Genomic DNA, 72,089 nt, shown 5'->3' on the forward strand with positions numbered 1-72,089 from the left:
TTTCTCCCATTCTGAGGGTTGTCTTTTCGTCTTGTTTATGGTTTCCTTTGCTGTGCAAAAGCTTTGAAGTTTCATTATGTCCCATCTGTTTATTTTGGTTTTATTTCCATTTCTCTAGGAGGTGGGTCAAAAAGGATCTTGCTGTGATTTATGTCATAGAGTGTCCTGCCTATGTTTTCCTCTAAGTGTTTGATAGTGTCTGGCCTTACATTTAGGTCTTTAATCCATTTTGAGTTTATTTTTGTGTATGGTGTTGGGAGTGTTTTAATTTCATTCTTTTGTGTGTAGCTGTCCAGTTTTCCCAGCACCACTTATTGAAGAGGTTGTCTTTTCTCCATTGTATATTCCTGCCTCCTTTATCAAAGATAAGGTGGCCATATGTGCATGGGTTTATCTCTGGGCTTTCTATCCTGTTCCATTGATCTATATTTCTGTTTATGTGCCAGTACCATACTGTCTTGATTACTATAGCTTTGTAGTATAGTCTGAAGTCTGGGAGCCTGATTCCTCCAGCTCCGTTTTTCTTTCTCAAGATTGCTTTGGCTATTCGGGGTCTTTTGTGTTTCCATACAAATTGTGAAATTTTTTGTTCTAGTTCTGTGAAAAATGCCAGTGGTAGTTTGATAGGGATTGCATTGAATCTGTAGATTGCTTTGGGTAGTATAGTCATTTTCACAATGTTGATTCTTCCAGTCTGAGAACATGGTATATCTCTCCATCTATTTGTATCATCTTTCATTTCTTTCATCAGTGTCTTATAATTTTCTGCATACAGGTCTTTTGTCTCAGTGCTGGAGAGGGTGTGGAGAAAAGGGAACCCTCATACACTGTTGGTGGGAAAGTAAATTGATACAGCCACTATGGAGAACAGTATGGAGGTTCCTTAAAAAACTAAAAATAGAACTACCATACGACCCAGCAATCCCACTACTGGGCATATACCCTGAGAAAACCATAATTCGAAAAGAGTCATGTACCACAATGTTCATTACAGATCTATTTACAATAGGCAGGACATGGAAGCAACCTAAGTGTCCATCGACAGATAAATGGATAAAGAAGATGTGACACATATATACAATGGAATATTTATTACTCAGCCATAAAATAAACAAAATTGAGTTATTTGTAGTGAGGTGGATGGACCTAGAGTCTGTCATACAGAGTGAAGTAAGTCGGAAAGAGAAAAACAAATAACATATGCTAACGCGTATATATGGAATCTAAAAAAAAAAGGTCATGAAGAACCTAGGGGCAAGACGGGAATAAAGACGCAGACCTACTACAGAATGGACTTGAGGACATGGGGAGGGGGAAGGGTAAGCTGGGACAAAGTGAGAGAGTGGTAGTGTATATATGGACATATATACACTACCAAATGTAAAATAGATAGCTAGTGGGAAGCAGTCGCATAGCACAGAGAGATCAGCTCGGTGCTTTGTGACCAGCTAGAAGGGTGGGATAGGGAGGGTGGGAGGGAGGGAGACGCAAGAGGGAAGAGATATGGGGATATATGTACATGTATAACTGATACACTTTATTATAAAGCAGAAACTAACACACCATTGTAAAGCAATCATACTCCAATAAAAATGTTAAAAAAAGAAAAGCCAGTGTTTAGAAGGGTTGTCGTTACATTTCTAGGAACTATTCAATTCAACTGAAGTTCAATTACATTAACTTTTATTAGCTAATAGGAGTAAGGCACTAAGATACTCATTGTAATACATATCACCCTCGTACTGATTAAAGGGGAGCAGTTAAGTTTTGATAAAATAAAGTATATGAAGAAAAAAAAGAAAAGTGCATGAAAGGCCTAATCCATCCTTCACACTGCTATTGGGATTTTCCTCCTAAAATACAGAGCTGATTGTCATAGCCCCAACTCAAATGCTTTTGATGACTCTATCTACTGTGGAATAAATATCAAATTCCTTATTATAAAAGATGTTTATCTGCCTTATCCAAACAGGAAGGTCCCCTGCCCTGTCCTCACCTCACCCCAACTCTCCCACTTAAGAAGCAAATATCGAAAGCATTTTAACCAGGACAAGAGCACTGAGACCATACTGGTTGATTAGATATCCCTTCTTTAAAAACCTGAAAGAGTTCATAAAATCAGAGTGACTACCAAAAGGGATTTTTGAGAAATTTCTAAGCAAATACTGTGGCTGACCTCTAAATGAAATTACTGAACCGTAGATTGGCAAGCATCCATTGAAACAAAGCATATTACTAACATGACCTCGGGTGTTCTAAAATGCGACTGTGGCATTAACTACCACCTCTCCTCAGCCAGCATCCTCTATGTACATGGTCATTGCTCCCTGCCGCTCATCCTTGTCTGCAGTTCACTTCTGGAAACCTACCTGTGTCGCCACGAGATTTGTCACCCCCTTGCTGAAATGCACCAGTTTGGTGACAGTGTTCAAACTCTTCTGTCTGCAGTTTCTCAGACCTCTGTCCTTAAAATTCAGGCTTTCTGCCTCCACTACAGAGGATTCATCAACTACCATTAATACGTCTCTATAATCTGCTCCTATTTTTTTTGTTGTTTTTTGTTCTTGACTCTGGACAAACCCCAGGAGGCCCTGAAACAGCAGGCTCTGCCTCACAGGATCCTGGGATAATGGATTTGGCTGAGACTTTGCTGTTTGATCATTTTATACCTACTGCACATGGGCTACATTAACAGATGTTCAAAGCTCGACTCCTCCTGCTATTCCATCCCAATTCCCATTACCCCCCTCTTCATCCAACTGCCCTTGGGCGCATCACGTGATCATTTTTGCTGTCACATTTGTATCTATAATGATAGCCACTTAGTGAGGGCTTATTATGTGCCATGAGCTTTCAGGAAGGCAACATGGGGCAGATTTAGACGGGGGTTTAAATGTGGGCTCTATCACCTAAGACTCTGATGACCTTGGGCAAGTCTTTCCAACCTTTGTATCTTTTAGACCTTGAATTTCTTATCTGCAAAACAGAAATAACAACTACCTCATGATATTGGGATGTGTGTGTAGATATATATGATATAGGTATAGATATACAATTGCTCATCTCTTCCCTTCATGCTTAGTGTTTGCTTTTACTGTTTCTTCCTTTTTCTGGAATGCCATTTGCCTCCATCCTCCACCTGTCAAAACCCTACTCATATTTCAAAGCTCAACTAAAAGGCCACCTTTTCTAAGAAGGCTTCTCAGCTGTTGCAAGTCAATTGCCCATGGGTCCCCACAGTCCCTTTTTATAGGTTTTGTACCCTGTTTTTCCAGGGTACCCAGACTTGGCAGAATAACAGAGCCATAACACCAGTCACAACCAGCTTTTTTCCAGTCCTGTCCCTGCCTGCAATTGTAGGAACTTCTCCATCCAACTCCCTTTGCCCAACTACTCCTTGCCTCAAGGAACCGTTTATAACCCCTCAGATGACCTTGCCCCTAACTTCTTTATACTTTCCCAATTTGATGCTTTTCCTTCAGAGCACTTACCCAATGAAATAATCATTTATGCAAGTATGAGTTAATACTTGTTTGCCCCCAGCAGACCATCAGCCCTTTGGGGCAGGGGCTAGTGTCTGACTGGTTGGTCCTTGTGGCCCTAGGGTCTAATCCAATGCTAGGCACATGGGTGATGCCCAATAAACATTCAGGTTGTAAAGAACACAGGCTCCATGGGGCACCTGAGTTTTGTTCATCTGCAGTTAGCCTTGCCCTCCAGGGTCTCTTATTTTCTCCCTTCCTGTTCTGCTATCTGTGATGCTATGAAGGCACAATCGCTGACGCCTGCCAAAGAGAAGCCTTTCAAAGGAACTATCTTCTGAGGCCACCAGATTGCTACTGACAATCACAATGGCAGATTCATATTGTCCTCTTACACATCTTCTTTGGTTCAGCTCCTGGCTGGAGTGTCCAGCTGCTTAGAACAGTGGGTCAGTGCCATGTCTGTATAGGCTCAAACAATAACTCCAGAGGGAGATGAAGTTGGTCTATCAGCGAGGACACAATGTAACCGTGGGCCATAGATACCCCCATGGGCATGTAATTGATAGAAGGATTCTGTCCACTTGGGCCTCACCCTGTAAGACTCAGGGATGCAGCTGACAGCCCTGTTACACTGAGTGTGTCTCATTACTCTGACCTGGAAGCACTGAATTTGCAGCCATCTTATGCACCTCTAATCTCTCTCCCCCTTACTTTTTCCCAAAAGGCCTCTCAATTCATTGGGCATTTAGACTTCCACCTGCATCCCATGGGACTTCCAGGCACTCTGAGACAAGCCCTATCCTAGGGCATTTTCAGGTTTCCTGCCACACAATCACAGCACGTGATATACTTGGTATTTTATTACAATCTTCATATTTATCTCCCCTGGATTTTAAATTCCTTTAAGAAAGTTAGTATATCTTAATTGTCTTTGCATCTCTCTCTCCCGCCCCAAAGCCCCCTCTCTAAGCATCTAATCCAGGCTTTGCACATATTAGTTGCTTAATAAATATTTGTTGTAGGGGTCGGTGAATCAGCAGATGGGTAGTCATCAAGGCAGAGACTCATGCAGTCGGCATGAAACTCTGGAGGGGACACGGAAAAAGGGAGAGCAGAGAGCAAAGGAGACACCAGGGGAGATGCCTCTTCAACCTGACAGCTGTGTCTGCGTCTGGATGTTTCCCTCCTCGTTCCTCTCGTTCCCCACGATGAAAATGAAGGAAACGGTAGATCTCTGCCTTACAGGGCTTCCGCCAAAATCGATATTTTCTGTTCACAAATTATTTCCTTTCTATTGATGTACAAGTCTTACAGAGAAAAGGAAGGAAAGAGGAGAGAAATAATTCTGAGACTTACAGTTCAGGAGGGGTCAACGTGGATTAGCCAGATTTATGGGCCAGATTTGTGGACTAGGGAAGGTGACTCCATTTTCCCAATATCAGGTGATGAGGCTTTCACTCTGCTAATGCAGCCATACATTTTTCTGGAGGCTGAATATTTCAAAAATACATTTGTCTAGAGTGGTAGCTATTTTTTAGTTTTCTGTTTGCATGCAGAGTCGTTCTGTTCTAGCAGACAGAGTTTGCCACCATTATGCAATAAGTCTTTCACTTCTTCAGAAACATGTCGTCTATTTTTATAGTTCCCACTCTCTGGGTGAATGTTAAAGTCCCAGAAGGCGCGTGCAGAGACAGTCAGGATTTGTGTACCAGCCTCGCTACCGCTCAGGGCTTCCTGTTGTGCTTCCTTCTTCACGGTTTTGCAGGTGGGAAGTTATTTAACTTCTACTTGATCAAAGTTTCCTGATTAGAACATGACTTTTGTCTCACTAAGGTGCACATCCTTTATGGCTGAAGGCTTGAAAGTTTGGATTTCTATGCAGTAGGAAAAAAATTTCCCTTCCCCATCTTTCCTTTCTTGTATATGTTGAAATTAAACTTTTTTCTGCTGGCTGCAGCATTTGCCCTCCATGAGATGCTTTTGATGACAGATTCAGAAGCTACTTCTAAAAAACAGAACAAAAAATAGGTCTTGGACATCAAGTGTATTGGAATGACTGTGCTGTGTTTCTTAAATCTTCTTGAGAAAGGGAAGACCTGAGATTAAAATAATGAAATCTGAGTCCTATATGGCCTCAGCCCTCCTGATTTACTGAGGGTGCTTACACCTTAGTCTACGCCTTATGGTTCCCCATCTAAAAGAGAGGTTCTGGATTTCACGGTAGGTGATGATCTGACGTAAATTCTCAAACAAACACGACAATGTTTTCTCTCAGGCTGGGGCTGGAAATAGGACACATCTACTGGAAGCAGGACTGAAAATTTGAGCCTAGTTTCTCACAGAATTCTGTAGAAACTTCTCAAACCATGTCCTAATCCCATCCACCGAAGGAAGGAGGGTTAAGGGGAATACAGGTTATGCTTGACACTCAGACGTACTGCTCATGGTTTTAAATATTTGGGTGTGTCTCCCTCTCCTCCTAGGCCACATACAGGCAACTCGTGATGCATTTTCCCAACATTCTAACACTCCGTGTGGAAGGGGAAGTTGCATTACAAAATCTGTCTGCTGAGGTGTGCACAATTTAGCTTTGATTTTCCTTGCCCCTCCTTTTTGATTCTCTATACCCTTCTGTCTTCCATAGCACCTGACTCAGAACTTCATGATCTAGCTCAGTGGTATCCAATAAAAATATAATGTGTGCATTAATTTAAATATTACATTTAAACTTAAAATTTTCTAGTAGCCACGTTAAAACAGTAAAAAGAAACAGGTGAAATTAATTTTAATAATAGTATGTAATATTTAATAATCTATCCAAAAGATTGTCATTTCCACGTGTAATCAATATAAACATTTTAATGTGGTATTTTACATTCTTTTTTTCATTCTAAGTCTTGGAAATCCAGTGTGTATTTTACCCTTACAGCGTGCCTCAATTCAGACTAGCCACCTTTCAAGGGTTAAATAAGCTGCATGTAGTGGCTACCTTGCTGGACAGCATGGATACAGGACATTTCCATCACTGCAGAAAGTTCTATGGGATGGCACACATCTAGCCCATTCATGAGGATTTTTTTTTTTTTTTTTTTTTTTTTTTTTTTTTTTTGCAGTACGCGGGCCTCTCACTGCTGTGGCCTCTCCCGTTGCGGAGCACAGGCTCCGGACGCGCAGGCTCAGCGGCCATGGCTCACGGGCCCAGCCGCTCCACGGCATGTGGGATCTTCCCGGACCGGGGCACGAGCCCGCGTCCCCTACATCAGCAGGCGGACTCTCAACCACTGCGCCACCAGGGAAGCCCCATGAAGATTTTTATGTAGAAATATTTTTCTGAAGAAGACATTACCTGTCATGTTTACTTTCCAAAGAGCCTTAGGCAGGGTCTTTCTGGTCAGCAGAATAATGAGAAAAGCCATTTCTGATTATTTGGACCTGTGTTTTTGTCCTCAGGGCTCAAATTATACCATAGTCCCCCGAAAGCAAAGCAAACAGGGTCAGAGGCTCTCTGCATCCTCCATTCACCTGCTGCCTAGAGCAGGGGTGGTGCTGCCCCTGTTACTCCCTAACAGGTGCAAAAGTTAATTTGCGTATCATTTCTTAAAGCACCCAAGCCTCATTTTTGTTTTTCACTTATATACGTTTATTTGGAAACGTTTATATCAATACATTGAAACTAAATTTTAGAGACACTGGATGTCATTAGTTTGGATATCATTAGTTTATTTTACACAGAGAAATGTGAACATTATTTACATGATGAAAGATTTCAGAACTTCAGTGGAATGGGCAGCTTCACGTGATGCCATTTCAATAGTGACATATTTCAGTCGACATATTTCCAAGAATGTCACCATCTCCAAATAAGAAATCATCCTTGTTGTCTAGAACTACTTTGGTGCCTCCATATTCTGGGAGAACTTTATCTCCCACTTTCACACTAACTGGTTGAATCTCTCTACCCTTTCCTTTGGAGCCTGATCCAACAGCTACTACCGTTGCTTGCAATACTTTTCCTTGTGATTTTTCTGGAAGCGTAATACCTCCTTTGGTTACAGTTTCGGCTGCACTTCTTTCAACTAGTACTCAGTCAAAGAGGGGAAGAAACTTTCTAAATGCCTGTCCTGCCAGGATTCTGGCCGCCACAGTTTGCAGTTCGTACTCTGCTCTCACACCACCGCTGAAAGGAGGGACCCCCAAGCCTCATTTTAAAAGGGCTTGCCTTCCACTCACCCTCAAAAAAGTGGTTTCCTTGTAAATGTTTGACAGTCAACTCTCTCAACGAAGAAACACTGATTTGTAGCATTTGCCAACTACTGTGGTGTAAATACTCCCACTGTGGTCAATGATTTCAAGCTACCGATGTGACATCTCTGAACGCTGGAGGAGGGTGGGGAGTGATGCTCATGGTCTGGTAGAAAATGGCTCCCGCACATCACTTGGCGCACAGTGACATTTATGTGGACTCCTCCCACTTCCACCCCCTCATTTTCAGGAAACTGTAGAATCTGTATCTTAGAATATCCTTCACATACAAAGCAAAAATGTTCAAAGGCCTTGGTGTGTTGGATAAAAGTGAAATTTTAAGCATAGCTGAATTTAGTAAGAAGGCTCACAAGTTAGTTTAACAAAATGTATAGAGGATTATAAACATACCACTCTTATAGTCCACATCTATACTCATAACTAACAACACAGACCTAATCAATATTACTCTGTTTAAATGTAGCTCACCGTGAGACGTGAGATAAGTCAGAGAAAGACAAGTACTAAATGATATCATTTATATGTGGAATCTAAAAAAGTTAAACCTGTAGAAAAACCAGAGAGTATAATGGCCACCAGGGGTTGGTGGGTAAGGCGGGGATAAGAGTGACGATGTTTAAGGGTACAAAACTTGTAAGGAGTGGTAAATAAGCCCTAGAGAGCTAATGCACAGTATGATGAATATAGACAATAATATTGTACTATAATTACATAACGTGATAAATATGGCGACAATGGCAATTATATTGCAAGATATAAATATATCAAAGTAACAGGCTGTACACCTTAAACTGACAGAGTGTTGCGTGTCAAATTTATTCAATTAAAAAAATGTAGCTGAAAGTGAGATCAGCTTTCATTAGCACTTTTTATTCTGGTCCAATGACAACTGGACTCGTTGTCATCGGACAACCGTTGTTCCATAAAAAGGAACAACATCAAATACATAAATAGCTTGAGAATTTATCTGAATTTCTCATTGACCCATTCTTCCAGGAAAAAGATGTGTGTGCGCCATGAGGCTGAAATAGATGTTGTAAAGGCAAGATAGTCAATCTTAGATGCAATACATAGAGTGTGGGCTATAAACTGTAGAATCCAAACTGCCTCTGACAAGCCATAGGATCTTGGGGAAACCTTTAAAACTATTCAGGACCTCACGTTCCTCACCTACACAATTAGGGCTTGGAGTAGGTCAGTATTTTCTAAATTTTAGTCATTCTTACATATGGCCATCACTATTTTTGTCATTTCCATATGCCACCTGCACTATTATTTTGTTAATATTTTTCTTTAATCAACTCACTTTTTGCTTAATTACTGATCCTTTTCCTAAGTAATACCATCTATGAAATCATAGCTTCAATATGCTAGTTACGTTTTTTTCTAATACACATTCTAAGATACACATTCTAAGATACACAAACGTAACTGTAACTTCAACCAATGTGTGTGTAATTCCTAAAATTATCTTGTATACCACATGTGGCTGGCATCCTATGGATGGGGTGATCTCTGTGGGTCCCACAGCGTTGCTGGTTTGAGAGCTGTCATAATTTCAGCCACTTTAGTGCTTACTATGGAAATCTCAGGATTGAGTCACATTGCCGTGACGCTTGTCAATCAAGAAGACGAGTGAAACTGATGGATCATCTAGCCACATTGTTGTCCAGGTCTTTCATTACAGATAAACGTGGTATGAGACTTCTATTCTGAAATGTATTTACTCCTATACCAATATAACTTTCTCATTCCATCAAGCAGCAGAAAGATCTGATCAAAAATTTAAATGAACGCATTTTGCATATAATATTTTGTCTCTCACTATTAAGCTCGGTAAATAGGTTGAAATCTGCATATAAATCACTTATATTTGCCTAGATGTCTCCATGGGGGTTGCAGCAATGGTGCTTTAAATATCATGTGAAATTTTTAAGAGATTGCTGGGTATTGAAAAGCCTATGGAATTATTTTTATAAAAAAAATAGGAATTAGAAAGTAGGACTTTCTTTAGAGTTGATGTGGCTTAAATAATTTCAACCAGATGAACAGTTGTCAACAATTTGCATTTAAAATATAATTAATTATGTTCGTCTGTCTGCTATTATACTAGGAAATTAAGATACCATACATGTTTATAATAGGAAATTTCTCAATTGTCTTTTTAATCCACTATGAAGCTGCACATTTATTTCCACAGGAGGAAAGAAAAACATATTATGCTGCTAAGTAATACCAGTCTTTTCCAGGATTAGAAATCAGTGGATGGTTTGTGGGATTAGTGATTTCTATTCTCAAATGAAAACCAGATGGGCAAAACCGACAGCATAAACAGTTAAGGGAAAAAATTGGCAGAAAAAGTCACATTTGTTAATTACATTTGTCGTCACACCTCCTCTTATTTATTGAGATAGTCAGAAACTTGGTTTGAAAGATAATGTAGCTCCTGAGCTCTGGTTTAACTCAATAAAAGTTCAGACTGTTTTGTTCGGGAATAATTAGGTAACAATATGATAATAGAGTAGTTCTTTTTATTAGAAACAAAATTCTTGCCCACAAAAAAGTTTCAGCAAATGTTTGGCCTGTTGTTCATTTAAATGTGTAATAATCAGTTTATGTATCTATTTATACATAAAAAATAAGATAAATAAATTTAGTGTATGCCTCCTACTGTAAATGTATATATAATTACTAACCATACATCTTAGTAATATTTGGTGTTTTGGCACAAATGCCAGGAACTAATTTACATCTACTTAACGAACTAGAGAGTAGGAACAGTTATGTTAATCACTCAGTATTTTAGAGAACATGATACTGAAGAAATAGTGCACAGTTTAATCTAGGCAATTTGTCTAGCATCCCAGATTCACTGGCTCGTACAGTCATCCACATTCCATGATGGTTTACCGTGAGTTGGCTTCTGTGCTCAGCTCTTTGCCAACATTATCCCATTTATTAGCCCCACTTTTCAAAGGAGGAGATCGAGGCTCTGAAGGGCTAAGGTAACGGCCTAGGTTTACCCAGCCAGAATGTGGCAGAGTTGGGTTTGAACAGACAGCCCACAGCTGGGCTGTGCTCTCAAGTCCCTGCTGCATGCCAGACCCTCGGCTGAGTGCCGGAAACACAACCACGGGTAAGACGTGGGTGCCGAGTTTAAGGAGATTATGCAGCCCTTCACTTAAAACCTCTGAAATTTTGAGTTGGAAGACACCATGGAAATCATCTGGCCAAATTCCCTTTTATCACAGATAAAAAACCAGTGGCCTAAAGAGGGTAAGTGTCTTATCCTCAGTGCATATTGTAGAAAAGAGTATACATAAAGATAATGAATTGGTTGTTTAAAATGCTGACAATAACATTGCAGTATCTTTGTGGCTTGAATATGTATAAATTAATACTTTGACCTATTTTCTCAAACATGTGATAAGAATATGGATGTCAGTGAGTATTATATATGTCGACAAAAAATTCATCAGTCAATCTAAGAAAGAAATGGAAAGTTTTATTCGAGCCAAATTTGAGGATTATAACTCGGGAAGAGCATCTCAGAAAGCTCTGAGGAGTCTTCCACCGGTTAGAAATCAAGGCACAGTTATATAAGTTTTTTGAGACAGAGGGCTGTATGTCAAATGACGTATTATTGACAGTTCACAGAATCCAGATCTAAGCGTAATCCTGGTGGGTCACGTGACCTCTTACAAGATTAAGGAGGAATGTTATTTTTTAAGGAGTTTTATTGTTGGTGCTGGGAGAACGTTGCTCTTTATGGCTGAGCAGGTGTTTCTGCCAACGGGGGAGGTCTGGTCCACGGGTAATGAAGATACACAATGCACAGTGGGGCGAGAGGGAGGCCAAAGAGCAGAGAAGAATTTATGTTTAAATTTGTCTCGTCTTGCCATAAAGTATGAATTTTATTTCACATAACTACGGCTAAAATAGAGGTTAAGAACATAAAATGGGGTGGGGGGAGGGATAAATTAGGAGTTTGGGATTAACAGATGCACACTACTATATAAAAAGTAGATAGGGGCTTCCCTGGTGGCACAGTGGTTAAGAATCCACCTGCCAATGCAGGGGACACAGGTTCGAGCCCTGGTCCGGGAAGATCTCACATGCCGCAGAGCAGCTAAGCCCGTGTGCCACAACTACTGAGCCTGCTCTCTAGAGCCCACGAGCCACAACTACTGAGCCCCACGTGCCACAACTACTGAAGCCCGCGCACCTAGAGCCCATGCTCCGCAACAAGAGAAGCCACCTCAATGAGAAGCCCGCGCACCACAATGAAGAGTAGCCCCCGCTTGCCACAGCTAGAGACAAGCCCACGGGCAGCAATGAAGACCCAAAGCAGCCAAAAATAAAAAAATAAATAAAATGAATTTATATTAAAAAAAAGATTAACAGCAAGGACCTACTGTATAGCACAGGGAACTATATTCAATATCTTGTAATAACCTATAATGGAAAAGAATCTGAAGAAGAATATACGTACTGAATTACTTTGCTATACACCTGATGCTAACACAACATTGTATTGGGTTGGCCAAAAAGTTTGTTCGGAATTTTCTGTAACATGTTACAATAAATCAACTGTACTTCTGAAGCTGTGCACCTCAGATTGGGATTTGAACCTCCGTGGCAGGACTCGAACCCAACCTAAACCCACAGACTTCCAACTGAGATCACACACCTGGTTTCAGGATTTAATGAAGCTCAGGTTTTTGATGTCTCATCGCAGAAAGAATTCAGTGAGAGACAAAGTGATAGGTAAGAAGTGGATTTATTTAGAGAAACACACACTCCACAGACAGAGCAGAGCGTGGGCCAAGTCAGAAGGCAAGAAAGCCACCAGGGTGTGGGGTTGTCAGTTTTTATAGGGGTGGGTAATTTCATAGGCTAATGAGTGGGAGGAGTATTCCAGCTACTTTGGGGAAGGGGCGGGGATTTCCAGGAATTGGGCCACCGCCCAGTTTTTGACCCTTATGGTCGATCTTGGAACTGTCATGGTGCCTGTGGGTGTGTCATTGAGCTTGCTGATGTGTTACAGTGAGTGTATACTGAGGCTCAAGGTCTAGTGGAAGTCGACTTGTCCACCATCTTGAACCCATTTGGTTCTAATCAGTTTATGTCATGTTCTTGGGCTATGCCATTCTTTCAGATGTTGTGCCCTGCCCCCTTCTCTCCTGTTTCACTTCGATAAAAATTTTTTTTAAAAAAGAACATAAAATAATTCTGGTTAACTCAATTCAACAACAGAAATTGAGTGCCTATGTGCAGGGCCCAGAGACAACTTGCTGGGTAAATAATTATGAACAAGCTGTACAGGGTAGGAGAGACAGATAATTAATATAATTACTATTCAGTGTGATAAGGGGAGGTTCAGGGTGTTATTGACACGTGGCAAGGACACATAGCCCAGTGAAGGGACATCAGAGTTGGAGAGAGTGTTAGGGAGAGGGCAGGAAGGAGGAAGGTGACCCAGATAGAAGGATGTTCATATGATACGTCCCCTCGAGAGATCGCTGGACCTGTTTAAGGACCTTGTGCCCTATTCCTTCCATTTGCTCCTTGAGGTCTACCTTCCACCCTTTGCCTCCTACTCTCTGAAGGGAGACTGACTTGCAGGGACTACCTTGGTGAGCACCAGTGTGCTCTATGGCTGCCAGTTGTGGTTAAGCCAATGGGGAGCTCCAGGAGGAGATATGGATGGAGGAGATTTGGATGAAGGGCCTGAAGTGAGTTCAGGTCCTTGTGGAGGGGTTTCTGGCTGGCTGGTGGTGTCCTGGGACACCTCTCCATTTTCTCTTCCAAGGTCTTGTAACTGCTCCCTCCTTCAGGTGATAACAGCCCTGAGGTGCGGCACTGTCTCTGTGGTTTTCCTACACCCCACCCAACGCTTTGTACACAGTCCCACAATTAAGCCTTCCTTGAATTACCTTAATTTCATGTGCAGGGATTCCTGAAAGGGAAGAAGCAGGAATGGGGAGTGGTGTTGGTGGGATTAGCCAGCTGGGTGGGGACAGACTCAGGAGAAGGTTTATAATCTAGGTTAATAGAGTTCGGAATGTAGCCCAAGGAGAACCTTGTGGGCACTGTAGGAATTTGGATTGTATTCTTCAAGTGTTGGAAGGGCATTGGGGGATCTACAACAGGGAAGTGACAAGATCTGATTTATGCTTTTCAAAGATCAGTGGACTTTGAGTAAATCACATTACCCTCCATCATGGAGCGGTGCCGGTGGGGGGGGGGAGCGGGGAGGGGAGCTCATCTAATTAGTTGAAGGTCTTTTTTCTTTTTTTAATGAACTTGTTTATTAATTTTTATTTATTTTTGGCTGCATTGGGTCTTCGTTGCTGCGCATGGGCTTTCTCTAGTTGTGGTGAGTGGGGGCTACTCTCTGTTGCGGTGCGTGGGCTTCTCATTGCGGTGGCTTCTCTTGTTGCAGAGCATGGGCTTCAGTAGTTGTGGTGCATGGGCTTAGTTGCTCCGTGGCACGTGGGATCTTCCTGGACCAGGGCTTGAACCCATGTCCCCTGTATTGGCAGGCAGGTTCTTAACCACTGCACCACCAGGGAAGTCCCAGTTGAAGGTCTTAATAGGACAAAGACTGATGGCCCATGAGCAAGAAGGAATTCTGCCAGCAGGTGGCCTTTAGACTTGAGGTGCAACATCAGCTCTTCCCTGGGTCTCCAGACTGGCCTACCCTGCAGATTTTGGACTTACCAAGCATCTATAATCACATGAACTTGTTTCTTAAAATCAATCTCTCTCTCTCTCTCTCTCAATAAATATATGTATATATCTATATCTATCTATCATCTATCTATATATATATATATATAGAGAGAGAGACACTGGCTATACTATATGATCTATGTGTTTATTATACCCATTTCTAAGACATGTGTGTATGCACAGGTGCACATGCATGCATGCGTATCTCCTGTTGGTTCTGTGTCTCTGGAGAACCCTGAGTAATACAGCAAGTGCCCTTGATTTGGAGGTAGTGGTTTGGATATGAGCTTTGATACCCTGATCACTGTCGGATGAGGTGGCCACACTGTGCACAGAGCACAGGCCCACAAACTGATAGAGCTGCTCCTCCGTTCATGGATCTCAGATCATGCACCTCTAGCAGGTTTTTGAGGCCCCTTTGGGGCTCAATTTCCTTCTCTTTAAAATGGGAAAAGTAATATCTTCCCTGCCCAACTCACATGATTTTTGTGTATATCAAATACGACAATGTATTCAAGCACATTAAAAAATGACCACATACAGACACAACATATTAGGTATTATTTTATTTGGCCTGTAATTCTGCCACACATTCTTGAAATTGTGTGTTGGCAGCAGACAGTTTTGAAAGTCAGACAAGCATGTGGCACCCATTCACCCATTCAGCGCTTGCACACGCTGTCTTTTCTGTCTGGAGTGGCTCTTCTGCTACCTTAAGTCTTAATTTGGAGCAAGGGGAGGGTGTTGGGTGGAGGTAGAAAGAGGAGTTAAGAATCAGGCAAAGGTTTTGGGCTCAAACACGTGTATGGATACTGATCGCATTAAATGAAATAACAAAATAACTTAGCAAAATGAAATATTGCAAATGAGCTCTCCATCTCAAGGATGCTATCTGACATTAGGGTATGTTACTGAAGGAAGAATATATCTAGGGGTGTGTATGGGGTGACAGCAGGGACAGTGAGATGGAGAGGGTGGGATGATGAGTTTTAAATGGAACCTGTTGCATCTGCAGTGTTTATGGGACATCTAGATGATAATATGCAAGATAACTCAGGTTGGAGATATAGGCTGGAAATAGACACTAAGAAGAGCAGCTGACATTTCATGTGTTTTTATACCATGTGCCAGACACTGTACTAAACATGTTGTATGTGTGATCTCATTTAATCATTAAACAGTCCTGTGAGATCAGTCGTTTTATTATACCCATTTCTGAGATTCTACAGCTAAAACATGGTTCATTTGAGATTTAAACCCAAACAATCTGGCTGGAAGATCTCAGTTTACAGGCAACAAATAAAGCTACAGGGATAAGTGAGTGTGCTTAGGCAGAGTATGCAGTTTAAGCAGAGGGCAGACAGTGGAATTCTAGGGAACAAGAACTTTTACTAGTAAATCATAAGAGATTTCCTTGGAAAAGATGGAAAGGGAGAGTTCAGAAGGAGAAGAGGAAAGCTGTGTAGAAGGTGAGTTAGTGAATTCAAGGGAGGAGCATGTTTCCAGAGATCCTTCACCTTTGCAGGGAGGCCAAGTGAAGCAAGAATGTTACATGAATATTGAAATTAGGAACCAGGGGTGGTGTTGGGGGCATGCAGATGTCTTCAAGAGGAGCTTCAGCAGATGGGTTGCTGCGGGAAGGGATTTGGGTTCAGTCATGGGCTTTCAACCAAGCCTGGGTCACCTGGCCTCCCCCCTGCGGAGGGCCACTGACATGGCACACATCACTGATTTCTCTGATAAAGGAATGTTGCCACTCGCTCACTCTATTTTTTTCTTTTCCTTGGCAATTTGTCATTTCGTTTATTTGGTTTTACCACGTTCCCAGCTTCACTGCAATAAAGAGACTGTCTTTCCCACAAGTTGCAACTTTGAATGACGCATCTGTTCTTCTTTTTCCTACCTTCAGTAAGTTTCCTCTGACACTAGAGGGAAGATGTGATAAAGATAAATTTAAGAGTGGAATTGGGAAGTTAAGGCAGCTCTCAATCTGTTTATCTTTGGAAACCATTATACAGAGGAAAAGGTTTTCATTTAGCTCATGGTTGCTGCACACACACAAATATAATGCAAGGTCTTTTTTCCCCACAGATGATCTCTCAGAAAAGAAGCTGTTGCCTTAAGTTAGAATCTTTACAAAGTCACTCATATTACAGAGTGCTGTCTGAGTTGCTTTATTTTCAATAATAACACCATTGGGAGAAGACGTTGTTTTAATATTCTCATAGTGGTAAGTTAGGGCATCAGTTAAAAAGAAAACTTTAACACAGATTTAGTAATTATTAATAGTAAAATGATCTCTCGATCACGTGTGTTGGAAATTGTTGAGAATAAACCTTTTAAAAACACTTTAAGAAGTGAGATAAGTCAGACAGAGGAAGGTAAATACTGTACGATATCACTTATATGTGGAATCCAAAAAGCCAAATTCATAAAAACAGATTGCAGTGGTGGTTACCAGGGACTGGGGCTGGAGAGATAGGAGAGATGTCATTTAAGGGAACAAACTTGTAACTAGTAGATAAATAAGTTCTGGGGATCTATACACAGCATAGTGATTATAGTCAACAATACTGTGTTATAAACTTCAAAGTTGCTAAGAGACTGGATCTTAATTTTTTCACCGTAAAAATGAAACGATAATCATGTGACATAATAGAGGTGTTAACTAACGCTACTGTTGTAATCATATTGCAATATACAAATGTACCAAATCAAAATATTGTACACCTTAGACTTATACAAAGTTATATGTCAATTGTTTCAAGAAAATAAAAGACAAACAATTTAAGAAGTAATAAAGTAAGTGATTATGGAGTTCACAAATACTAAATGGCTACTTTTAACTTAGGGTACAATTTCCAAGGTCATTCATTATTATATAGAGATTCCAAAAGTACTGTATCTTAAACAATTTAGAAGGAAACAAAGGTGATATGTTCTAAAAAGCTCTAGAAAACTCAGAAATTGACTCCAGTGATGACAGATATGGTAAAGCCTATAAAGACTTTGAATAAAATTGTCGCACGAGAGTTTATAACATGAGACTTTAAATATACACAATTAAAGTAAATATTATGCATAGCTATTTGGCTGTTTCATCTGCATTCCTGAAAGTTTATATTATATTCAAATCGCCAAAAGGCTTTTGTTCCATATTTTCTTATAGAGTATTGCCTATATACACAATTGCCTTACATTTGGGCATGTGAAGTACTCCATAAGCCACAATGTCAACAGGGTAGGTATTTTGGGCTCAGTATTCATACATGACTGCCTATAAGCACAGCAAAGAAAGAGCTGGACAACTCAAGTAAAAGATGCAGCTCCTAAAGGCCATCCCAAACACCGCTGTATCTACAGAGCGTTTGAACGTTCAATAATGTGCCTCGTGAATTTGATCAGCGTTGACAGTGGCCACAGGCTGCATTGCCCTGATGGAATAGCCGAGGTTGGAGAGAGCTATCCCACTTCAAGTCATAGTCGTTTTCCAGGTCAGCCCACAGCCAATGGCTGGTCACCACGGTACAGAGGCCCCACCCCAGTGCCCCAACTCAGAACAACTCTGAATGGCTATCCCAGCTCCAGAGCTCCCGGCGGGGTCGGCTGAGACCTAGCAGTGGCTACACTGCAGCTCAGCTTCTCCTCTTCCCAGTCTACCATCCTTCCCTTCCCCCCACAGGTGTTCCTCTCAAGAGTACTCCACAAATAAATCTCCTACATGCTAATTTCTGCCCCAAAAGAAGAGGGAAACCCAACTGCCTAAGTGCTGAAGAAAATAGTGAAAAATATAAATGTGATTTATTTGACCCCACTGAGTACAAGCTTCTTTTTGTCAGGCAACACAAAAAATAGACAGTGAATAGAGATTCTGCTTTTCACGTGAAAGCATGTTGGCCATTGCGGGCCGGAAAGGGGGCTGGTACCCATAACATTTTTAAATGAAGGATGAGACAAAGTTATTTCTTTATGACAGTAATAGTGCCAGGGAAGTCATTTTACATTACCAAGTGGTTTTTCTCACTAATCATTTCACTGCCCATCACCACAATTCTTAAGGCAGAGGAGCAGACATTAGATTTTTCTAGAAATACAAACTCAAGTCCAAATGATTTCAGCACAGTGTTTGAAGATTTCTCAATTTTACACTTGATTTTTAAAAAAAATTTGTTGAAGACATAAGAAAAAGATACAATATTGGGTATGTTTGTTTTAAACACATCCAACATCTAAATGTTGCAACAAAACATAAACAATAACTATGATTTACAAATTGTAAATAAATATATAAAAGTGAGCTCAACCACATAAGCCATTAGGGAAACTAAAATTAAAACCATAATAAGATACCATTACATACACTCCAAAATGCCTAAAATAGGAAAAACCAAAAACCCTGACAATACTGAGTGTCAATTAGAGCAATGGATCCTCTGAGAAAATGCTGGTGGAGTATGTGAATTGGTAGAACTACTTTTGGCATCCTCTTGATCCAGTTTTTCTAGGGCTTTATCAAATTTTTTGGACTTTTCAAGGACCCAACTCTGTAAACTCTGCTGATTTTGTTATATGTTTGTTTTCTATTTCATTAATTTCTCCTCTTATTTATGTTATTTCCCTCCTTCTCCTTTCTTTGGGTCTATTATGCTATGTCCCCCTAACTTCTTGAGAGGTTGCTTAGCTTATTCATTTTTAGCCTTTTTATTTTTTCAAACCTATGCATTTAATGATAAAAATTTTCTCTAAACACTGCTTTAGCTGTATCTTACAAGTTTTGGTATGTTGTATTTTCATTATTATTCACTTCAGAATATTTTCTCTTTTGCATTATGCTTTATTTTTAACCTATGCTAATTAAGAACTATACTCTTTAATTTCCAAATATTTTGGGGATTTCTAGGTTTTTTTATTATTATTATTAACTTCTATTAAATTCAGTTGCAGCCTGAGAAGCTGTGTATGATTTTAATTATTTTAAATCTATGGCTCAACATATGGACAATTTTCTCCATATGGATAATAAATTCTCCATATATGTTTGATAAGAATGTATATTCTACAGTTGTTGGGTAAAGTGTTCTCTCTATGTTAAATTGCTTAGCTCATGCTATTCAATTAATTTATAGTCTTACTGATCTTTTTTGTCTGTTGCTCTATCAGGTTACTGAGTGGAGTATATTAAAATTTTTCATTATGTGTATGGATGTATCTATTTCTGCTTTTAACTTTGTCTTGTAGAGATATATAATTAAATATCCCTCATTATTGCCAGTAATGCTTCTGCTTTAAAGTCTACTTTGACTGATAATAGTACAACAGTTTTCTTCTCATTTTGTTCACATAGTATATGTTTTTCTATCTTTCGGCTTTCAACTTATCTGTATCCTTATGCTTAAGATGTGAGTAGTGTAAACAGTATGTCATTGTTTCAATCGAGTCTCAAATTTTTTGTCTCTTAACTGAAAAATGTAGTCAATTTACATTTAATGTAATTACCAATGTATCTGGATTTAAATCTACCATCTTACCATTTGTTTTCTATTTGTTCTACATGTTCTATGTTCCCTTTTCTCTCTTCCTTGTGTTATTATTCATTAATTCCATTTTTGTTATTACATTTTCTAGTTCTCTTCACTTGTTATCTATGTATTTTAAACTATTCTTTTTAGTAGTTGCCCAATAGATTACAACATGCATTCCTGGTTTACTTAAAGTATGATATAACAAAACTGCAATGAGGTATCACCTCACACTGGTCAGAATGGCCATCATCAAAAAATCTACAAACAATAAATCCTGGAGAAGGTGTGGAGAAAAGGGAACCCTGTTGCACTGTTGGTGGGAATGTAAATTGATACAGCCACTATGGAGAACAGTATGGAGGTTCCTTAAAAAACTAAAAATAGAACTACCATATGACCCAGCAATCCCACTACTGGGCATATACCCTGAGAAAACCATAATTCAAAAAGAGACATGTACCACAATGTTCATTGTGGCTCTATTTATAATAGTCAGGACATGGAAGCAACCTAAGTGTCCATCGACAGATGAATGGTTAAAGAAGATGTGACACATATATACAATGGAATATTACTCAGCCATAAAAAGAAATGAAATTGAGTTCTTTGTAGTGAGGTGGATGGAGCTACAGTCTGTCATAGAGAGTGAAGTAAGTCAAAAAGAGAAAAACAAATACCATATGCTAACACATATATATGGAATCTAAAAAAAAAAAAAAAGGTTCTGAAGAACCTAGGGGCAGGACAGGAATAAAGATGCAGACGTAGAGAATGGACTTGAGGACACAGGGAGGGGGAAGGGTAAGCTGGGATGAAGTGAGAGAGTGGCATGGACATATATACACTACCAAATGTAAAATAGCTAGTGGGAAGTAGCCACATAGCAAAGGGAGATCAGCTCCGTGCTTTGTGACCACCTAGAGGGGCAGGATAGGGAGGGTGGGAGGTATTCGCAAGAGGGAGGGGGTATGGAGATATATGTATACATATAGCTGATTCACTTTGTTATACAGCAGAAACTAACACAACATTGTAAAGCAATTTTACTCCAATAAAGATGTTAAAAAAAGTAAGATATAAATTGTTGCTTTATTTCTTCTTTGATAATACTTGAAACTAAAAATGCATTAAGTCCATTTACCCCTCACATTTTGGGCTGTTATTGTAATGTATCTTAATTGTATCTGTATATTTCAAGCCCCACAGGACATTATAACTATTGCTTCATAGAGTAAATATTTAAATTTATGTACATATTTATCATTCATTCTTTTTCTGCAAATACCATCTAGGATCATAGTTCTTCCTAAAATCTTCTCTTTCACATTTGCAAAAGAGAATGTTTGATGCTAAAAAAATCTCAGTTTTCACTTGCCTAAATATGTTTTTATTTTATCCTCATTTTTGAGGAATATTTTTGCTGGACATAGAATTCTAGGTTGGCAGCTATCTTCTTTCAGTACTTGGAGGATATGATTCCACTGCCTTCTGGATTCATTGCTTCTGTTGAGAAGTCAGCTGTAAGTCCTATAGTATTGCTTCTTTGAAGCTCATATATAATTTTTCTTCTGGAGGCATCTAAGGTTATCTCTTTGTCTTTGTATTTTAGCAGCTTTGCTATCGAGCATATGTATATACATACTGCTTGGGTATTCATAGCACTTCTTGAATCTATGAGACCACTAATATCTCTGCTTACTTTCTCATTTTCTCAGCCACACTCCACTCCAAATACCAGGCTTACCTCTTTGGATTTTCCCTTATTCAAATCTTGATCCTACAAATTATCTCTGCTTTGATATTTCTATGATATCTTTAGAGTTTTTTTGTGTGTGTTTGTGTGTGTGTGTGTGTGTGTGTGTGTGTGTCTGTGTCTGTGTTTAATATTTGCTTCAGCTTTTCTAATTTTTCTCAGAAGGATCATTGGTATAAAACATCTCATTAGTCACTCTAAAAGTTTTAATTAATCTTTTAAAAAACAATTTGCCTACATTTGAATATCCACATATGTTCTAAATGGCCATAAAGTTGTTTGCAGATATCAAAATTCAGAGAAACACTTAGGTAGATGGTTTCATAGGGAACAAAGTAAGGACAGCAAGGGATTGATTTGGAGCACACTTCAAGAATTTTAAATTGTTTAAAGTGTTTGAGTTAGTTAAGTGCTCTAGATGATGGTAAAGCTTAGTACAATCATGAGTGTGGGGGTATAAATCTTTGGAGCTGAGGTGTAAAAAAAGAGTGAGGTAAGCATTTTAGACAGGTTACCCTCTTGGAAACCAAGAACCCCTAAAATGACTGTGGTACCTGTGATGGAGGGACTGAATTGTCTTTGATTAATCTGGGGAATATTGATTATTTCATAAATTCCTTCCCTATTTGTGAAGTGCCTCTACCATGCAAACCTCTGGCCCACTAGGTGCCAGGCATGGGGGTGGTAAAATGCTACATAATTGGATGGCACGAGGTTCAGAGAGGAAGCAAAGCCCAGGTGAAGGTAGAGAAGTGATGACTTGGCTGCCACAATGAGAAGCTAAGGGAATATCAAGCCCTCTTGCACTCACACCACCCCCAGCTCCTGGCCGATTTCCATGTCAATCCTGTGAGAATGAACAGCTGCTTAAGAGTCCTATAAAGCACACCCATGTCCTCGAGGGAGAGCAGATTTCAGTTATAATTAGGAAGTGGAGGGAATATTTTGTGAAGTGATGGAATATGTTAGGAAATTTGCTTAGCATTTAATAGGGATTCCAGGGGATAAAATGGAGAGTTTGGGAGAGAGAAGAGTGCCCATAAAAAACACTTCCATGCCATTTGAAGAGCATGATGATGAAGCTAGGGCTGAGATATTCTAACAATCAGTACTGAGACCAGTGATGTTTACTCATGACAGTGGGAGAGTAAACTGAAAAATGGTTGCTGACAACACAGCATCCTTCAGATGTCTTAGAGCCAAGAGATCTACAGATGGTCCTAACTCAATTAGGAAATGATTAACACAATAACAGGCATGGTTTTTATAAATTATGTACATAGATAAGAATAACTGAGAGTATAATGATTTACTTATTCAACTTAAATTGCTATAAGATAACCCATTAAAGAAAAAGCATCATAGCTTTTGACATGGTGCAACACTATTGTGTTATATGATATATATATTGAAGGCAAGTAATAGACTGAGCTAAAAAGAGCAACAGAATTAAAATCATTCTGAATCCCATTAGACAAATAGATGACATTCCCATCTCTGGAAAGTAACACATAGGAAAAACAAGAAAGAACAAGACAACAAAGAGACTGCGGTAACGTTAAGAGAGGGAAAGTTTCCAAAAACTATTGTGAAAAGAAAATGTAGCCTCGAGCAAGAGGCATGTTTGGAAAAAGTGATCATTTTTTAGGAAGTTGCTAGTGCATGGGATCCTCTTCAAGTAGACGTTCCCCAGCTTGGGACCATCAATTTGCCTTTGAGATGCCAAAGGCGAAAATGGCATTTCTAGAACAAATGTGATACATGAATACAGAAAAATAAAAAGTGTAAGGCATTGTTACATTTTCCCCCCATCTTTGTATACGGTCAAATTGGTAATTTTCATGGTAGTCTGTTCATGGTGGAGAGTGGGCACGGACAAGGCATATAAAGGCTTTCGAGATAACATTTTGCAACCAGCATGTTCTTTGACTTTCTTTTTTCAGACCATGCTTTAGTTTTTCTTCCTTGGATTTTTTTCTCTGTGTAAGTTATCTTTAAATAATAACATCCGTTTTCTTACTAGTATGCACTGCTTGTAATGACTTCAATGAAATATGCAGGTCATTTGGAGCACAGAACTGTTTTGTGATTTACATCATTACAAAATATGTCCCATTAAGATGATGCACAAGCTGAACTGGAGTTAATGAACCTGCATTCTTGCAGGATAATTCAAACTTTGAGGGTGATATTAAATAAAATAAGAAAGGTGGGAAAAATCAGGTTCACTGTACACCAGAGATCATGATCTTTATCCTCTCGGTTCATTAAAGCATATCTATTGCTCATGTTACTCTCAGACCATTATTAGAGTGGTTGTAGAGCACATATACGTATGTAATTAAGTACTCCTCTGCGTCCATAAAAGAACTGCACGTGTTTCCACAGGGAATGCATGGGAAATTTGATTCAGAAGCCTGTAAGAGAGTGTAAGTACCTTTAACCTTTATGGAATGCTGCATGGAATTGTGTGGAATATTCCCACTTAGTATTCAAAACAAGGGTGGAAACACTATAGCCCATGGCCAAATCCAGCCCACTGCTTGTTTTGTAAATAAAGTTTTATTGGAACACAGCCACTCCTATCTGTTACAAATTGTCTGTTTTAGCCCTGTAACAGTAGAACTGGGTAGGTGCCACAGAGACTGCATGGCCCAGAAAGCCTAGAATATTTACTACCTGGCTCTTTAAAGAAAAAGTTTGCCAAGTCTTGACCTACCTGTTTTTTTTTACCTACCTGTTGACCATATACGTCATCACAAAATGAGTAAAAACCTCTCTTAATCAAATATTATTTGAGAGCAGAATATTTAAATGGTATATAGTGTCAAGGTCCTAGGATCCACTTGACCTACTTAGGAATATCAGTCTTTTTAAAAAGCCTATACCTGGTATCTTAAACTCTCCTGTTGTCAAGAAATCAAATAAATAAATAAATAAAACAATAGCCACCAGTTTCGTAAACCCTCCTGAAATACAATGTCTCGTGTTCCCCTTCTGGCTCTGTGGCAGCTGTTAACTATCAAATACTATTTCTAGAACTGTGCTGACATCAGTCGACAATCATACACAAAGCTGTTTGGCAGGACATACACCGAGCAAGTTGAGGCTGTTAAAATGAAACGGCTCTGTTAAAATTAACCCTATTCACATGGCAGGGAAAATACCTAAGTTTGCCAAATCAAACCCTTCCTATATCAGTGGGGAAGAACCATTTGCCAACCTCTAAAAAGGTAATTTAGACACAGGAGAGCAAAGAAACAAAGAAGAAAAACCCTCCAAAATTAAAATGATAAAAATGTGCTTGACAGCAAAAGTACTTCCAAATGTATGAAATTGAATCCAAAACTGAGCCTGCAACAAATTTAACTGACAAGAAAATCTGCATAATGGACTTGGTTTTATTATTAATGCTAATACGGGTACTCTTTTGTTCTATTGTGCTGATGGCAAGAAGATAAATGCCCACCGAAGGCACTAAAATATCTCCACTGTTGAAATACTGATTGTAGTTAGAATGCAAACACTTATTGTTCACTTGTAACAGACAAAAACTTTTTTAAAGGAAGTGCTACTATAGAAGCCATTTCAGAATCAGGTACAGCTTTGAAATAGAATTTCTTAGAAAAACTAAATGCAACATTTAAAAAAAACCCACTTTCTTTGTGAAATTTAAAATTATGTAGATACAATTTTATCCAAATGGTAAATACATTCCTTACATGATTTTTAATTAGCACCTCTTTAAAATGAATAATTAGTCTTACATAGTCCTTATAATTCATGGTTGACGTTTACCTTCAGGGCAACCAATCAAATACTGTTGTGATATCACTTATATGTGGAAACTAAAAAATAATACAAAGGAATGTGTATGCAAAATAGAAACAGACTCACAGATATAGAAAACAAATTAGTGGTTACCTGAAGGGAGGGGTGAGGGGAGAGGCAAGGGAGGGGTACAGGATTAAGAGATAAAAACTACTACATATAAAATAGATAAGCAACAAAGGTAGATTGTATAGCACAGGGAATTATAGCCATTATCTGGTAATAACTTTTAATGGAGTATAAGCTGTAAAAAAACTAAATCACTATGCTGTACACCTGAAACTAATATAATATTGTAAATTGACAATACTTCAATTAAAAAAGAGAAACCAAATGGTGTAAATGCTTTTTTTCTGCCAGCGCACCTCTCCCTGAAAATCAATATTTAAAGTCCTCTCCTCCTCCGAAACCCAAGTCACCTGGGGGATGGGCAGCAGCTAGACAGGGCTTGCAAGAGGAGGGGACTGTGCCCAAGAATGTTTGCAGTTGGAGGGGCCGAGGATCTGGAAGCCAGGGAGCTCAGGCCAAGGCTGGACTCTGTCAAGCCAGTAAACCAGTAAATCTGAGAAGGAGCAATTGGGTTTTGAAGATCAAGACTAGCAGAAGGTCAGAAACTCTTGGAGGTTAATAACAGCAAGGAAATAGAATCTAGGGATGTCAGCTCTTAAGGTGACATCTATTTGTGTTCGCTTTTATGGGTCTTGTTTATGCTGCTTCCCAGTTGAAGGCAGAGTAGTGGTTACAGCTACTTTGAGGGTGAAATTACTGTGGATAAACCTTGATCCTGGTTGCAGCCAGTCTTTAATTACAAGAAGGCTGTTACAGACCTCGGTGATGTAGAGATTATTTAAATAGAGATTACACCTGTGGTCCAAGCCTGTGCTAATCATTCTAAATTCTCCCGCCATTTGCCTTCTCTATTTATTAATTTATTTAAGCTTTTCCCACTTTCTAGGTCAGTTCTGTCTGTGGTACACAGAATTTTAAGGTGGCCCTGAAGGTTCCCCCATGCCCTGGCATATATACCCTATATAATCACCTCCACTTGAATGTGTGTAAACCAGTGAGTATGATATGTTATCCCTCCTTTGATTTGGCTACTCTTCAGTTGACTGAGTTAGTCAAAAGGGAAATTATCAGAGAAGAAACAATATCCTGCTGGCCTCAAGGATAAAAACCAAACTGCCATGTTATGAGATGAGGGGGACACACGGTAAGGACCTCAAGGTGGCCGCTAGGAGCTGCAAGCAGCCCCTTGGCTATGTGGATACAACAAAATGAATTCCAGCAACTAGGGCGCTTGGAAGAAGATCCCAAGCCTCAGAGGAGACCCTAGGCTACAGGCTGATTGCAGCCTGGTGAGACCCTGCGGAGAGGACCCACATCAGCTGCACCTGGATTCCTGACTTATGGAATCTGAAATAATAAATTTGTGCTGTTTTAAGCCACTCAGTTTATGGTAATTTGTTACACAGTAAAAAGAAACTAAGACCCTGTCCAGTAGAATTTTCCATCATAATGGAAATGTTCTATATTTGTGCAGCTGATATGGTAGCCACTAGCCACATGGGCTACTGGGCATTTGAAATGAGGCTAGTACATGTGAGGAAGTGAATTTTCATTACTTTGAACTTAAGTTGCCATATGTGGCTAGTGGCTACCCTAACGGACCATGCAGTTCTAGATTAATAGTAATGAAGACAGCAATCCTTTGATTTTAATGTTCTTGATTACCAATAGCTCTCCTCTGAGTCCAATTTTTGAAATTTAATCTGAAATTCTCTAAAAAGACTGTATGAGGAACCATGCATAATCTAGCCCCTGCTCCCCATCTTCAGCTCATCCTTTTCTCTAAACCTTCTTCCAATCATCTGAGTGATCAAGTTCTTTCCCCCCTGAAGCCTCCTGTCTGTAAGAACATTCTTACTTTCATTCTTCATCTGTCTAATACCTACTTAATATTTAGGTCTCAGTCCAAATGTCACTGTCTGGGAGAGAATTCTCTGATGCCCTGCATCAGTTAGCTATTTCTAACAATAGCTGTGTAACAAGCCAAAACTCAGTGGCTCAAAAAATAATCACTTATTATTGTAGTTCATGCACCGATAGGTCCGCTGGGTCATCTGATGTAAGGTGGGATCACACATGAGCCTGTGGGATGGCTGGAGGCTTCGCTTTAAGCCAGGATTGACTGGAGCACATTAGGAGGGTCAGGGTGCTTTGAGTGTCTGTCCTCCTTCTGGGACCAGCAGGCTAATCTGGGTATAGTCTTCTCACAGCAATGATAGACGTACAATAGGCAAATATAAATACAGGTGAACTCTTGAGACTTAGACTCAAGACTGGCACAACATCATTTTTGCCTCCTTCTCTTGGTCAAACCAAATTCCAAGGCCAAAGCCAGAATTAAAGGTGGGAAGTGCACTCCACCCCTTATGTGGGAGAGGCTGGAACAATCACATGACAAAAGCCTTGGATACAGGAAAGGAAGAAGAATTGGGGGTCACTGATGACATCTTCCATATTTGCTTCATTTAAATTAGATTCTTCACTCTCTTTTTTTTTTTTTTTTTTGGCTGCGTTGGGTCTTTGTTGCTGCGCACAGGCTTTCTCTAGTTGTGGCGAGTGGGGGCTACTCTTTGTTGCGGTGCACGGGCTTCTCATTGCAGTGGCTTCTCGTTGCGGAGCACGGGCTTTAGGCACATGGGCTTCATTAGTTGTGGCCTGCGGGCTTCAGTAGTTGTGGCTCGCGGGCTCTAGAGCACAGGCTCAGTAGTTGTGGCACACGGGCTTAGTTGCTCTGTGGCATGTGGAATCTTCCCAGACCGGGGATAGAACTGTGTCTCCTGCGTTGGTAGGCAGATTCTTAACTACTCTGCCACCAGGGAAGTCCAGATTCTTCATTCTTAATGTCTCAGGAAAGACTTTTCTTTCAAGGCACTTGTACTTGGTAATTGTTTACTTATTTGTGAGATTACTTGTTTACTGACAGTCTCCCTCATAACGCTGTGAGCCCAATGAGGTCAGGAATCATATTTATTTTATTTGCTGTAGTGTCACCAGAACCTGTGACACTCAATTATTTAATTGAATAAAAATGAACAGAATATCTGAAAAACATTTTAAAAGCTGAATATGTTCTGATAAGCAGGATCTGATAACAGATAGTTAAAGGTTGAGCAAACTTTGATAGCTGTTATCAGAGCATGAGGAGGTATCAGTTGTCATATTAATTCATGAAAATCAAGAGAAGTAATTGAATAATAGGAGAATGTGTGTGTATGTCTGTGTGTATACATATAAAATTTGTATGTATGTGTATGCATATATAAGGGCAATAGAGTTAGAAGAAGGAGAGAAGGAGGGAAGGAAAAAAGGAAGGAAGGAAGGAAGGAGTGATTGACAGGTTAAAGCAGTCGCTGACCAGATATATCTACCCTTGGAAGAGTAACACAAAAATCCCCTAATCATCAATGAGTAATCAACCAGAATATACATCATGTAGGAGCTCATAATAGAACAATAGACTCCGTGTATATAATATTGTTTACATTTGAAGATGCTGATTTTCAGTTCTCCAGGTATCCCTCCACAGGCAATTGTACCACAAACAGTCTTTAGACCCAGTACGCATATAGTCCACTGTTTATAAGCAGCCATATCAGATGTTCTTATAGACCCTATTTTTTCTCTTTACCTCACGGACTATAGAGAATCTCAAACATTTTTCAAGTTCCTTCATCTCTTATTGCCATCCTCCAATTAGTCTGTTACTTGGGAATTCTCAGCTGTGTTTGTAAAAGATACATAGAACAGATCTCACTGAAATAGAGCTTCCCTCTCTCTGATGCTCTTTGCTGGGAGGAATATGGGACCATCTTTGATTTTCACTGAATCCTACAGAGTTTCAGAGACAAACACAAGTTTTTGGTTTGGTGTCAGTCTAGTTGGCCCTAGATTCTAATAAAGATTTCAGATGTTTCTTCACTCTATTTGCATGCATGACGTATACGTGTCCTCTTTAATCAGGATCACAAATAGCTACAGGGTGTTAGCAACGTATTACTTTCTTTGCTGCAAGCAGCATCTTGAACTCTGAGTCGCTGACAACAGTCTAACCCTACTGACGCTAGCCGGCAGGGTGCAGGGTTTCTAAACGTCTTAGAGAAACAGTGTGTTTTTAAAGTTGTGCGTTTGCTATTTATACGGATTTAAAAGCCCGCATAAATACGTATTGAGCACCTACTATCTTCTGGTGCTGGAAGCTCTAAGCTGTATGACCAGATCCCCTCTTCATGGGGCACCCAATCTAGTGGGCGAAGCAGATATGTGTAAGCAAATGGTTGCAAAGAGATGCAATACTCAGTAAAAGTGCAATGCTCGGGAAGATGCTCGGCACAGTCAGTGGGAACTTGAAAGAGAAATTGCTATTTTCCTGGAGGGCACTCTGAGAGAGAGGTGATGCTTGAGCTTAGGATGAGTTGGAATTTGACAAGTGAGTAAAGGGTGAAGGGCAGACTAGGCAGGAGACGATATTTGAGAGATGTCAGGGTCCAGGAAGTGGAGGACCTGCTTTGGTCTGGGTTTTACACTTAGGGCTGTGGTTCTCGAGATGTGGTCTCAGACCACCACCATCACCATCACCTGGAAACTTCTTAGAAATGCAAATCGTTAGTCCTGGCCTCAGACTTACTGAGTCAGAAACTCTGGGAATGGAACTCCATGATGATCTGCATTTTAAGGGGTCCTCCAAATGAGTCTAATGTGTGCTCAAGATTGAGAACCACTGCTCTTGGTGATGAGGGGCCATGCATATGTTTGAGTGGGGAAGTGGCCGGATCAGATCTAGATTTTTAGAAAGGTATCTCTGGCCATGATGTGCAGGATGGATTTGAACTGGGAGAGGGAGTGGAGGTGAGTGGAAGCAGTGAGACCCGTTAAGGAGCTATTCAGAGCATCAGTGAGATCTGTGATAAGGAATCCAGAGGGAGAACCTTGCTTTTGTTCTCAGTAAGGTGCAGAGACTTTAAAGGTGTATAGGTTATTGAGATGCTTTGCATCTCATTATCTAAATCAGTGGCAGAGGAGCCCTGAGGCTACTGAAGAATTACTACACGGGGCTTATGAATCCATGTACCTGCCTAGACTAAGTAAATCATGGAGCTCATATGAGTGAACAGGCACATTCACTTAAAATAACTTCCAAGTTCTTACTAACTTTTTTGTTATTACGTATGTTTGCATCAGATACTAAGATATGGCTAGCATTCTATAGGGGATCCCTGTGATTTTGGAAATATTATAGAGAGTCCTCATAGTTGAAAAAGTTCACAACCCCAGACCTAGATAGGGTGTCTTGAGTGCTATTCTACTATAATTATTGGCCATGGAGGCCTGGTACAGCATTTGAAGTTCACCCAGACATGGAAATCTTAATATAGATTTGCTTCTCCGATATTTCTTTCTCTTTATGGGGTTGAGTCTGTAAGTCTGGCACTCAAAAGACTGTTTAGTTCCTCTTAGTGCTTTGCATACTATTAGGGTACTGGCCACCATGTAAGTGATGATTCTTACATTAGAGCTTTGCAGTCTAAAAAACCCAAATCTCCCAAAGGTATGATTAGTCAAAAGATTAATTTATTTCATAACCTAATTATAATTTCTTTTTACAGAGAATATATCTCTTTATTAAAACAAATAATAAATATTAAAAAAGCAAGCAAGATAGCTCCACAGAGCAAATTACTATGAAAAAATACATACTTAAGTACATTTCTCATCCATCCTTGAATCTTATCAGCCACTGTTAATCTCTGTTTTATTCTTAAAGCTCTGTAGAAAACTTCTTTTTCAGTCATTGGAATCCTTATACTTCCAATCAAAGCTGCTGGCTGTTCTGTCTGACTAGCACCATAGCTGTCATCAAAGCTCCTGGCTCTCAGAATCAGAATCTAGGATGGGATCTGCTTGTTGGTCTGGTAGGATTCATTAAAGAAATGGACTTTTCCGTTCAGGTGGCCCCTCTGCTCTCACCTACCAACTGCGAGTTTAAGACCATCGGGTCCATCTCACATTTTATTAAAAATCTAAAAGACTCACCCTCAACTTCTTCAGGGGAGCCTGGGATGACTCTTTCCAGGAGAGCCCTGCCTCTGACTGCTTACCGCTACACCCGCTAAAGCTTCACATCTCCTCAAGCTCTGACTTACACCATCTCTGTCTCCATGTAACAACAACAATTAAAAAAAAATTTAGAAAAAAGAAAAAAAAATTAGAGACATGTAGAAGGTGTTTATATCAGCATAATATTACTTTATATGATGTTTATATTAGCGTTCTCCAGAGAGACACAACCAATAGGATGTATACACACACACATACACATACACATGCATATACAAATACATATACATGTACATATACATATATACATATACAGAGAGATTTTTAAGGAATTGCCTCGTGTGATTTTGGAGGCTGTGAAGGATGGGCTAACAGACTAGAGACTGATGGAATAGCTGATTTTGTAGCTTGAGTTCAAAAACAGTCTGGAGACAGAATTACCTCTTCCTTGGAGTACCTCAGTCTTTTTTTTTTTTTTAATAGACATTATTTTTAGAGCAGCTTAAGTTTACAGCAAAATTTAGAGAAATAGAGATTTCCTGCATACACCCTGTGCCCATACATGCATAGCCTCCCCAGTTATCAACATGCCCCAGCAGAGCTGTACATTTGTTACAGTTGATGAAACTGCACTGACACACCATCATCACTCAGAAGTCCATCAGCAAGCACGTCAGCTGGTCATGGTTCTTTACCTGGTGGGTGACCTAAACCTTCATTCCTGAAGGGTCTGGGCCATTAGTAGTCCTGCAAGAGTTGGGTTGATGTGGTTTTCCATCACAGCACATGGTAATACCAGGAGAAACTCTACGGGGTCTCCTGTATCCCATGCATACTCTTCCTCACCTACATTGTGGGGTAGCAGTCCAATTTCCTCTTGGTAATCAGGATCAGTCACCCCAGCCAGCACAGTAACTCCCATCTTTGCCTGTTGGTTCAGGGGCATGAGAAGCCCAAAGTGCCTGGGTGGTAGTCTTAAGTTCCAGTTCACTGGAATCATTGTTGTGTTTCCTGGTAAAAGAATCTCTTCCTGGAATTAAGACCTCTAGGCCAGTGAGAATAAGATCTTGGGACAAGAAACAAAAATTTTGCTAGTGGATCACTAGGGATAATAGTGACTGGTGTCATTCTCATTGCCACCCCTTGATTCCCAGAGTTGTGAATCCTGGCTATGGGAGAAATAGCACCATATATTGGACTCTGACTCAGAGCATATACAGCTTCCTGGAAAACCTTGCCCTAGCCCTACAAGTTACAGCCCAGCTGATGCTGTAACTGAGTCCTCAAAAGGCCATCACACCTTTCTGTCAAGCCAGCTGCTTTAGGATGGTGGGGAATATGGTAAGATCAGTGTATTCCAATGGGAATGAGCCCATTGGCACACTTCACTTGCGGTGAAGCAAGTTCCTTGATCAGAAGCAATGCTATGTGGAGTTCCATGACAGTGGATGAGGCATTCTGTAAGTCCACAGATGGTAATTTCGGCAGAAGCAGTGTGTGTAGGGGAAGGCAAATCTGTATCCAGAGTGTCTATTTCAGTAAGAACAAAACATTGCCCCTTCCATGATGGAAGTGGTCCAATGTAATTAACCAGGTAGTTGGTTGATCACCCCAGGCAATGATGCCATATCAGGGACTCAGTATTATTCTCTGCTGCTGGCAGATTGGACACTCAGCAGCGGCTGCAACCAAGTTGACCTTGGTGAGTAGAAGTCCATGTTGCTGAGCCCACGCATAACCTCTATCCCAGCCACTATGGCCACTTTGTTCATGAGTCCACTGGGCAATAACAGGGCTGGCAGGGGGAAAGAGGCTGACTGGTATCTACAGAGCAGGTCATCCTATCTACTTGATTATTAAAATCCTCCTCTTCTGGGGTCACCATTTGGCAAGCATTCCCATGGGACACAGATATCTTCACATTTTTTTCACATTCAGAGAGGTCTGTCCACATATGTCTTCTCTAGACCTCCTTGTCACCAATTTTCCAGTCGTGTTCCTTCCAAGTCAAACCACAGACCTCACATGGCCATAGACTGTGAATTGTTATCTAATTGCTATCTAATCTGGCCATTTCTCCTAACAAGCAAAATGAACAATCAGGTGCACTGCTCAAAATTCTACCCACTGGGAGGATTTCACTTCACCACTGTCCTTCAGTGATATCCCAGAAAGGGTTGTAGCGCTGTAGCTGTGCACTTTGGGGTGGTGGCTGCATATCACACAGGACTATTGTAAACAAGGCCCAAGTTTTCTCTTTCTCCAAGTGATCATATGGAACTCCCTATGAGGTTATAGGTGCAGGCTGGGAGAGAGAAGGTACTATAGCAGGAGTGGGAACCCAGGAAAGAGTTGATGCTACAGTTTGCCTCAAAAGGCAGTCTTCTGGCAGGATTCTCTGTTCTAAGGGGGCAGTCAGGGTTTTTCAATTAAGGCCTTCGACTGATTTGATGAGGCCCACCCACATTATGGTGGGCAATCTGCTTTACTCAACATCTACTGATTTAAATGTTAATCCCATCTGAAAAATACCTTCACAAATATTTAGAATAATATTTGACGAGATATCTGGCTTCTATAGCCTAGCCGAGTTGACACATGAAATTAACCATCATAATGTTCTTTCCTAATAGGAAAAAGCCTGTCCTCCCTCCCTTCCCCCTCCCTCTTTTCTTTCCTTCTTTATTTCTCTCCTTTTTCTTTCTACAAACACTTTCTAAGAGCCCACTAGATTCCTGATCCTAGAAGCCTACTGATGAAGTTGAGCTGTCTCCTTGGTAACCATCTCTAACCCAGAATGGAATACAGACTGCTTTCTGAAGCAGAGTATCTTCTTTAGAGTGATCATATATCCCTTTCCAATTTTAAACCATAACTTACAGGAGCACGATTTTACTATCTCTTTTAAACAGAAAAATAAACAATTTTACAAAGAGATTAACGACTGATGCCACTGTTTAGCTGGTGGATGCCCTAATTTAGATGCTGCTGATTGAGAATTTGTCATGATTTGGTCAGAGATCAGTTCAGAGATTACTTTTGTATTACAGAGTTTGTAATGGAAATGAATGGTTTAAAAATATTTCAGAGGAAAATGTTAAACCCAATTTACAAAATAAACTGTTTTCAAGCTGTTTAGGTGGTTGAATATATAATTAATGAAACATGTAAGTTACACTACATTTTAAAATAGATTTATTAAAGCAGGTCCAAAGATGTCTTATTTGTCAAAACAAACATGAAAAGACTATGTTAAGTCTACTTTGAATTTTGTGTCACTCATAAACTTAGTTATCATGAGGGCTGCTTTTCTAGAAATGGGACTGCCTCCCAAACCAGTACTGGAGTAGACTGGGGAAGCCCCATCCCTATGGAGTTATATGCTCAGCATCTCACATCGCTATGCTGCCAACTCATGTCTATTCTTTCCAAACCCCCATAAAGGCCACAAGCCTCCCACCATGGTTCCCTAGCCACCGCCCCACCCCACCCCACCCCCAGCCTGCAGGGATGTTCATGATGTCCTTCACAGCATCAAAAGTTTCCACCAGTCCCAATCATCTGTCGATCTTTACTCTTGTTTCCTCAACTATTTCCATGAAGGTGTCCCAAGCTATTGTAAAATTAATATTTAAAATCCCTGGTGATACGTTTCCCTTAAAATCAAGTCCAGTCTTATCACATGTACACATTGCCAGTCATTGATGGGTTCAAAACTATCCAGAACACAAAATTAAGTGTCGAAAAGAGAGGCCGTCCTAAACTAAGCAACACATTACAAAACCCATTTAAGTGGCATAGCAGAAAGCTGATTGGTTGAGAGTATATGCTTCATAGTACAGTAATGCTTATTGGACAGCAGCATACAGCAGAGTCTGTCACATCCTGTCTCATTGGCTGAGAACACACGATCTCCTCAGCTTGGGGAAAACAGACATTGCAGTAGACTATAATGAATCGTATGTGAAGATACATATTTTCTTTCTTTAACTTATGAATATGGAATCATTTCAGAGACAAGTAGCTTTATAACAAATTATTGCTGCAAAAGGTAATACTAAATGTAGTGTACATGTAATTGAAAAATTACTTTGTATTAAAATATATCATCTTTGGGACTTCCCTGGCCTTCCAGTGGTTAAGACTCTTCACTTCCACTGCAGGAAGCAGGGGTTCCATCCCTGGTCGGGGAATTAAGATCCCGCATGGCACATGGCACAGCCGAAAAAGAAAACCAAATCATCTTTAATGCAGACTTTTCATGATTTCAGACCTAGTGTCTCCCCGTGCCAAATTATTCCAATATTTACAAAAGAAAATACCTATTTTTGAACAAAAGCAAGTTGACCACCTGTGTCAAATTTTCTCAATTTATGAGGTATTTTTGTCATGCCTACTATTATGTACTTAGAGATTCCTAGTGCCTCATGGCATTTCCACCTGCTTTTGTAAATAAACTTTTATTATAACACAGCCACACTCATTCTTTAGATCTTGGTCATGGTGGCTTTTACACTGTAAGAACACAGTTGAACAGGGAATTCCCTGGACGTCTAGTGATTAGGAGACCGTACTGTCACTGCCCTGGCCTGGGTTCAATCCCTCGTCAGGGAAATAAGATTCCACAAGCTGTGGAGAGAGGCCAAAAATGACAGAGATCATTTAGTCGTGACAACCTGAAATACGTACTATCTGTGCCTTGTAGAGTTTGTGACCCTCTGCTATAGACACTCATAATATTTTTGTCCTTTTAGGCAGTTAGAAGGGATTTTCTGGACTTAAAGGATAAATTAGCATAGACTACTTACCTCTATTTCTGTAATCTTCAAAAATAAACTACACCACCATCCATCTTGAATGTTTTACAGAAAAAATTACCTAGAGAAGCTCTGTCCTATATAAACATAGTGTGAGCCACTTAGGTAATTTAAAATTTTCTAGTAGCCACATTAAAAATGTAAAAAGAAGCAGGTGAAATTAGTTTTAGTAATAGATTTTATTTAACCCAATATGTCCAATATATTATCATTTCTATATGTAACCAGTAGACAAAATTAGTAATGGTATATTTTACATTCTCTTTTGTTCTAAGTCTTCATAATTCAACATATATTTTATGCTTATGGCATACCTAGATTCAGACTAGCCACAATTCAAATCCTCAGTAGCCACCTGGGGCTAGTGGCTACTGTGTTGCTCAGCGCAGGCCTAGAAGCAAGGGAAAGCAGATGCTCTTTTACATTCTTTTATATTTGTTTTCCTTTGTTCATTCAACTTTCATTCAAGTTTTAAAATTACTTAGGTCTCACAAAGGTAAGAAAGACTTCTGAAAGACTTTAATTCTTGCTTAAATACTTATATACTGATGTTATTATTTTGCACTTTTCTGAGTATGAAAATGTACAGTGATGGTGGACAGGAGGAAAAGCCTGGTAGACATCTGGAAGGGGTCCACTTGCCAGAGCATAACAAGGTCATGAACAGGGCTACCAAGAAAAGAAGATAGGAGGAAATTTCAGTTTTGAAATACCTGTATACTTGCTTTTTTTTTTTTTTTTAACATCTTTATTGGAGTATAATTGCTTTACAATGGTGTGTTAGTTTCTGCTTTACAACAAAGTGAATCAGTTATACATATACATATGTTCCCATATCTCTGCCCTCTTGCGTCTCCCTCCCTCCCACCCTCCCTATCCCACCCCTCCAGGGGGTCACAAAGCACCGAGCTGACCTCCCTGTGCCATGCGGCTGCTTCCCACCAGCTATCTATTTTACGTTTGGTAGTGTATATATGTCCATGCCACTCTCTCACTTTGTCACAGCTTACCCTTCCCCCTCCCCATATCCTCAAGTTCATTCTCTAGTAGGTCTGTGTCTTTATTCCTGTCTTACCCCTACGTTCTTCATGACATTTTTTTTTTTCTTAAATTCCATATATATGTGTTAGCATACGGTATTTGTCTTTCTCTTTCTGACTTACTTCACTCTGTATGACAGACAGACTCAGCTACTAGCTTTCAGGTCTCCATCCATGACCCAGGAATGCATATGGGCCAATGTAAACTTGACCAGGAACTCCCTGAGGGCAGGAGCCCAACATTCCTTGAATGAATTGAATTCCTTCTCTCCTTTTTTTTTCCTCCTTTGATTTCTTCTCAAGAGCTGTCCCCCTCCCATTTAGTTTTCAGTCAAATGTACCTTCAAGTATATGGAATTATATGGCTAATTTGTTACTATGCCATGAATTGTCATATTTCCTGTTGATCAATGTTATCAGTTTCCCCCCTTTTTAATGATCTGGTTGAAAACTTGCTCTCTTTGATTTATTTATTTTTTTTTTAAATTCAGAAGAGAGAGATTAAGAAATGGTGCTAGGTTAAGAAATGGAAAAAAACTTCATTGGGATATAGATGTTGTTCTTTCTTCCTCTCCCTCTCTCTCTCTCTCTCTCTCTCTGTGTTTGTCATATTTAAAGTATATTTGTGTTAAATATTCTTCAACCGACTTAAAATATGTCCATAATTTATATAATCCACCCACCAAGTGGCCAAGAATCAAATCCATATACACCCATCCTCTTCAAATGCAGAAACAACATACTTGCATATTCCACAAGCTGGTATTGGATATGGGGAGTTGATCTTTCTAATTAACAGAAAGTCCAGTGCCCAAGAGAGAAACTGAGCGTGAACCCGGCCTCTCTTGGTTCACTGTTGGCAGGATATAGGAGTGGGATGGCGATTTTAAGGCATGCATATATCCATCACTTCTGTCTTGCCCATGGTAGACATCACTAATCAACCACTACATTCCTTCCTGCTGAGCACAGATGTGAGCTCAGAAACTTTCTAACTGTAACCCTCTAGGAAGGCACTATCAAATGATTAGAGTTTGCATACAAGGTAAACCTATATAACATCTCTGGTGTACAAGGTAGAGTTTAGAGTCCAAGACTGTGGTTAAAAGATAAGAAGCTGCTTATAGGCTATTGATACAATAAAATATCCTTCATGGCCACCTGAAGATAGTCTTAAGAAGAAGGGTAGGGGTAAAGGAGAGGTATTTGTCATGAGGCAGGTGAAGAACGAGCAGCATTAAAACCAGATAAAGGCCTTTAAATCTTTATTGAACAATTTCCAAGAGTATAAACCTCTGAGCTCTTAGGAATTTTCCTCCCATTTTGGTGTTCTAAACCTGTTTACTAGAATTTTCCATTTTCAAATCCCTTACTATACTTTAAACTACAGAATTTAAAGATAATGGAACCTCTTCTGAATAAAGGAATCAGCCTCTCCATTAATGAGCTATCGATGTCTCATGAATAAGTTTTACAAATCTGTTTACACAACAATTTGTTCCCCTGCATATGTAACCCTTCCAGGCATTGTGCCTACACTATGCTTTGTTTTGTTTGGGTGTTGTTTTTTAATTACAAAGGACATCTAAATGAATATCGGCCCTGCTACTCTGAAGTTCATTTTCTGCTTATTGACGTCTCAGTGTATGAGCAAAACAACCTTTATTTTCCTATCAACTTAGCTATTCATATAATGTGACTCACTTTAGGTCTTCTTTCTCAGAGTATATCGCTCCACCTTTTTTTGTTGTTGGGTTTTTTGCTCTCTTCTTTTTAAACAAAGAATCCATTCTACAAAGAAAATGGAATATAGTATTAGCTGCCATTCTTATTCATTTTAAAGGAAACAATGCCATTTTGTAGCAATAACTCACCTACCCAGAGGTCATTTTTCCAATAATGTCAGTCACTGAGAACACAGCTCAAAGAAAAAGGCCTCTGAGAAGTTAAAATAAACACCATGAGCTCATTCGCTAAGCTCATGAATTTGATTTCCATCCTTTTACTCTGTCATTCAGCAACTGTCTTTTCCCATTTTAGACATGATCCTAATAAACCTGGTTACGTGGTTTCTTAGCCCACAGAAGATTAGAAACAACTAATTCAAAAAAGATCAAGAGGCTTCTAGAAATTGACATGATGGCTGGTGACAAAGGAGAAGATAGAAAAAGACCCAGACTCAGTAATTCAAAAATTACAGCACGGGAGAGGGATAAATTAAGAGATTAAGACTGGCATATAGGGCTTTCCTGGTGGCGCAGTGGTTGAAAGTCGGCCTGCTGATGCAGGGGACGCGGGTTCGTGTCCCAGTCCGGGAAGATCCCACATGCCGCAAGCTGCTGGGCCCGTGAGCCATGGCCGCTGAGCCTGCGCGTCCGGAGCCTCTGGCTCTGCAACGGGAGAGGCCACAACAGTGAGAGGCCCATGTACCACAAAAAAACAAAACAAAACAAAACAAACAAACAAAAAAGATTGGCATATACACACTACTATATATAAAATAAATAACTAATACGAACCTACTGTAGAGCACAGGGAACTCTACTCAATACTCTGTAATGACCTATATGGGAATAGAATCTAAAAAAGAGTGGATATATGTATATGTATAACTGATTCACTTTGCTGTATGGCAGGAACTAACACAACATTGTAAATCAACTATACTCCAATAAAAATTCATTAAAAAAAATTACAGCAATGAGGAACCGGTTTGTGTCTTGTCAAATAGCTCTACATTCTGCAGCAATCTCCATTACCCTAGAAATTATGTTCCTAACTACATCTTTTTGTATTTATTTTTATTTTTGGCTGCGTTGGGTCTTCGTTGCTGCGCGCGGGCTTACTCTAGTTGCAGCGAGCGGGGGGCTACTCTTCATTGCGGTGCACCGGCTTCTCACTGCAGTGGCCTCTCTTGTTGCAGATCACAGGCCCTAGGGCACGTGGGCTTCAGTAGTTGAGGCGCATGGGCTCAGTAGCTGTGGCTCGCGGTCTCCAGAGCACAGGCTCAGTAGTTGTGGCACAAGGGCTTAGCTGCTCCGTGGCATGTGGGATCTTCCCGGATCAGGGCTTGAACCCGTGTCCCCTGCATTGGCAGGCGGATTCTTAACCACTGTGCCACCAGGGAAGCCCCCTAACTACATCTTTAAGTCATTGACTTCATATTCAGTATTTTTCGTTTAAGATGAGGTAGGTATACAACATACTTTAGGAGGCTTTTGGATGATGAGATGATATGGTAAAATGGAAAGAGGACAGGCTGCAGAGTAAAACAGATCTTTCTGCTTCCTGCAGTCTAACTGAGGTCTATACATGGAGTGGGGAAACTGGGTGCTTGCACTGGGCTCAGAGTTGAAGTTGGAAGAGGGAGTGTAGGAACCATTTCACCTCATTCCCCTTTTCTGAATATTATTAGAATGTTTTTTTCAAAATAGACTCTTTTTTTAGAGCAGTTTAAGTTTCACAGCAAAACTGAGGGGAAGGAACAGAGATATGCCATATGGCCCTGCCCCCCCCCCACCCCCGCATGCACAGTCTCCCCTGTTATCCACATCCCCCATCAGAGTGGGACATTTGTTACCACTGATGAACCTACGTTGACACACTGTTGCCATCCAAAGTCCATACTTCCCATTAGGATTCACTCTACTTGTTGGTTTGGACAAATATACAAGGACATGTGTCCATCATTATGGTATCATAGAGAGTAGTTCCCTGCCCTAAAAATCCTCTGTGCTGTGCCCCAGTCCCTGGCAACCACTGATCTTTTGACTGTCTCCATAGTTTTGCCTTTTCCAGAATGTCATATAGTCTGTAGGCTTTTCAGACTGCCTTCTTTCACTTAGTCATATGCATTTAAGGTTCCTCCATGTCTTTTCAGGGATCAATAGCTCATTTCTTTTTAGTGCTGAGTATCATCCCGTCAACTCAATGCACCAGTTTCTTTATCCATTCACCTGCTGAAGGATATCTTGGTTACTTCTAGGTTTTGGCAACTATGAATACAGCTGTTTATAAACATCTATGACAGGTTTCTGTGTGGATATAGGTTTCTACTCCTTTGGATAAATACCAAGGAGCGCAACTGTTGGATCATATGATAGGAGCCAGACTGTCTTCCAAAGTGGCTGTACCACTTTGCATTCCCACCAGCAGTAAAGGAGAATTCCTTTTGTTCCACATCCTCACGAGCACTTGGTGTTGTCAGTTCCAATTTTGCTGTTTTACTAGGTGTAGAGTGATATCTCATTGTTTTAACTTGCATGTCCCTGATAACATATGATATGGAGCCAGTTTGGGAAATTTTAAAGTGAACTGTAAATGCAGTCCTGTTCTCCGCCTTCACATCACGTAAAGTTCTTCCCCAGACTATGAGGATGTCTATTTATTCATTCATTCATTCACTCAGCTTTCAGCAAATACAGTGTGCCTACTACATACCAGGCGCTGCACTAATTGCTGGGGACACAGTAGTGAAAGTAACTGGTTGTTAAAAAAAAGAAGAAGAAGGGGGCTTCCCTGGTGGCACAGTGGTTGAGATTCCGCCTGCCGATGCAGGGGACGCGGGTTCGTGCCCCGGTCCGGGAAGATCCCACATGCCGCGGAGCGGCTGGGCCCGTGAGCCATGGCCGCTGAGCCTGTGCGTCTGAAGCCTGTGCTCTGCAACGGGAGAGGCCTGCGTACCGCAAAAAAAAAAAAAAGAAGAAGAAGACGACGATCAGGAATGTTTCCTGTTCTACCACCACCAAAATCCTGGAAAATTTGGAAGCTCCCCACTATGAAACTTGGCACACGTCAAATTTGAGTTGACATTAAATTGGGTCAACATTTAGTGGTGACAGGGCAATCAGGGTTAATGTCGAGTTTTATTTCCCCCAAACATAGAGAATTAACTGAATGAAGCAAGATATGGCAAGAGAGGCCTTGATCTTGCGTGGGCAATCAGTAAGCAGAAGACTCCTCTTGCACTCAGCTGTCGGTCATTGGTGTGGCATCAGCCCCTGCAAAGACCTCACAGGTGGGATCCACAAGAGAGAAAGTCCTCCTTACTGAAAGGGGACACCCCCTGGTTTTGACAAGTGGTCTCTTGTTTACCAACCTAACGTTAGAGCACGTCTTCACACTAGGCTAGTCTTCTACCATATCTTCAGGCATTGAAAAGAATCCATCGTTTATATTTGCATTGAAGATTTCATCTGAGATCATGTTTGAAAGTTGGATTTATATGTTGTAGTTACTAGAGAAGTTACTATGACTTTATTTATAAAATGGTGTTTACTACTTTAAAGACTCAATAAAATACCAAAGAAAAGGTATTTTAACTGGGGGCATAAAGAAAGGAGGTCAAACGTAGGTGACTTACCGAGTGGCTGGTCACAGCTGTGCTCCAGCTTAGAAAAAAAGTTAGTCTCACATGACCTTAGAATTCATTTTTTTCTTTTTATTGATTTTGGCCTTGGCAAGTGTTGGAAATATGATTTCAAAGCCCATGGGAATTCTCAAGCAATCACCTGCTTCATTTTACTGACCAGGAAATTGAAGCTCAAAGAGGTTAAATGATGGTTATGTTTGTCTCTTGTGTTGGTAGCAGGAAGTTTGCTGGATACAGACACAGGGGAAAGGCACAGATGTTGCTTTCTTCTCAGAAAAGTCTCTCACATGTGGATGGACTTAGAGACTGTCATATAGAGTGAACTAAGTAAGAAAGAGAAAAACAAATATTGTATATTAGCGCATGTAGGTGGAATCTAGAAAAATGGTACAGATGAACCAGTTTGCAAGGCAGAAATAGAGACACAGATGTAGAGACCAAACGTATGGACACCAATGGGGGAAACTGGGGAGTTGGGGGGATGAACTGGGTGATTGGGATTGACATGTATACACTAATATGAATAAAATAGATAACTAATGAGAACCTGCTGTATAAAAAAATACAATAAAATTCAAAAAAAACAAAGAAAAGTCTCTCAGGCAGAACAACATCTGGAACATTCTATTTGGAATATCTTCTATAGTTATCGAGAGTTTCATAAACAAGTCAGAGGTACATTTGTACAAGGAATTATTGATCATTTATGGCCATGTTCTTTTATCTGCAGTGCCTAGGTTAGCTTTTTGCTGCTAAATTGGAAGGCAGTTAACATCAGTTTCAACTTTTTGCCTCTTTCACTTTATTCTAAGTGAGCCAACACAAAATGTCCACGGTTGTTCTTTTCAATCTCACAGCTTCCTTCTGTACCACTTTGCTGTAGCAGGAGGACACACACTTGCTGTTTATCTAAGGAAATTGTAAATGTGTGTGTGTGTTTGTGTGTGTGTAACAGCCAGTGGTCTAAAGAATTTTACTACCCAGCTTAACAACTCAGGCCATGGGATTTTACAGTGCAAGTTTTTTTCTTCTATATGATGAAGAAACGATTGGCCTTTTAATTTAAAGTCTTCTCTCAAAAAGGTTGCCTCAGCTACAATAAATTCTGGATAAAAATGTTTCTGCTAATTCATTTTTCACTGAGCCAACCAGTCTGCCAACCAAGCTGCTTCTTTATTTGAATTCAAATTGATAGTGAAATATTTTAAAGCAATCTATTTGTGGTTTCTTTTCCCTTTAAACTTTTTTTGTCATTTAAAATCCAATATTGCACAGAGTGTAATTATCTCATTCAACAAATATTTGCTATAACTTTGGAGTTAAGTTGCACTATTTTAGAAGCAGAAGGTAAATAAAACTGCACTGAACCAAGTAAGGAAATCCTAGACTCTGATGGACTGTATGACTATGAAAAAAGCACTTCACCTCACAAGGCCTCATTATTCCTGTTTAAAAAAGAATAGGATTGGACTAGAGGGTCTTTAATGTCTCTTCCAGTCCGAGATGTCATGTTTCTATATACTTGGCCAAGAAATATAGACGTCTTATCTAGTCCCAAGGCTGATTCAAATAGCATCTACATGTGAATGATTTCCCGCTCTTTATCTGTGCTGAACTTCTCTCTGAAAAGCTAGAGGCATGTACCAAAGTATTAGTTTGCTATGTCCATTTGGATGGTGAGTGGGCATCTCTAATTTAACGTGGCCAAAGCAGAATTCCCAATCCACCCCACTGACCTCCAAATGAGCTTTCCCTTAGTTTTCCCAAATCAGTGGGATGGCTTTACTGTCCACCTAGTTGCTTATGCCAGAAATCCAGGATTTTTCTCTATCTCTCCTTTCTCACTCATATCGAGCTGTTGGCAAGCTCTGTGGACTCTACCTTCAAAAGCAATCCTGAGTCTTTCCATTCCTGTTCATCTCCACTGGCATCATCCTCATCCAAGTCGTCACCATCCCTCTCCTGCAATCACAACCCAACTTGTTTCTCCATTTCAATCTTGCCTCTCTGCAAACTGCTTCTTTCCACACAAAAGCTAAAATGAGCTTTTAAAGATATAACAGGGCTTCCCTGGTGGCGCAGTGGTTGAGAGTCCGCCTGCCGATGCAGGGGACGCGGGTTTGTGCCCCGGTCTGGGAAGATCCCACATGCCGCGGAGCGGCTGGGCCCGTGGGCCATGGCCGCTAAGCCCGCGCGTCCGGAGCCTGTGCTCCGCAACGGGAGAGGCCACAACAGTGAGAGGCCCGCGTACCCGCCCCCCAAAACCAAATATATATATATAAATCGGACCCTGTTCCTCTCCTACTTAAAGCTTTTCAGTAGCTTCTTACCACGTTTGGATAAATCTGAACTCCTTACTCTGACTTATAAAGCTCTAAAGGATCTGGACAGTCTCTGTCCACTGCCTCGTTTCTTTCACTTTCAACTTCCCCCATTTATACTCCGGTCACTCTGACCTTTCTTTTCCTTGAACATTAGTCAGCATTCTCCAGAGAGAATCAATAACATCTTTATATTTACATACATAAAGAGATTTATTATAAGGAACTGGCCCACATGACTATGGAGGCTGAGAAGTCCCAACATCTACCATCTGCAAACTGGAAACTCAGGAGACCTCGTGATGTGGGTTGTAGTCTGAATCTGAAGACCTGAGCACCAGGAGAGCTGATGATATGAGTCCAAGTCTGAAGGCCTAAGAGCCCGGGGTGCTAATGATAAATCCCAGTCCTAGGGCAAGAGAAGACCAATGGTCCAGCTCAAGCAGTCAGGAAGAGAGAGTGAATTCTCCCTTCCTCCACCTTTGTGTTCTATTCAGGCCCTCAATGGATTGGGTGATGCCCACCCACACTGGGGAGGACAATCTTGTTTACTCCGCCTATGGATTCAAATGCTAACCTCACCTGAAAGCACCTTCACAGACACACCCAGAAATCATGTTGAAACAAATATCTGAGCAACTAAATATACCACGACCCAGTTAAGTTGACACATAAATTTAACCATCACATGTGTCAACCTCATTCCTCTCTTAAAGACCTTGTGCTAGTTCTCCCTTCTGCCTCAAATCCTTTTTCATACTCACATGGCTGATTCCTTCTTGTCATTCAGTTATCACCTTGAGAGTCACCTTCTTCCCCCAAAATCCTTCCCTAACCATCCAACGTAAGGTATCTCCCTAAGTTACTATTTATCAGGTCACTCTATTTTAATTATCAGCAGAATACTCATGACTTTCTGAGAGTTTTCTTGCTGTTTATTTGTTTATTTTTTGCTGTTTTTCCCCCATAAAATGCAAGTTTCACAAGTACAGAGACCTTATCTTGACCACCAAAATAGCCTTAGCACAAGAATAGTGCTGGCACATAACAGGATCTCAAATACTTGTTGAATGAAGGAAATCCCTCAGAACCCTAAGAAACCTAGATGTTGTTAACCAGTGATGTTTGTCCCCTTAGATATTTGCTCACAAGTAGATGTCTTTGTGATTTGGGAAAGAAGCTTCTGCCTTACACACATATTATAAATATCTGGAGATCTCTTAAGGATTTATCTAATAGAGGTGGTCACAAAAAGTGATACAGCTGATACAAGCCCCATATGAAGTACCATAAGACTGAAAACCAAGAGAAAAAATAAGCGATAGAAATATGCCTATAGGTAACCCAGACATTGGAAATAGCAGATAAGAGCTTTAAAATAACTATGATTACTACATTCAGGAAAACAAAAGAAAATTGTACTAGAGAGGAATCTATTTAAAAAGAATAAAATAAAAATTTTAGAGTTGAAAAGCCTGCTATCTGATGTTAAGAGCCCATTAAATGGGTTTAATGGTTGATTAGGTATAAAAGAACAAAACTTAGTGACTGAAAGACAAGTTAATAGAAAATGTTCAACTGAAGCACAGACAAATGAATGAGAAGAAAAACCAACAACAGAAAAGAGGGTAAAAGATATATGAGATACAGTGAAAAGGTCTAACACGTAGGTAATCAGAGACTTAGAGAAGAAGGGAATAGGACAGAAAAAATATTTGAAGGGTATTGGCCAAAGATTTGCCCAAACTGATGCAAACCATCAACCTCCAGATTCAAGGTCATTGAACCCCAAGTTGGCTAAATACAAAGAAATCACACTTGGGGACATCATAGTAAACTGCTGAAAACTGAAAACCAAAGACGGAGGAAAAAAAATTCATTAAAATCAGCCAGAATTGTGAAGCTGGCAACGAAGTTGTAAAGGGCCTAAATAACCCAGACACTGGAGAGTTTGTCCTTGGAGAATCTAGGACACAATGTGAATCCATTTTAGTTAGAGCTATCCTATAATTTTATTTATTATAATATATTTGAAAAATAAATTATATATTGCCACACATTGGGTTCATCGTTATTGCCTACTACTCAACATATTCTTCATTCATTCATTCATTCACTCTTCCATTTAACATTCTTGAAGATATTTATCCAAACACCTTCTATGTGCCAGCCCATGGGTTATGCACTTGTGATATGGTAGCAAACAAGAGAAATGTAGTTGTTGCCTTCTTGGCACTGCTCCATATGCTTTTAAAAAATTATCTCATTTATGATTGCCATCCATTCTACAAAAATGCCCATTTTACAAATGTAGAAATGTAAATCCAGAGATATTAAATAAATTTAGCATGGTTACAGAGCCTGTAATCAACAGAGTGGTGATTCAAACCCAGATGTATCAGATGTCAAAGCTCACATTCTCTCTCTTGAACCATATTGTCTCCACAGAAAACATTCACATTTCCCTTTCGTTTATCTAAGCCCTACAGATCCTGTCAAGTGCAACTGAAATCCTTCTTCCTTTATGAGATCTTCTTTGATTAAGCCATTGACTCTCTACCTCACAAATGAGCACTGAACTCTACACGGTCTTGTTGAAAGGTACATCATGTAAGTTTGTATAGTCATCTCAAAGTCTTGAGACTCTGGGGCAAGGATAAGGTTTTACATTCTTCTGGGTTCTTTGTACCCGGCACAATGCTAAGCATCACGGTATATTTGCAACTTAATTGGACTCTAAGTTTCATCCATTTATTCTAACTTCTGGATTAAGATTGAACCAGAAGAAGGGGGAGAATATTTTGATGACCCCACAAGGATCTTTTTCATCTGAGGGACATAAAGTCCACAATTTCCTTGAAATTGTTGCCGTATTTTATATATCTTTGTGTACATATGCAATTGCTTCAAATTCTCGAAGGAGTGTGAGTGACATCCGCAAAAGGTTAAGAACCATTCAAAGCAGTCCTAGCGGTCCACACCTTAATGCCCCATCTTAAGTTGCTCCACATCATTTTTATCTAGAAAATTAGAATTTACGTTTTTATAAGGCATCACAGGTCAGTCCCCCCTTGACATCCATTCTGGAGACCTGGCAGAGAAAAAGTGCCTGTTTTCACTTTGGAACAAGAACACAGCAACAACAAAGTTCAATCCTAATCATTCCGAGGCAATTATGAGAAGTAAGACACGCACCACTACATTTCTGACAGGCTTTTACAATCCACTTTTATTATTCAGCTCTTACTAAAATGCTAATCCCCTGGGAGGAAAAAAAAAAAATCTCTGTATGGGTTCTTTAGCACAAACAAACATCTTAAAGGAAATGTGAAATAAACACCACGTTGACATAATCTCAAAGATACAGTAGGAGAAGGAATGACCAGACCCCTGTCTTGCCATTGAGAAGGGGAGGGGTGGGGAGAATAAGGAGCTTATATAAAGTAGGGTGAGCTGAATTGGGAAGTGGGAAGGGAGGGAGGCACATCTTCCTAAATCCACGAGCTGGGTGACGATAGTAAGGGTAGGCCACCAAGGAGAATTGAGACCGGGATTATCTGGTGACGTACATCCATGATTTTTAGAGCAATGTTAGAACACTTCCACCCAGATAAATTGATGTTCCTATTTTGCCATTGGTAAAGGCAAACCCCACACATGGTCTCGCCTATAAGACCACCTGCCGATAAAAAGTATAAAGCGCATCATGAGATGTTACACTTATAACTACCAAGACGTGACGAGCTTTCCATTTTTTAATTTTCTGCGGCAACACCAGTAGAATTGCCCTTGGAATTTTGTTCTAGAAATTAAAATAATGGATTATATAGAGCCTTAGATTACATCAGTGGGTTGGACTAAATCAGTGCTTCTAAGGGTTCTCACTTCTACTAAATGCTTATGAAAAGGAAACACCGCCCAAACTTTTTTTTTTTTTTTTTTTTTTGCGGTACGCGGGCCCCTCACCGTTGTGGCCTCTCCCGTTGTGGAGCACAGGCTCCGGATGCGCAGGCTCAGCGGCCATGGCTCACGGGCCCAGCCGCTCCGCGGCACGTGGGATCCTCCCGGACCGGGGGCACGAACCCGTGTCCCCTGCATTGGCAGGTGGACTCTCAATCACTACGCCACCAGGGAAGCCCCTAACTTTGTTTTTAATCCCATTTTGCTTAGCAGATGTTCTGAAGGGGCACACATGATGATCAATCCCGATTTTCAGAGAGCATGAACCAGGGCATGTGAGGATAGGAAGGATGCTGGTGTTATAGTAAAGAAATGTTATGTATTTGAGGCAGTGGTTGGCTTTTGGACCCAGGACATTGTCCAGGGCTGCCTTGTTTACCCTCTTTGCCTTCTACCTCAGCCCTGTGGTGGGGTATTTTTGACTCCTCTGAATCCTATAAAGGGAAACATAGAGATGATTTCTGAAGCCCGTCTCCAGACCTCAGCCCTCTGCATATGTCCCTCTTCCTTTTCGTTTTGTTCAACTAGCAAAGCTAGCTTTGCTCCAAAGCCATGGTACGCTGTTTGCCATACCCCACCCCGAATTGGTAACTGGATTCTTGTGTTGCTTCCCTGTTCTGCTAAATCACCTAGTCGCACAGGTCCTCTAAGAGAAGCTCGTCAAACTCAGCCTAAAAGCTAGGGACCCTTTGTTCACCAGTGGGCTATGTTAATTCTGGCTATTGACCATACCTCTGGGTCCCTATTGCTTTGCTGGGACATACCTGAGCGTGTGAGTCTGCCCTGCTATTGTCCCTACTGCAGAGTAGGGCACCTGCTGCAGTGGGTGCAATACCAGCACCTGCGACTGGGCTGGCTCCATCTTGGTCCAGTTCTGGGTCCAGTTTTAAGTCTTGCTCTGGGTCTTGATAGCTCCTAACCTTCCTTGTCCTGTCAGAGCCCAAGACACATCTCACTGGGTTCTGAGGTAGAATATACGCCTAGTTAAAGAGTAGATTGTTAAAACTCCCCTGCCCAAGATCTGGACTTGTTCTAGATTCTTGAACTTTCTAGAATCTCAAGACTGGAGTAGGGCTAATACTGCATAGGTGGGTTAATGGTTTCAGCTGTGGGGAGAGGAGAGCTGGAAACTGGGGCAAGTGGAGGCTCTCAGGGAATAGTAAATGAGCCTCTCCTGAGAACGGAAGGAGAATTGTAGGAAAAAACAGTAAAGAGAATATTAATCCCAGCCTAATCTTCCTCTTTTGTTTCTCTTCTGATGATTCCCAGGCCCTGCTCTGGCTCAGGTTCACTACCTGGGATGACTCTGATGTGGGTGGTCCAGGGACTGCACCCCAAGAAACACAACCATGGAGGCTGCCACAACCAGGGGCCCAGCACGTGTGGCATCGCAGACAGTCATGTTCACATCTAGGAAAGGATCCAGCTGGAGCAGAGAGAGGGCGGAGTCAGACTCACTGGTTGGGACCAGCATCTCGGTACACCAACCCCAGGGTGTCCGGCGGTCCTGTAGCTGTTCCAGGCAGGGATGGTCAGGTGCAGAGCCTGCTGGAGGCTGCAAGCAAAGGAAGGCTGACTTCCTCCAGCTGGGCCGGGGAATCTTGGGCCTCCTTCCACATTTTCATGAAAGGCCACTGAAAAACTTGTTTGAAAGAATGGTTTGCCACAGTTATGCTGCAGTAGATCAGATTTAGCTTTGAAGAACACCCTCCTCCAAGGCCCAATGGCATCTTTCTGAAACATTTACTTAACCCCATGTTAGTGCAGCGTTAGCTGCCCTGAGTGACATGTGCAGCGGGTGCCCTGGCTTTGTTGCCCCCAGGTGAGGGGCTTGGGCCTCAGGGGTATGGCAGCAAGCCCCCTGCCCACCCCATCTTGTCACTAATAACTCACCCTTCAGCAGCAATACATCCTCAGATCAATCTTTTTTTTATTTTAATTTTTAAAAGCAATATGTAGTTATTACAAAAATTCAAACAAAATAAAGGACTTAACTAAAATTATTAAGGACTTATGAAGGTACAAAAGGTATGCAGTTTCTTCTGCCCTGTAAAATATAAATATGTTAAAAAAAGAAAAGGACCCTACTTTTAAAGAGCTATTATTTAGCAAACTATAGAAGCCATATATGTAAGCATGTAGATTACAAGGCAGTATCTGGTATGTTTTGTGAGTTGGGAAAACAGTAAACCCCTTAGCAATGTTTTTCCAAGTGTGAACTGTGGTCTCATCTATTAAGTTCACTGAGGGGTTTACTAAAAATGCTTATTTCTAGTCCCAAGCCCAGACCTACTGAAACAGAATCTCTGGAAATGGACCCTTGGAAACTGTGTGATTAAACAGCACTCCACATGAATCTTTGTACCACAAAGTTGAGAATCACACCCTTGGAGTTCAAAAGAGAGACAGTATTTCCTCCGTAAGGTGACCCGATTGTCTCTGTGATGATGAGATGTGAGAGATTCCCAGAAGGATGCTCCCAGGTCATCGTCTGGTAGCACCATTGCAGAATTGATCACATTGTAATGTAACTTCCTTTCCCTGGCCTGTCTGTCTTTCCAGTGGATGAGAAACTCCTCAAGGACAGAGATTTGCCTTCTTCACTGGAATCCAGTTGGCCCATAGTTGGCTCTCAATAAATATGGGTTGAGCAAATGAATAATCATGTGTGATCGAAAGAAACAAGTTTGAGGAATTATATGACAGGGTTCTAGGAAGAGAAGACGCATAGACAAAATTTCAGCAATTGAAAAATCACGGTCAGTAGTTCAGAGGGGAAAGGTTACTTTCAGAAAGCGAAGATACACAGGGGAGCAGAGCCATGAGAGAGTTATAGGGGTTCTGGGGTGCTGAGAGGAGGACGTAAACTCTATGTTGTGTATTCTATGGCTGATGGAGAGTCACCAAAGATCGGGGGTCAGAAAGTGATGGAACCAAAGTGGTCTTTTAGGATAACTAATTATATGGCCATGGGCAGCTTCCCTGGAAGTAGGAAGTGGGTGGAGGCAAGCAGCCATGTACGGACCCTGAGAGTGGCTCTAGGGATTAGCTTGGTCACTGGTAGAGGCAGGACTTGCTGAGGTTTCATAACTGTCTCTTGCATTCAAGCCTCAGAATCCTCCAGGGTCCTAACCCCCTGAGAAACCTTTGCTCTTTTTCTCGCTCCCATCTGCTTGGATTCCCAGGTCTGATGGGCTTTTCTCCCTTGGCTGCCCAAGCAGCACATCTCATCTGGTGCGAGGATAACTGGGAAGCCGTGCCGGGTACGCTGGGGGCAGTAGCAGTGGTCAAGAGATGAAGGGGCTGAACCGAGGCAGAGGCCGTGGGGACGGAGTGGAGGGGCCAAGTTTAAGAACAATTTCTGAGGCAGAATCTATAGAATTCGGTGAATGAGTGTAGAGCAGGCGGGAAGAGAGTGTTAAGGATAATGTTGTGGTTTCTGGATGCTGAATATGGGAATACAGAAAGAAGAGGTTTAGAGCAGGTGGATAAATAATTCAGATTGGGACATAACGGATGTTGAATTCGAGGTGACAGCAAAATATACAGGGTCAAGTGGTCCAGGAGCTTATTGGAGACAGAGATTCCGGAGGGAGCTGGGTGCTGGTTTTGGATTATTGGTGATCATTCTAAGGCAAAGATGTGGATGGGATCACCTAGAGAGAGCGCAAGTGGAAAGAAAAGAGAAAAAAGCCCATGATAGAATACCAGCATCAGAAAGCAGGCAGAGGAGAAGCCAGGGAGAGAAACTGGGAAGGACTGGCCAGAAAGGTAGGAGGAAAACCAGAAGCAAGTAGAGCTCCAGGAAAGCAAGAGTTCCCAGAAAATGAAGCAGCAGGGTCACACGGCACAGGGGGTAGAGTGAGCCGTGGGGGATTCGTTAGTGCATTAGTGAGAGGGATCGGGGCTTAGTTGCTCAAAGTGTAAGTGGGAAGCTTAATGATCTCTCTGCCTTCTCGTTTTGTTAAGAAATGAGCCCACTTCCACGTTTAACTTGTTGGGAGAATAATGTGAAAGACTTGCATTCCTGGTTTTCATCAGCGGAAGTTCATATTTTCTCAATCTCTTAAGGAATCAATTCTTTGCTCTTTGAGACAAAATGATCCAATCTCACATTGAAAGTTTCTTATTGCCAAGTTCAATGTCATCAAGAAGAGTCAGTGGATGAATTACAAGTATGCACCACAATGCGATTTGTACAAGACAAACGGAGAGACTGAATAAGGGAGATGAACGGAATACTGAAACTGTTTCTTCTCTATTTAAAACAACAACAAAAATGATGTTTTCTCTGTCACTATGAAGGTTTATTTTGTTTTATGTTTTGTTTTTGCCCAGAACTCTAGTGTCTTACATTCTTTAGTGTCATTAAAAAAAAAAAGAGAGACTACCCTGTCTACAGTACCAGAAATATGTGTACAATACATGTCTCATTTTATCCATGCAGAAATGTATCTGAGATTAAATTTGCTTACATTTCTGGTTGATTTCGCTTAGCACCAGCAGCCAAGGTAACTAGTTAAATCCCCCATGGGAGCAACTGGCTTATTCCATGACCACAAATAGCCCCGTACCTAAGTGCGTGTTATTATAAGGAGTCTGGTGACAGAGTGAGGGATCAGTGCAAACCCAATGCTGCGGCTTGAAAAATAATGGCTGGTTGGCTCAACTGGTATCCACTAGGGAGACTGGGGGCAGCGCCCTTGTGTCAGTCAACAGAGGCTGAGTCTGGATGGTCTAAGCAGAAAGGACATTTATGCTCAGCATGGCAGGTGGCCCACAGAAATCCTCGGGTGGGCTGGAGGTGGGATCAGCAATGAGGTGATGCAGCCTGGTTCAAAGCCTGCAGTTTTGCTGCAAACTGGTCTGGCGGTGACCCTGCTATGGACCCCAAAGATGCTGCACTGTGCCCTGGAGGCTGCCACCGCCCCTACGGCTGCAGAATTCTGCACCATCCCACTCCTTGGTATCGCCGGTTGCAGGGGGAGCCTAGGTCATGCCCCTCCCCCCACAACTGCAAGAAAGGCTGGGAAGTCTGTCTCTGGCACTTCCAGGGGACTTTCCGGTCTTTAGCTTTGACTCCCGAGGTTGGGGATTCCCCCAAGCACAGGAAGGAGGTCACATCCTGGGCAACTAAAAACAGTGACAAATGTCGGTCTTGCACTTGAGAACTGGGACCATGTCTTCATCTACTCTGTGGGTCCAGACCCAGCCCAATGCCTGCACGTAGTAGGTGCCAACAGCACTTTCAATTATGAGAGGCTTTGCCAACATACGTTCAGGAGAGAGTCACACTTCACGGATTCCTAACAGCCTAGAGAGCTGGGCAACCTGACAGCATGTATATTTTCACATTTTAAAGCAGTGGCTCTTTTCCTGAACCTGTTGTAATGTGGCCACAGGATATTCACATTCTCTGATGGGATCTACGTCAAAGCCATTAACAAAACTCACCCTCTGCCTTTGGCAAACCTCCTTCTGACCCCCGTGAGTATCTCACAATGTGCACAGTACAAGAAATAAGACAATAAAAAAAAAAGTATGTAAAGCCTCTGGTCTCCTTTAAGTGAGAGAGAGAAAAGATCTCAGCATTTTAAGATGAACATCTCAAAAACTGTACTCAGGGTGGCAAGCAGTATAATCTACGGCGTTATTTGACAGGATGGTTCTTGGTAGTCACTGCCCACTGGAAGGGAAAGCGTGGAGCTGGTTGACTGGTAAGTCATCCATTTTCTGTGAAATAAGGGAAGCACTGGGGACTTAAATGGTAAAGTTATCAAATATCTTACATCTGAACGGCTACCTTCAAATGATTTCCACGCAGGCAGCGTTTTTTTCCTGACAGTAGTGTTTGCAGTTTTCACGTACAGTATGGTGCCTTGCAGACACTGGAAACTCAAGGAATTTTTCTTGGTGGTGATAACAGCTAGAGATAACATTAAATTGCCTCTCCTTTTGGTAACAAAAAAACTTGGCATTTTTTTGAACCCTAAGGAGATATTTTACTATAGTGTACTAAAAGTATAGGTGAAGTATTAGACCTATGTGTGAGTGTTACTGATTTCGATGCATTTTAATAACGTTATCGTTGTTGTCAGATGAGCATTTGTTGCAAAGAAAGAAAGAGTTCCGCTATACCATTCACCCAGCTTCCTGGATGTCAATATTGTAAATAACCAGGATACATTTATCAAAACTAAGACACTGAATATGGTATAAGCTCTCAACTAAACTACAGACATCATTTGGATTTCTGCACCATCTTTTGTCAATGAGACACTTCAGTGCTAATTTGAGATAAAGGTTAAAGGTTCCAACACAGCTAGAGAACTACATTAATTCAGATGGACTGGGATTAGATAGAGAGATGGTTTCGAAACAAACCATTTTATGTGCCAAAAATAAATATGTTTTTAATTTTGGCCCCCAATATTTTGCACGCATGATCTGATTTCATCCTCCTCAGAAACCAAGGAGGGGGTTTGCTGGATACCGTCATATCCTCTTTACAACCAGGACAGTGGGACTTAGGATTCCAAGCCACCTGTGCGAGACAGCTCAGGTGGGAAGTGGCAGGGCCGTGGTGTGGAATAAGGCCTCTCTGATTCCCAAGCCCATGACCGTGACCGTCACCACTACAGTACAGACTGAAGGGCATTCATCACAGGTGTGATACAGATACTGCCTCTCGATCAGAGTCTTGCCTGGGACCCACCTTCCCAAGGTCATCTGGATCAACTGTGGCGGGTGACCCCGAGGTGGGAGGTTGTTCTGTGATGCTGACATGTGACTGTAAAGTGAATGGGGTTTTCTGTGATGTGTGGAGTTGGTGCAACCCTCTTTGCCCCAACCCTGTCTGCTCTAAGGAACAGGGTCCTTCCTCCTCGGGGTGAGTGGGGGCTGCCCTCCTGCTGGGGGGAGCCTTTTGTTTTTCTTTCCTGGGTGTTTCAAGGCTTACTTAACATGTGTAAAGTGATCTGAAATGAGGGGATATAAAGAGCTGGGGAACTGCAGAGTGTGGATGATTACCTGAGGCGAGACAGCTGAAAGAGCGAGGCCCAGGGAGACAAAGCGGGTCTGGGGAGACACGGAGAGTCTCAGCTCAGAAGCCGGCTGGTTGGCCTGGAGCCAGGCCGGCCTGTTTCTGGCAGCGCTCTGCCCCAAGCTCTGCTCAGGAGTCAGACCCCAGGATAAATCACTCCACGAGGGCTGAGCCAGAGCTGAGGGAAACGAGTCTGAGGACACGGATTGCAGCCAATTCTGTAACTGGTCCTACAGAGAAGGGGATGCCACCCGCTCATCACTACTGCCAACGCAGGACCACCTGCAAATTACCGGATTTGGTCGATATAAAGGAGGAAATGTGATAAATATCAAAGACATGAATGAAGCGAAGTGAGGTTTGTTCATTCCTTTCGACAGGCATGGCTTCACAGTAGTGATTTAGTGCTGTCACCTGTGGGAGGCATTAAATCCTTAGAAAGTGGTGGGTAAAGATAATGAAGTCTGAGTCACGTGCTAGTGCACCGTCTCTTAAGTGTGTTAGTAGAAGGGTGACACCGTTGGTTTCATGGAGGATGTTAAGGTTTGTGACCTCACAGGGCAAAGGCAGGTGGCATTTTATTGCAATTTAAAACATCCAAAGAAGGAAGTGGAAAACCTGCCTTTCAATATCACCTGATATCACCTGTATCTAGAAAGTTAGTGTTATGACATAATTTCCAATTGAGTGAGGATTTCTGTGCACCTCTGTGTGTATCTAAACGGTGGCTATGTATACAGCCTCTTCTAAACCGTTTATGACGATAGAGGGGGGAAAGATCTGTTTGGAGAATCCAAAGTTTATTTTATGCTTTCATCATGTTTTTGTGTCCTGCTTGGGTTAATAGTTGGGTTGTGACCCATCTCCTGAGCCCACAAACTGAGGGTGTGGCTGCAGGCAGCACCCTACAGCTTGGAAACCAGAGCAGAAGGAAGCCCACTTCCCCTGACTTCAGTTAGAAAATTCCAGAAGACTCTGATCAGCCTGGCATGGGGGCAAGGGCCCAGTGTGGGGCTAATCCTACAGTCAGAGAGTGATGGTCACACTATAAGATGCCTGCTCCCATTCGACACCAGGACCATCTAGTGGAGTGGAAAATCCCCAAAAGGAGAGCCAAGTAGCCACCCCCACTTATGTCGACTCCAACTGAGCCGTTAAAGAGGCCAGAAGGTGCTCTTGTCCCCAGCCTGCCGCAAGGGGACTTCTCAATGACCAGGGCCCACCATAGTCTTCCAGTTTGTTCTTTTCTGGACATTGCACTTCTGACTGATTCCTCCTGGCATTGTGTCTATGTGATACCTTTGGTATGTAACATCACATATCACCCACGGGTCACAGAAGGGTTATCTGGAGCTACCAATGATGGCTTCCTGCAGGTCTGCATCAATTCTTGCCTGAGCTAGTATAATAGTATCCTCCTTATGAGTCTCCCTGCCTTTGTCTTGCTCCCTTGTAAATCATTCTCCTTACAGGTTCTAGAATGATCGAGTCCCTTTCAAAACTGTGATGGTGAATTTTATGTATCAACTTAACTGGGCCATGGGGTACCTAGATATTTGGTCAGATATCTGGTTACATCAGTGGTGGTGTTTTGGGTGAGATTAATATTTGACTCGGCAGACTGAATAAAGCAGATTGCCCTCCCTAACGTGGGTGGGCCTCGTATGATCAGTTGAAGGCCTGAATAGGACAAAAGGGTTGGGTAAGGAGAACCTCCTCCTGCCTGACTGCCTTGAACTGGGACATCAGTTCTTTCCTGCCGTCAGACTCCAACTGAGACATCTGCACTTCCTGGGTCTTGAGCCTGCCATTGTTCAGACCGAGATCACACCAATGGTTCTCCTTGCTGACTGCAGATCTTGGGACTTAGCCTCTGTTATCATGTGAGCCAATGCCTTACAAAAACTGCTTTCTATATATCTTCACATCCTATTGGTTCTGTTTCTCTGAAGTATCCTGGCTGATACAAATACTTTCTTATTTACTAACTTCATTCATTCATTCATTTAAAAAAAAATCATTGAGCACCTCCTGTGGGCCAGACACTGTTTTGTGTTCTTGGAAATGATCACTGAATAAAACAGATTCCTGGCCTTGTGAAACTTTTATTTGTATGGGGGTTGGTGGTGGAGGGAGACAAACAATGAATAATAAGTAAATTAGTAAGGGGTAAGTACAAGGGAAGAAGGAAACAAGTACAGCAGGATGAGGAGGCTCAAGAGACATTGAGAAGGGGACATTTGAGCAAAGGCTTAAGGGAGATCAATGTGTTTGCCATGTGCAAGTCAAGCTAAAGTGTAAACCTGGGTGGTCACTGGCCCCTGCCAGCATCTCCAGTGGGACCTACAGGCACTTCCTCACTTGAAACCTTTGTTTTAGCCTCATTGCTCTCCGTGCAGCTCTCTGGCCTGCCTGGCTTTCTCATCCTTCCATGCCCTGGCCCACACCTAGGATGTCCCCTCCGTGAAGTCCTTCTTCTCCCCACACTTGCTCACATCTTAACCTCTACTTGTCCTCGAAGACTCAACTTCATGGTTTCTACCAAGGTTGCCCAGCATGGTGACTTGTGGACTCTTTTTTGGTGTCCTACACACTTGTATTTGAGCTGTTATTCTGCCCCTAAATAGCTGTGCAATTTGGGGCAAGTTTGTTCATCTGTAAAATGGGAATAAAAAGAGTACCCTGCTTATAAGGGACTAGAAATGAGAAAATGCAGGTAAAAGGACTCAGTGACTCTTAGTTGCTATTATTATTGTTCCTCCTTTTCCCCTCTTCCTCTTCTCTCTGTTCACCCAGAGAGGCCGGGGCCAGCCCTTCCCACACCCCATAGTCTTTCAAGCAGCCTCCCTTCTCAGCCATCACCCTGGACCCTGGCTCCACACCCAGGCTGGCTGTCTTGCTTTCCTCACTCACAGCCATCTCCCGCCTCTCATCATCCTTGCCCAGACCACATTTTGGCTTCAGATTCAGGTTTTTTCCTGGCTTCCCAGAGCTACTTGATCCCTTGCTGGGTTGTCTTGATGTCTTGACCATGAAACCCCCTGTTTTAGTTCCCTGTAAAACAGCCCTAGACCTGCTGGATCAGACCTAGCCCCTGCTTGGGAAGGGAGGCAGTGGGGTTTCTGTAGTAGGGAAACAAAACCACTTCAAATGTTTTCCACGGAAGAATTTTTTTTAAATACACTTTTTAAAAGTAACAGTTTTAAATTTACAGAAAAATTGAGAAGATAGTACGGAGAGTTCCCACCTACCTCACACCTACTTTCCCCTATTACTAATATCTTACATGTTAATGTATGGTACATTTGTTATAATCAATGAACCAGTATTGATACAGTATTACCAGCTAAAATCCATACTTTATTGAATCTCCTTAGTTTTTACCTGATGTCCTTTTTCTGTCCCAGGATCCCATCCAGCACACCACAATACATCTAACTGTCGTGTCTCCTTAAAGCTCCTCTGCTGTAATAGTTTCTCAGCATTTCCTGGTTTTTAATGACCTTGATACTTTTGAGGGGTACTGCTCAGGTATTTTGTAAGTTGCCCTTCCACTGGGATTTGCTGATGTGCACAGAAGGAATTTAATGCAGGGGATTGCTCCACAGGTGATGGAGGATGTGAGATGCAAACAGAGGAAGGTGAAGTTACCCAGCAACTAATTTTAGCAGAAAGCCATTAATATCACTAAGCTGGAGAGTTAACAGGAAGTGACAGTGTTACCTGAGCCAAGGGCTGGGGTCACCTGGCAGAAGCCCCAGCTAGATGCAGTCATGGCTAGAGATGCTGTCAGAGGCAAGAGCGAGGTGAAGAAATTCTCTGGCCTCTCCTTTCCTCCCACCCTCCACTTTCCCTCCAGTGCCTCTCATGGACCATATCCAGCTATTAGCCAACTGACCAAGATTCTGTAAACCTTGGCCTGCACGAGTCAGCTACTAGCAAAACAGAGCAGAGTCAAACTGGCCCAGGACTGGAACCACTGGCATTCGAACACACAGTGCCTGTAACATGGTTTTACTGCAACACTTACACCACCACTCTGCAACTGTTTGACTGTCTGAGGGCTCCGTATAATGCATTATTTATATTTTATACCCAGAGCCTAGAACAGTACCTTGCTTACATTAAACATGAAAACATTAGGTTTTCAAGGTCTGAGGTATACAGAATGAATGAATGAATGAATGATGGTTTCTTCTGACCAGTCCCTCTTCTGGTGCACTCTTGCTTTGAGGAATTGCTCACCACCAGCTCTTCTTTTCAGCTTCTCATCACCTCCTATTGGTGCTAAGATGACTTTCAGCCTAGCACGTACAACATCTGAAGGCCACAGTGGATGGTGTGATTATAATTAGACCAGTTTTCAACAAAGGAATCACACGAGTTCACCACGTAAGTTTTGCATGAATCCTTCCAAGTGGTTCCCCAGGAAGGTCGTCCACATCTTTTGAGGACATTGCCACAACCAGACTCTTCCTTATGAGCTGCCCACGAAAGGAATGAATCTTTTTTTTTTTTTTTTTTTTGCGGTACGCGGGCCTCTCACTGTTGTGGCCTCTCCTGTTGCGGAGCACAGGCTCCGGACGCGCAGGCTCAGTGGCCATGGCTCACAGGCCCAGCCGCTCTGCGGCACGTGGGATCTTCTGGGACCGGGGCATGAACCCGTGTCCCCTGCATCGGCCGGCAGACTCTCAACCACTGCGCCACCAGGGAAGCCCAGGAATGAATCATTTTTAAGAATCAGATATTTCTGTCTTTTCCGTTAAATGTCACCCAGCACTCACCTGGCCGGTATTTAGCTGGTTTGGGCCACATCATAAGAGAAGTTACATTTCCTTTCGGCAGAGGAGAGGAGGAAGTAGAATGCTACAAACAGAACTGACTCGCGACTTTCCCAGGGGTGCAGGAGGGCTGAGAAGTAACACCTCGATTATCACCAGGTCTGGGCAGGGATGCCCTGGATATCATGAACAGGCCACCAGGTATCTGAAACTTTTGAGGTTCTAGGGTTCTTGTGGACTTTCAGTGCTGGGACTGCACATAGAAAACCAAGTTCCACTTGAGAAAACCTCTTTCCTTCATGTGTCAAGTGGAGTCAGTTTCTAGTCTCTGATAAAGAATAAAAAGGTGTATAGGTGACAGGGACATTGCTTAGCCCCAGAGTTTCAAGTTTTCAGTCTGCCAGGGTGCCCCGGACAGCCACAGGACAGAAGTCCGACCAGCCAGCTTTCTCATTTAGCAGAGACTAAAACTTTTGCAACTAGCCTCTTATTTCCATTCTGGTAAATCGCTGCTCTAAAACAGGTAAGAAATGATGACTACAGGAACATAACTGAGTTTTTGTTTTGGATACCTCATTTTCCATAGTATTTGTAGAGAAATAGTTGGGAGGCCAGGTGGGCACTTGAAAAAGCAGGAGTCTGTTGGAGATGTTGGCATCTGAGTTGGGGATCCCAGCTGCTCTGAGGACCAGCTGTGTGATTTTGGACAAGTCACCATACCCTTCGGGACCTCCACTTTCTCGTTTGAAAATCGGGGATTATAGTGTCTGTTTTATCACAGAAGTATGGTAAAGATCACATGAGGTGTTTGTGCGAGGGCTTTGAAGATCGACAAGTGTAACATACTACAACTGGTTCTTTGCGTGGACATCAGGCAGCAGGAAAGGTGACTTTGATGTTTAATTAATACTAAAAATCTTCTATTACATTTATTTAGCTATAATTGGGAAGGAGGAGGGCAAGAGTAATTTTCAAAGGGACTTTTTGAGCTCCAAAAATAGAACTCAGAAAACACACATTTGATTTTCCTTTTGGTGTCAAACCACAGCGCCATTGTTATTAGCAGTTTTACAGAATTGTGACCTTCAAGCTTGGTGATATCAAAGACTGAAAGTAAAGCTCCCAGTCTTGAAGGCTTTTAAACAGGCTTTTCAAACTAAAGCACTTTTATTTTGAATTAAGAGCTAATAGAATTGTCCTCTTAAATGAGCACTTGCAAGTTTAAAAGTTGCCTTCCAGGTGGGCTGTAGTAAACAAATGTGTTGAGAGGGCGCTGAAAGCCCTTTTGGGGGCAAATGAGGGGAATCTCTTCATGTAACACACTTTCTGCAGTTAGAGAAATCTAGAACTTACATTTCCCCTAATTGTACATAAGCTGATTTGTGTATATATCTAGGGTCATAATTTACTTTCAGTTTACTGAATTTGTGAATTTTTGCATTTGCTTTAATTTGTAATTCAGTTTTCTCCATGAAGCACACCATATGCCACCATTAATTCTTGCTCGTTGATTTCTTAGGAGATACATGAGTGCATATTCTGATGCAATTGTTGAGGTCTTTTGAAAATCAAATGACTGCGTGTTTTGCCATATGGGCCTTTGTTATTTAAAATAGCATATGATAAAGTAAGAGAAAGCAAAATGCAGAAGGACGTGTTAGGAAAAAAAATCATTGGAAAACTGTTTAAAACATTGTTTTAAACACACAATTTTCAACCTTTTTCTTCTCGGGGGCGCCGTTATATCTTCGGAACGTATCATTACTGATGCCGCACTCTCTTACCGTCTGTGAATGTAGAATATCACAAGTGCACCGGGAGAACCTACGGAAACCAGTTACTGCCCTACGCTTTACACTGGGGCTACAGATGTTAATATCCGCCTTCAATGAGTTCAGTTGTCCCCAATGTTTTTCTTTTAACATCTTAGGCCGGGATTTGACATTAAGCTCCAGTTCATCCGCACCTACCGTGTCTGGTTTTGAAAGAGGACGACGGGGTTTTCGGTTTTCCCGGGGAACCACGGTGCTCGCGAGCCGCCTGCCGTACGTGCGGGCTGCAGACCTGGCCGCCGGCAGGCGCGCGGCGCGCACTAGGACCCAGCAGGGCTCCGGGCCCGGGTGAGAGCCGCGCCGCCGACCCCGGGCGGGCGCCGGGGCTGGAGCCGGGGTTCCGGCCGCGATCGGCTGCAGCTCTGCCGGGAGACGGCGCGACCCGGCGGCGGGGCCACCCGCGAGTCCAGCGCCGCCGCAGCCCCACAATGCGGCCGCGAGAAGCAGAAGGGGGGGCAGGCGATCGAAGGTAACGAAAATGGGGCTCATTTCCTGCCTCCTGACCTTCTGCTCTGGTTCAGCATTGTCACGAGAAGCCCTCACTGTTCAGGCTGCTGCATTTGGGGGCACACTTTGATTTTTTAAGGTGTCCGCCCCCGTATTTCCACCTGGTTTCAGATTGATTTATAGCATGCAGTCCGAATGGGAGAGATCCAGGGCTGGCAAGTTGCATATTTTCATTAGTTTTGTCTCAAAAGTAAGTTCATTTAAAAAAAAAAAGTTTCTCAGGAATTTGTGGATAGTAGTTTTTAAATTTGTTTTTTTAAATAGCAGACAAATGGATAATTTTTAAAAATTATGAAATAATTGATGTAATTCTGTTAATTACTTCCTAGGTCTTTACTTTTGTGGGCTCCCCAGGCATTACTTTTATTTTCAAGGAACTAACGTGTTAAATGTGGAGTTTGGCTCGGGCAGAGTTTACAGCATTGCTGTCGCAAGTGTTTTGCTATCAATTATAAACAGTCAAGTGTTTTGCTATCAATTATAAACAGTGTCAAATCTGTGGGCAGTTTAAACCTCTTTTCAAATACTGTAACTGGTTATCCTGATATGACATATACAGATGAGAGTTTCCTTTGAGGGCAGTCAGAATATTTCTCTTTTTGGAGAAACCTGGTTTTGAGGAGAAAACCATGATTACTGGCTGGGGAGGCTGAAGAGAGTATTTTTCATGCTTTGTTTATACTCTCGGATTTGACATTTGGGAAAGGGAAACACAGTCTTTCTTGGTAGCTTTTAATGGTGGGATTATTAATTTATTTAATTTATTAGTTTCAATTGGTTGGGCTCGGGGAGCCCTCTGTCACAGGATGTGCTTAAGGTGACACATTTGCCAGCAGTTGGGACACATGATTTGCACGTGTAAAATGTGCTTCAGCCGAAAGGTCTGGTCTGCTGGGAGCTCCCATGTGGAGCTGTTGTGGGCAGGGTGCGGCTGGCTCATTGAGGAAAAAGGGAATCATTTTCCTTAGCTAAGGAGACATCCTGTTATATTCCTTTTGTTCCCTGTTTTTCATTGATCGCCAGCGCTGCCTTAGAGAGGGGAGAGCAGCTTGGAGAGCTCGGAAGACTGCACAAATGACTCCAGCCCACTCTGCTCTCACACTGATTGGTCAGTTCGATGAAGACTTAGGGAAACAGTCACCCAAAACCTTCTTTGAAAATCATGCTGTAATTTCAGAGTAGCCTTCTCGTGCCCAGATTTCTGCAAGGTTGATTTTTAATTTGGGTGCAGTTTGCTTGAGATACCTTTGTGTTTAATTTTTTGTTGTTGCTTCTATCCAAAGAAAGTAGGCCATTCTGGTGACAAATTTCTTTGCAGACATCAGCTTTTATAGACATATCACTTTACAATACGTTCTCAATGGTTTCTCCTTGGGAGTTACAGAATGCAAAGTTGTTCAACTTAGAATAATTTTTCCTGTTTTTTTTTTTTTGATCTGAAGAGTTAAATATCACTGTCAGCAGATGGTGCTTAACTGTGTCTTTACTTTGATAATGTAAGTGTCTTGTGCATTATTAGCATGTATCATGCACTAAATTTAAGTCTGTAACAGTGAAAGAAAAAGGCCACGAAGAGCCAACAATCAAAATCAGCTTGCACACTGTTATAAGAAATTGTGGCATCTGGTTTGAGGAGAATGCATTTCAAGTTAAAAAAAAAAGGGCATTCTTCACCTTAAAAGAATGAGTTGGTAAATATTGTGAAATGTTCTACATAAGCGGAAAAATATAAGGCCGGTGGACAACTCCATTTGAGCCTTGAAACACCCCAATTAAAGAAGCACCATCCCAGAAGTTGTTAAATGTATAAACACTTTTCCGATTGGCTTAAAAATTTAGACACAGGAAGTGGATGGTATCTAACAACCGATGAGTAGAGACATGGTTGTCATGGAAACTGAGACGAGTTACCCCCTCCAACACACGTACACTACCATAACCACCATTTAAAAAACAAAAAAACAAAACCTGCATGTCATCACAGATGCCTGGAGAACATGTTGCCTTCTGTAAGCTTTCCCACAGCATCTGTTGAAACCTGAGACCGTGCCTGTCAAATCAAGGTCATTTTACAACAACAACCAAAAATGCAGTCTCCTGGATTTCATAACTGTATTTTTTCTGAAAAGATGTGAGGAAAAGGGCTTAAAGCAAGGAGGAGCACGCCTGCTTACTTTGCATTTTGCTACCTCGGAGTTGCGCCAGGGAAGGCTAAGAAGAATGTATTTGATCACTTAATTGTAGAAGCGAACTGATTTGTAAGTCTACTGTTAGAACAACACTCTGTGGAGCTGTAAAGACTAGGCTGTTACCTGTGGCTGAAGAGTCATTTGGGGACGGTATAATGAAGAGTTTCTGTTTGCAAGAGGCTTCTAACTTGAACTGTTGCAATTGAATTTGAAGAACTGTGGCATTTTGGAGCTTTGCTCTAAGGCTGCCTGTACAGGATAGATGAAGACTCTGTCTGGTGCTTTGGGAAGTATAAGGAAGGGTGTTCTTAGTAGCAAAGCAGGGAAAGGATAATCCTAAACAGAAATAAGGGCTCTTTCAAAACTGCACTTATTATTATTTTGGTTAAAATAATAATGGTTAGAAAAGTTTCCTCTTCTTCTGTGGATGGAGAAGAGTGCTTTAGTTTTTAGGATAATTGAGAGGTTCCCCACCTCAAGGTTGCGAATATTTTCAATATCTTGGTAGTGGTTTTAGTGAGGAGAGTAAAGAAAGGAGAAAAGTTTGGAGATCTCCCCCTTTCACTTTGCTAAGCAAAAAATAACTGAGGAGGCTAAATTTTGAATTTGAGGGTCAACATTGAAGCTTGTAAATATAAAACCGGTGCATTTCTTATATTTCTCTAATCTTGTCAATGGTAGTCTTTAAATTTGACGCGCTTGATATTCATTTAGAAATATCCTTCTTATAATCGTGATGATTTATAGCATGGTATTGCTTAGTCTTAACTGAAAATGGTCCATTTTACATTTCACTTAACTAACACTTTGGTCTTTTTAAAAAGCAGAAAATTTCCCTTGTTTTCATAAACTAATTGCATGGTGGCAGGGGAGAGGAGGTAGAAAGAATCCTAACTATACTGTAATATTTATTTAATATTCTGCATCTATGCCATAGGAAATACAGACGTTAGAAGCAATAGAGCATCATTGGGGTGATTTAGCATGTACTTCATGATCCCCTCTTGTCAAATATTTAACTGATTGAGATTCGGTGAAAAAGGTTAAGCTTAGTGGCACAACTGTTCTCTTTTAGCAAAGGATTTCCTGTAGGGAGCTTTCTTATCTTCAACTATGTTCATTGGCAGGAAACATGTCAGTTGCTTGTTTTTACAAACTGAAGGAAATGAATGGGATTTGTTAGTTTCTAGAATCTGCCTTCATGCTCCATTGTCTGTCAAATAGTTTGCTCAGAACAGTTCATTTTTAAATGGACTTTGGAGGAGTACAATTAAATTACTCCAAATCTTTGGCATTTCTGTTCATTTATTTTTGACTCTGAGATTAGAAACATTGGTCATTATACTGCTATGGACAATTTATTTGACCAACACACAAGATGTTCAGTAAAATTCCAATTCATTTTCAGTTGTCAGATATATAGACATTAACTGAAGTTGGCGTTTTTTGATGATGATGCCAAATTTCTAATAATTAGCCCAGAATACCAACCAAATGCCAGTTCTGTGGAGAGGTAAAGGGAAAGAGTCAGCTTCATTCTTCTCTTGCTTGTGACAGTAAAATCCATAAAGATTACATGTCAGGTGTATGCCTCCTTTGCTGATGGAGTGGGGGAGAGTTGGAATTTGGGGAGGGGCTATAGCTAAAGCCAGGCTAGAGTCCGTATGAGAAAAACGAATCTTAACCTTGAAAAGATTTATTGTGCAAAACTCTGGATTACTTTTTGAATATTATAAATAAATATATTTAATAGTTTCAATTCATGTATGTTTCAAATTCTGGAAGAGGAAACAGGGTGAGGTTCTTTAAAGGAAAATAAGTACAGAAACCTCCGTTTGAAGGGAACAGCCGGGGGAGGGGGTTAAGAGAGCCTAAGGGAGGGCACCATTTGTTGCGATGGTTTTCACACATTTTTTGAAGACATCATTTTGGTTTTATATTTAGCACCAAATGGAGTCTTATGCAAGACCCTAATATATGAGTGGAATAAAACCAGAGCTGCTCTGGGGGAACCAAGAGCTGGGAACCCAGAATCTGCTCTTTTCTCCTGGGCTGTGCCTGGGGCACACCCTAGGACCCTAGTATCCCTGTGAACTGTTTGAAAACCACTGCTTTTAAAGTGCCCCAAATATTCTCTAAGGAAGGCCCCGAGGGAATTGCTTGCAGAGTCCTGGAACTTCTGAGCTGAAGAGAGAACTTTTGCCTTGACAATTTAAGAGGGCACTTGTGCTCAGAGGAGGAAGAAGGAATGGCAGACAATGGGCTCTAATAAGACATTCTGTATATAGCGCTAGGCTGGACTGGCTATAAGTATGAAAGAGCCCTGGTTCCATCTGTAATAAGGGAAGGGGAAAGGACTTTTTTTTTTTTTTTTAACATCTTTATTGGAGTATAATTGCTTTACAATGGTGTGTTAGTTTCTGCTTTATAACAAAGTGAATCAGCTATACATATACATATATCCCCAGGAAAGGACGTTTTTAAAGGGCCCCCTTTCCGCATAAGTTACAGGAACATCATGCAGAGGTGTTTGAGATTAGTCGATTCTCATTGTCCTGGAATGTGTGGGTTTATTCTAGTGCCACCTCAGGATCTGTTATATCACTGTTACAATATCTGTCAGTGAAAATTATTTCATATTAAGTGTCATTCATGAAATGAAAGTTTGCCAAGCTATATAATCTGCTTGGCAGACGCGGTAGTGTTTTGAGTGTTGAGTAAAATGATAACACATGGATGATATTTGAATATCATCAAACATATTCAGATTATCTCTTCTATTCTGAGATTTACTGAAATGGCAGTATTGGGATTGAGTTCAGTTCCCCTTGTTTACATCCCAGAGGCCATAAATATTAAGATTTCTAGGGGTGGCGGACAGAGGGATCCCCTTCACTTCCACTCCTAATTTTCACAACCCCTTGATTCACATGTGCTCGGTTACAAGCAGCAGGGACTTCACGCAGACGGTCTCAACAGCATTGTGCTTCTCAGGGTCACAGCAAACCTCCTTGCATTGTTTCTTGGAGGCTGCACAGTTGGGGAGTTTATAGAAGTAGAAAGGACAGCCCCCTGTCTGCATGCTCCTATTACTTCCACTGTGCTTGCCATGCTTCTAGTACCTGTGTGGGTCAGAGATGGCGATTAAAATAATCAATATTCTGGGAAGCCACAGATCTTCCCACAATTTGTGCCGGAACTTTTTCTTTCTTTAAAGAAAATGTTTCCTCTAGAAAGATAAAACTAGTATAAGCACAAAATAGTTGGCCGTGGTAGTGGATGAAAATGACTGTGGTTAACTTTTGTTTGTTGAATTGGGTTGAATAAAGCTTTTCACGTTTAGGCTGTTTAAAGCTATCTTATTCCTCCTCTCACTTGCATTTCAAAGAAAAATGAGTGTGTACAGCCATAGAAAACCAACAGAGCTGTCCCAAGGCGTATTCATAATAATAGACCAGTGACTCTCCTTGAGTGAGCACTTATACTCCGATGTTCTTGGGGACTTTGTTTTGGAACTCAAGGATGCTTCCAATTACCAGGACCTTGCTGAAGTTGTTAATGGAGGGCTCCACATATTACAGAGTGTGTCTGCTACCTTTGCGGATGTCACTTTCTTAAGATTCAGACAGTAGTAAGTCCTACTGGAAGAGGTGATTTTAGAATATCATACAAGGTTAGATTTTAGATCACCTCACATTTCTCTTTAAAGTCTGAAATGTTCTAATTTGGCAAACTCAACATTTTTGCAGCCTGTAAAATGAAAACAGTTACCATTTAATGACTAGTGAATAAGGTCTCTAAGTTAAGACAGTCGTAGTGTTGCGTGGGATTGGATTTAGCATTTAGAATGGTCTCTCGGAAAAGAAATAAGTTGCTCATGGTAAGTTTGGCAACATTGGATAATATAGAAAAGTCACATCCAACTGATAAGGGGTTTTTGTTTATCAGGTGCTGCCCCTATTAATTATTATAATAATCTAGTATTAATATAATATTACTACTACTACTAATAAATAATGATAATATGCAGTAATGTCCCTTCACAGATGAAGAAACTGAGGTAACTATGTTTCCAGGCCACACACTCTTTGGTACAAGTAGTTCTCACCCTCAGACCCCCTGACTCCAAGTTCCAGTCATTTTCTGTCCCACTGGCTACCTTACAACTGCTCCTCTGTTTCTATTCCAGGGTTGATAACTCCCCCTTCTCTGCTTGAAATGGAGTCTCCTCCTGGGAAAAATTGTGAGGGGTGGAAAAATATTGTGATTTTGGCAAGAAGTAGGGTTTTGCTTCTTGACATTCTGTGTTCCCATGTTTGACCATCAATGATGGGAGGAAACTTTTTAGTTCCCTTGTCAGAGCTTACCTTCCTTAATTTATTTTCATCTTTTCCTTCTTTGAATGAATTTTTTAAAATTAATTAATTAATTTTTGGCTGCATTGGGTCTTCATTGCTGCGCGCGGGCTTTCTCTAATTGCGGCGAGCGGGGGCTACTCTTCGTTGCAGTGCGCGGGCTTCTCATCGTGGTGGCTTCTCTCGTTGCGGAGCACGGGCTCTAGGCACGCAGGCTCAGTAGTTGTGGCGCACGGGCTTAGTTGCTCCGTGGCATGTGGGGTCTTCCCGGAGCAGGGATTGAACCTGTGTCCCCTGCACTGGCAGGCGGATTCTTAACCACTGCACCACCAGGGAAGTTGCCATCTTCATCTTTTGAAATTCCCTTCATGCATCCCTGAGCACATTCACCTAGTTGGTGAACGAAGGGCTCTTACCACAGGGATATGATTTTCTTTAATTACCCAAATATTACACTTAGAATTTCTGTTGGTGGCATCCAGAAAACAGATTTCCTAGACAGTGTTCTCTTTATAATTCCTATGAACTGCTCAAGAAACTCAGAGATGCAAATTCAATGATACCTCCTTTATTTTTTTTGGAATAAAAAACAAGTGGCTTAAGTTGTCAGATTAGGAGAGTGTTGGGTATCTCCTTCTTGAGACCCCCTTACTTGTAAATCAAACAAACTCCACATAGGTTTATATAGACCAAGTGAAACTGGGTTAGTCTGACTTTCTCATCTAAGCCAGGAGCTCTGCTCTCATTCTGGCAAAGGGGAAAACGACAAGTTAAATCTTCACCTGGGCACCCCACTATGCCTGGTATGTATGTGACCGGTTGGAACTAGCAATGGAACCGATGTGGACATTTTCAGTGATGCAGGTGCCTGGTACTTTCTAATTCTCTGGAAGACTTCAGGTAGATGATCAGCACTTGAATGGAACTAATTCATATTTCACACGTGTACTTTCACAGATCTCACATGTGAAGTCATTTTAAAGAATTGATCTAGGGACGTGTTCAATATATATATATGCACCGATTTGGGGGAACGAATCACCCACCCATTCATTCAATGAACAGTTATTGCGTGCCTACTGCATATAAGCGACTGTGCCCTGTGATAGGGAACTAAAGGGGAAGAAATCACTGGCAGAGTCAACCTTCTGTTCCCTAACTCTGAGTGGCTTCTTAAACTGTAAGTATCCCCAAAGTTGGCCCTATTGAAGTTTATATTCTAAGCTGATGTCGACAGATTGAAGTGACGCCCTCCCTGAGTTCCTCTCTCCAGGTGTAAGTGCAAGGAGGATTCCAGGGAGGGTAGTTTACTTGGGAGACGATCCCAGGAGGACAGCAGTAGGGGACGCGAGTGGGAGACTCATCTATGCCCCCACACCCCGCCCCCTCCACCTCCATCCCCGGTTACACTGTGAGGGGCGCCTAGGCGCGCTGAGAGCTGGTGTCCAGCATGTCGCTTCTAGGCACTGGTTGATGACTCAGGAGACGTTGATTCCCAGCACTTAAGGTTGGTGCGTGAGCTTTTGCCAGACAAGGTCCTCAGGGAGGTTCTTGACACCTCTGGTCGAGGTGAAGGTTGGACTGGTGGCGCTGAGTAGTGAGGCCTGAAGGGGACGTGGGCCGGGCACCAGCAGCCTCTACAATGCTCTCCACTTCTCAGCTCCTTCCACAGTCTTGGAACTGAGAATGCTTTACAAGAGTCATTTTTAGTGGTCCTCTGAACTTCAAAATGAAGATCCTGAGAAAGTGGTTTTTCGGTCTGAGAAATGGGAACAAGAGAAGGACATAAGCTCTGAGTCTAAGCATTCAGGCAGAAATTTTCAATAAGGGCACTTATTTTGTTGTGTATGTTTTTGTTTTGGTTTGGTTTTTCTGTGTTACAACCATTATCCTTGTTTCCCAGGTTGGGAAACTTGGACAGCCACTTGTTTTACATGCCAGGTATCTCATTTATCACCAGGGCTCCTTGCTGCTTTCTTTGAAATCCACCTCATGGTCATCTCCTCATCTTGAGTTCCAGTGCCTCACTCTGAGAATACTGCTGGGAACCTCCGAGGTGCTCTGTCCCTCCTGGCCCCTTTCCTTCCTCTGTCCTCCTGAAGACTTCTGTCCCTAAACTACTCTGGAAGTTAAGGGCTTTGAAGTTAGACTTCTTGCTTTCA

General features: G+C 41.5%; 1 protein-coding gene and 1 pseudogene across 2 annotated transcripts in view; one reads left to right on the forward strand and one right to left on the reverse strand.

The window, feature by feature from the left end:
* Positions 1–7,308: 7,308 nt before the first annotated feature.
* LOC309968400 (10 kDa heat shock protein, mitochondrial-like) lies at positions 7,309–50,083 on the reverse strand (annotated as a pseudogene). Its single transcript has 2 exons — positions 49,986–50,083; positions 7,309–7,662 (listed from the first exon to the last, which is right to left on the reverse strand). The product of its transcript is annotated as a 10 kDa heat shock protein, mitochondrial-like (transcript).
* Positions 50,084–63,215: 13,132 nt separating this feature from the next.
* The window catches only part of FOXN3 (forkhead box N3), a 400,969-nt gene continuing 392,095 nt past the window's right edge, over positions 63,216–72,089 (forward strand). The window contains exon 1 of the mRNA XM_082851618.1: positions 63,216–63,345. The gene's annotated coding sequence lies outside the window, so the exon portion shown is untranslated. The remainder of the gene's footprint in view (positions 63,346–72,089) is intronic.

This window comes from Leucopleurus acutus (assembly GCF_964270905.1).
Source record: "Leucopleurus acutus genome assembly, chromosome: 1".
Lineage (NCBI taxonomy): Eukaryota > Metazoa > Chordata > Mammalia > Artiodactyla > Delphinidae > Leucopleurus > Leucopleurus acutus.